General features: G+C 45.5%; 1 protein-coding gene across 1 annotated transcript; it reads right to left on the reverse strand.

Annotated features, from left to right (window-relative positions):
* Positions 1 to 12741: 12741 nt before the first annotated feature.
* LOC8043994 (endoplasmic reticulum metallopeptidase 1) lies at positions 12742 to 59958 on the reverse strand. The gene is made up of 14 exons (XM_040207729.3): positions 59336 to 59958; positions 52429 to 52556; positions 35538 to 35643; positions 34732 to 34878; positions 31076 to 31168; positions 30365 to 30595; positions 28435 to 28697; positions 27108 to 27321; positions 24715 to 24905; positions 21135 to 21287; positions 18978 to 19177; positions 15491 to 15606; positions 14234 to 14409; positions 12742 to 13659 (listed from the first exon to the last, which is right to left on the reverse strand). The coding sequence occupies exons 1-14, from the start codon at positions 59943 to 59945 to the stop codon at positions 13489 to 13491; spliced, it is 2799 nt and encodes a 932-aa protein (XP_040063663.2). The 5' UTR covers positions 59946 to 59958; the 3' UTR covers positions 12742 to 13488.
* Positions 59959 to 72089: the final 12131 nt, after the last annotated feature.

Genomic DNA, 72089 nt, shown 5'->3' on the forward strand with positions numbered 1-72089 from the left:
TTGGGGTGTGCAAGTGTTCCCCCAAAGGGTGTAGTATATGCGACAAGCACTTACACCCCCTGTGGGGTGTAAGTGCTTGACACCTTTTTTTTAGAGTGTAGTATCCCTTTAAGGAAATGGTACTTAAAGCTAGTACAATTTAAAGTAGGATTAGAAAACTTGTACTTTATTTGAAGTAGTACAGTGTGCTCAACTGTTAAATATAACGCGGGAGCGGTGGCCAAAACTAATATTAGAGCTGACATAGTTTTTGCGGACTCTAACCAAAGTTTTATTAAAAACACAAACCCGAAGTTTCGGGACCCGCTCCGTCCCTCGGTCACGGGTGACTGTAGGTAGGGGCGCGGTGGAGAAGGTTGCCCTTGCCCACCGCGCCCCTACCTACAGTAGGTAGGGGCGCGTACACCCGTTGGTGTGGTGCACATGTGCACATTTTTTTGTTGACCAGAAAACAAAAAGTACAAAAGCATGCGTGCCGTTAGTCCACTCCCGTGTTTCGTTTGCGGCGTATTTGCGTCGGCCCTGCGAGCGCTCTCCCAGCTCTCCTCGCAGCTCTGACCTTGGACTGCTACAGGCACACTCGTGGCACTAGAGTTCCTGCATAGGCTCCCTACGGGAGCCAGAGTTGCGCATTTGTTTTCCCCGCGCCGCCACGCCGCTATTCACCGAGATCCATCACGTGAGGAGCAAAGCATCCGTTGGCGTGCAAGAAAGCCACCTTTGCGGTCGCTCCGCCGACGTTTCTCGCGCCCCGGCGTATGTTTCCCTGCTTTCCGCCTCCTTTTCCTCCTCTCCTGTTTTCCATGCGCGGCGGCGCGCGCGGCGCCGCTATTTGCCAAATTTAGTCACGTGAGGAGCAAAGCATCCATCTCGTGCGGGAAAGCCGGCGCTACGGCCACGCGCCGAGGCTGAATGCGCAACTCTGCTACCGTAGGTAGCATATACAGGAACTCTACGTGGCACGGACACGCAGCGCCATGGGCGGCAGTCGTTGAAACTGACACGCGCAGCGGCCAATGGGAGCCTCGTCAACGCGCGCCATCCAATGGGATAGAAGGCAAAATCCATCAGTTTTACTCCGCTCCTTTGGTATCGGAGAAACTAGGTGCCTTTGTCTAGGCTTTTTGCGTGGTATCATAGCTGGGAGCTGGCTCCACTTGGAGAAAGGATTTAAGGTGCCTATTGGCGCGCTTCAAACTGATGATGTCGGCTCGCTCCATGAAACAGTTAACCCCCCCCCCCCCCCCATTTTTTTTTTCGTTCTAGGCGTTGAAATGGCACATAAGGACATTACAAAAACGCTTTTTTTTATATAAAAAAATAGATATACGAAGCCCAATTCAAAGTTCCCGCCAGTGCACTGTGACGTAACAGTGTACCGCAAGGTTTCGGGGCGGACAGAAGGGAGGCATCGACTACGTCACTAAATGTGGATTCGCCGTAAGTCACGTGAGTTTCACTGCTCGTGCTCTCCGCAACCGTGCCTAAGACTTTTTTTTTTCTTTTTTAATTTGCTTTTTGTACGAGCGATCGTAGAAAACGAAGTTTCAGTTCCACTAGCTCTTTATCGCTGCACCGTTGGTTAGTTTGCGTGCTGTAAAAGTTGAGGACGAAGAGTCAGTGGATCGACGTGATGGAGGTCAATGATGAAAGCGTTGCGAGTACAAGCCAGTGTACGAGTGCATGCCGTCAGTCCGATAATAAAGAGCTATACTGGGCACAAAACAAGCTATCAAGCTTTGAAAAAAAAAAAAAAATTAGAACGCTCGCAGAAATTAGGATTGCTAGCATACGACACACCCCATCGCATTGCCGAAGGTTCAGACACCGAGGTCGATGAATCCATAGGTTGAATCCATAGAGTTATTACAATAAACGCGTTGAATCATCGGATACTCTCCAGGCTGAAGATGCCTGCCGTCTAAAGAATACGAACTGGTGAGTGTACCAAGTACAAGTAAACGTCAAGCATAAAATACGTGTTTTGTCTAGAACATAAGTAGAACTTGTTTACTATGTGCACATGCAGCCGATGCATCGTGATGCCTGAATTCAAACCTCTCGAGTGTCGGTGCTGCAGAGGGATGGGCAGGAAACTTACAGACCTGCAGTTGAGGTCTCACATCGAGACCTGCGAGTTTTAGTAAACTTCGCCTAGGGTTGTAATCTTCATCACTAAAGTGCATCGAGCATATTCATCGCCTACCCACGGACTCTAATGGCTGTCCTGCGGGAACCACAGCCAGCCACCGGTCCATCTCTTGTACGTCTCTCGGAAAAGCATATGTGATATCACCGGGAAAGTCCCTCACACAGCACCTTCTAGGCATTGTAGTTGATCACGTCAATTTACTGACTCCTCTTCCTCTACCTATACAGCAACATTAAGCGACGAAAAGCAAATAAACGAAACCTTGTCTTTTTGGATCGCTCCGTGGAGGTGCGGAGAATAACAAAAATATTTTTAAAAAAATATTACACGCGCTCGCGGTAAGCACGAGGAGGGATACAACTCCTGTGACTTCCGGCGATGCCTCCCTTCTGACCGCCTTGACATCTTGCGGTACACTGTTACGTCACAGTGCACTGACGGGAACTGTGAATTGGGCCTCGTATTTCTATTTTTTAAGAACAAACAAACAACACAATTCTATAGTAAAACAATTTTTTTTTTTTTGTAATGTATGCCATTTCAACGCCTAGCACGAAAAAAAAAATTGTTTTGGCGTGTCAGACGCCCTTTAATGTAAGAAAATGGGGCAGTGTGAATGAGCCTTTAATTCTGTCATATAAAAAACAATAGACTACTTCCATAAAGCCCTGCATGCAACACGGCGCGCGTTGCACTCTGGGAACTAGTTGGCCAGGGAGGAGGGTGGCATGGTTTCGGTTTCGATCGACACGTCGACAAGAGCTTGTTTTCTGGTCCCGAGAGCGTCATTTGTGGTCTCTAAACTAACCTAAATGGTCATACCTCGAAGCTTTAGCACAATCCTGAGACGTATAGATTGTCTTAACACATGCTTGTTGTATTTTTGTACTTGAGCCTTCCTGTTAGCGTTCCAATCGAGGTACGTGGACGAGCCAGTGCTGGGAGTCTCGACGCCGCGAAGTTTGGGTGCTCGGGGATCTTGCTTGTGTACGAATCAACAAGCTGTAGCAAACAATAAGTATGCATACATCGAGCTCCCGCCTTTACATTGTTGTTGTTGATCAGGAAGTTTGTTTGCTTCGTGCATCCATAGACGAAATATTACTTTTTGCCCCCACCCGCTTGCATTCCACTAATAGTCAACATCGCGTATGCGCATAAAGTTATCCTGCAATCATATAGGCAAATTCGCGCATACAGACCGTTTTAAGAATGCAAAAGTCGAGCACTTGTGTGAAGAATGTCGCACCGTTCGCCGGAAGTGCGTTAGACAGGCATGAACCCCTATGCGCACCGCATTGGGGTTCATGCCCGTCCGGCGCACGGTGCGACATTCTTCACACAAGTGCTCGAACGAATTCAAAGCGCATTTGACGGTTGCTAATGGCCATAATATTTGTTATGTGTTTTCTTTCTTCCTGCCTGAGTATGCCGAGATAATTTCAGACACACCGTTCCCGGCATATACCGGGTGAAACAAGGAGACGGTAGGCTCTTTAAAGGGATACTGAAGCGAAACTTGAAATACACCTATTATGGTCAGAAATAGGTTCAATATGATCAATGATATTCATAAATCATAATCGCGCGTTTGTATTTTGAACGGATGGCTATATTTTTCACCCTGATGGGCCCGATTGGGCGCGCGCTCAAAAATCGGCCATCGGAGAGCGCGATGCGTCTTGGGATATTGGGCGCATTCGTGACGTCACTTGTGCCGGTCGGGAAAGGCTACGGCGTGAATGTTGTGGTTACGAGCGTTGCCACTTGGTGGCGCGTCGACGATTTACGACCTGTGACAACGTGGCCGTTTGAGATGTGCAAGGGCTGCACGCACGCTGCACGGTCTGCACGTCTGCACCACGGGACACGGGACCACGGCAAGTCGGCAACCACGGCAGCACTGACAAAACCAGCTCTGAGGCCGGATTCTCAAAGCGAATTCACGACGAAAAAAGTGCGTACGACAAATTTGAGAGAAAACCCGTGCTCTCGAAACGAAATTGTCGTAACCTTTGCGCAGGTTATGACAGAATCCTACGACAGCTCCGAAGCTGTCTTACGCACTTTTTACGATAAAATCAACAAGGCCGACAGCGTCGCTCAGTTACTTGGTATCGGCCACCAACGGACATTTATTTTTCTTCGTGCTCTTCTCGTGCGTCCCGACTTCAACCAGCAAGAAAAAAGGAAGGAGTACTTAAAACAGACCACGACGATCAAGAACGCAGGATCCACAAACACACGAGAAGAGCTACAACAGCCACGATTCTGCCGACCGAGCGAGCTCGGCAGAATATAGTAGGCCTAGCAGCAACATCGACTCGGCGCACCGTTGCTCCGGCGGTCCTAGGCCAAGACCGTCTGTCCATGACCGGCTGGCCTGCTGAATGGAATATGCCCGCGCGACCCTTGTGGACCCTTACCGGATGAGTAATTTGATCCCTGAACTAAATTTCAGAGGTCAATATTTTCCCCTTGTCATCTCGATCTCCTTGTTTTCCGAGACAGCGGTGACGAACGCTGTCGTCGAAAAGGGACTCATTGATTCTATCTCCTTGTTTTGTGTGATATAGAGCTCAAATAAACGCCATACGGATTACCTTGGCAACACGGTATGTACACTCTGTTATTAGTATGCCATTTTTATTCTGACACTACGCTACGTCACTGTCGAGCTATAGCAGTTCGTGGGAGCTACGCGATGTCGGTCTAACCTTTCTTTGCCGAGTGTCATGTCAGTATCGAGTTGCAATCGTAAAAGATCGGTCCAGAAGCGCTTACCGAAACGCGGTCTAACAGAGCGAATCCAGCACTTCGATAAAACGCGCGCGTCCGCTCCGAGTGTGAACAGGTATTTGGCATTTGCGTGGCTCTTGCTGACACCCTGGTAGTTCAAACATATCCTTTTTAACGTCGATTTGCAGCTCGCGACTCGCAGCAACTAATAGGGAGTTTTCACTGACGTAATTTCGCCCACCATTTTGTTGTTGTGAGCAATCTGGCGTGTGTCAAACTCGAGCATTCCAAGGATTTACATGACCCCTCAAATTCGTAGAGCACATAAGCTTATGTCTTACCACGCTGATATCATCTCAACCGGTTGCGATGTAATCCTTCAAAGTAGTAAATTTGTTTGAAAAAACAAACTAACAAAAAAATGGCGGATTGACGTCATGTGCAAACTACCTATACCGGCCGTGCCAGAAGCATGCTCGGGCCGTGTCGTGCAAAGAGCCGCAACGAGAACGAGCTCACTGTGGCCAACTACGCTTTGGCTTTCTCCGCCAAGGCTTTGCAACGCGTTCAGGCCTAGGCGAATTCTGCCGGCACGCCGTATTGCCGCAGAACGGCGCTGCTATTTTGGCACAAGTGATGTCACGAGAACTTACCCCCATCCACCAGATGAGAATTTGAAATCGTTTAATTATGTTTAAAATTAGTTCTCCTGTGTTTTACAGCGCAATATTTATATTTCTGAGGTGGTGCCTGTCCCTAGCCCATATTTATGCAACAAGATCGGCGCTAAAATTTCGTTTCACTACCCCTTTAAATCGACCGGAAAATTCGGTTTCTTAACCTATCGCGCTACGACTTTGTGCAGCGTTGCCCACAGATGGTGCATTTTTTTCGTAAAATTTGCAAAGAGCGAACTTACCTGAGGAAAAAGTAAAGAAAGAAAAAGGCTTAGCTCCTATGGAAACGCAGCGACGCCACCTGTCTGCAATCAACACGGCGCCGTTTCGCACGGTGGACAAGAGATGGCGCAAGCGGTCGCGACGCCAACTGCCGCCAACGAACGAGCAGACGACGCCGAGAACCGGCGTTTTTAGCAGACAAGGAACTGCAGTTGCTTGTTGTTACCGCGCCTGTTTTTGTGTCTGCAACTGTCGCCGTTTGCGGAACGCGCGCCGCTTTTGATTCGAAAAGATTGTCTGCTAAAAACGCTGGCTCTCGGCGCCGTACGCTCATTCGTTGGCGTAAGGTCCCTATATACTGCGTTCGTTGCGCCATCTCTTGTCTACCGTGCAAAACGGCGCCGTGTTGATTGCAGACCAGTGGCGTCGCTACGTTTCCATAGGAGCTAAGCCTTTTTTTTTCTTTACTTTTTCCTCAGGTAAGTTTGCTCTTTGCCAATTTTACAAAAAAAATGCACCATCTGTGGGCGACGCTGCACAAAGTCGTAGCGCGATAGGTTAAGAAACCGAATTTTACAGTCGATTTAAAGAGCCTACCGTCTCCTTGTTTCACCCGGTAGATCTCGGGCGTCAGTAAAAACTCGTCCAAAAAGGCTTAGCGATGAGTAGGGGACGCTTTTTAGGGCCTCCGTCGTAGCTAGCCGATCTCAGCGTTTGCGAAAAGTTAATCTTCTATCAGCATAAAATTTGAGTGGGAGATATATGATGACACGAGAAAGACATCATAGTAACTTTTGTGCAGTAGTGAGGTCGAATTTATTGCGTTTCCTTAAAAGTTCATGCGTAAATGCTGGCCTCAACTTTGATACCCTGTGAGGATGCGGCTTGCTTTTCGCCCAATGAAGTAACAAGGAGAGGACGTTTGGCAAACAAAATGCGTGTAAGGCTCCAGACGAACAAATTTCAGTTGTAGTTCACTGGTACTAGACGGGATTACTGACATTGAGCTCAAAGATACACTCGTGGGGTGAGGTGACTAAGCCACGACTAACTACGTTCGCATACGCACGCACAATATCCGGTGTTTCGGCAACCAAGGAAAGTGCCCCGGCCTTCGTTTTGTATCGCTCGAGAATGAGTGTATTGTACGTTCGTGAAAAGTCAGATAATCGAAAACGCAAGCAGCGTGTTCGGTCGCGGCGTGATAGCACGAGATGAAGCTGCTCAGTCGAAACCGAAACTGAGTGGCCAACTAGTTCCCAGAGTGCACTGCGTGGTATTTCGCCGCGGTGGGGCGCGTCGGTTTTGGAAGAAGTCCATTAACCACACAGGAGCAGAATCAGCTTATAAAGCATATATGTGAAAACACAAGCCGCTTTATATTTGGCTAGCAGAATTTTGCTAACGAATCTAAACATTTATGTACTTTCTTATTATAAAAATATAAAAGTAACTTCAAAAGTAATTTGTCACTTCGTTACAGTATTCGCGACTCCAGCGACCTATAGGGGGCGCCACCACCAAACAAACATGGCGGCTGGGTCCAGGTCGCGTCGGATCGGCCGGGCCGCCTGAATGGGTGGCGCATTCAATTTAACAGATTTTCTTTTGTTTAATGCCCAATTTTATGGGTATTTGAACTGAGACGGTTAAGTGTAGCCGGTAAGCATAAACTTGCCGAGCATAGTTTTGTTTTGCCGGTGTTTGTTGTTCTTTTCATATCAAACTTTCGTTTCGGAGACTTCGTTCAAAACCGAAACTATGGGCTCCGGAGAAACGGTAGTAGACTCTAATTAGTTTTGATCATCTAAGGAAAGTGGCGATGGCTACAAAATAGACCCTTTCCGAAATTCAGTGCCATCTGGTGGCTGAAATGGCGGTTTAACTTTTGCCATACGAATGGCGGCAGTGAACCCGTAGCCTGCAATTTTATCGGGCACCATCACTTTTGAGTGCCAACGGCAGACGAGAATAAACTCTTCGCTATACAGGTTTTTCTGGATGATCTCTTCCAGTGTCGATTCCCACAAAGATGCAACCAGTCAGAACGATGCGCCAGCCCAGACAGACGCCTTAATAAAGTTCTATAAGTCAAGGGGTTTCGAAGTCAACTTTGTGCCACTAACAGGTTCACAGGGCCCGAATTAGAGAAATGAACGCTTACGCAGCGCTTGCATTCAATTCCGGCTTTGCAACGTGCCTCGAATCCTCAGCTTAGGAGTATCTTCAACATGCTCCTTCATCAGTAAATAGAAAGCCGCCATTGGTATGGCACATATGCCATTTTTCGGATGATGATGATAGTGATCAAAGTGGCCAGACTGAATTTCGGAAAGGGTCTATTGTTCCACCCAGAGTAATTTTTAACTAACTCGCATGCCTCGACCATGCGACTTATCTGTCCGCGAAATTGAGCTTTTGTGCGTGTCCGCGTTTCAAGAAACAGCTCCAGTCGCGTTCTCGGTCAAGAACACAGGCTGCAGGAAAATTACGAAAATTAAGCAAGCGCTTCTTGAGCCAAGGAGCATGTTAACCCGCTGGCGCTTCACTAAGCAGCTGATAATCGTATTTAAATTCAGGTTTCAGTAGCAATCGAGAAGTCATTTTGACGAATAGGCGGATTATGTATTATATTACGTACAATGTCCCACTAAAGCGATATTAGTATATTCTTCGGGTTGAAATATGAACTTAGTTGACTAACTACTAGGTGAACTGCTGAATAAAAGTATATTTGACAGACAGAGAGATACTACTTAATTTTAGCCAAATGGTTCTAGCCGGTAGAACGGAGACGAATGCGGACAAACTGAGGAGAGTCTTCATCGGAGATTCACTCAGACCTCTCTGCAATGGACTTCGAATCCTGAAAGGATAAAATGAGTATTTTTTGTGGCCGGTCAACCTGAGCAATGCAGACGTATATTGCTGCTGGCTTCGACAGGGGTTATAATCCCCACCTTTTGAAAGCAGATAATTTCCCTTACTAATCTTATGCAGCGAGCAGGTTTGATGAATCAAGTAATTGCGAATCAGCCCAACTCCTTCAGGGTGGTCTTGTTCGGCGAAAAGCAGCCAAGATGAACAGTCAACGTACTGGCCGGCGTTAGTGGCTCAAACTTGAAGCTAATCGAGCACAACCAAACTCAAGAAAAACAGCTATCGAACATTCCCATTCACTTGACTGCAACATTGGTGTTCCCTCCAGTGAAACAGTCTGTCGACCTCAGTCCACTGTTCTAGATCCTTATAAAGAAACCACTTATCAGTTACCAAGTAGTCGTCACTTTGAATGTGATTAGAGACAGACAAGAAATCAAACGTTTTTCTGTGATTCCTCCCCATCCAAAAAATTAAAAGCGCTCGACCGTGTGCTGTGGAGTAAACGGGCTTTCAAACACGTGATGGAAAGAAACAATCTACTAAGGCTTCACCACACTAATGAACACTCAGGCAAACTTAAGAAATTTTCGGACCTTCGTCAAATTACATTGCTCGCACCCGCGCCGACAGCACGTGTCCGCGAAAGCCACCAGAGACGCGGCGGGGCGCGGAGCGATCTAGACCGACTGGTTCCCGGTTTTCCCGCTTGGCGGCGTCCGTTTTGCTGGAGTCGCGAATAGTTAGTAATTTACTCAAATTACTTTCCATTTGAGTAACTTCTACTCTATTCAACTTACTTCTGAGGCATATACTCAGTAACTTCATTACTTTCTTTGAGTAATTTGTACATGTCTGACGTGACCTACACAAAAATGTAGTTTACCCGCTACCCACCATTAGGGGTGTCGCGAACCGGCTGAGGTTCAAGTTCGACCTGGTTCGACTTTTTCGAACTTTTCGTGGAAATTTCGACGAACCTTGTATTGAGGTTCGACTCGTGTGCGCATGCGCGAATGGCTGGCCAGTTGGCTTCGGATTGGATGGTAATGGCTAATGGATGAATTAAGGGCACCGCTAATTGGTTATTTCAGTTAATACAGTACAAAAAAAATTAAGTTATTAACGTCTTTAGTGATTATAGAAGTGGTTTCTTTTAATTCCAACTGTTCATAAAATAAAATAACCGTTTGCATAAAAATAAATTCTCCAAACCTAGACATGCGTCTATCAAGGTCTGGCCACACTGTCCGCAAAGTCGAACCGGTCGAATCTGGTGAAAAGTTTCGAAGGTTCGTCGAACCGGTTTGACCCAGTCGAACCCCGAAAGTTCGACCTAAAAATCCGGTTCGACAAAAGTTCGCGACACCCCTACCCACCATTCCTCATGCTCTGCGGACAGGGGCCAACCCGACAGAGAAAGTCAAAGGATCAATGAAGTCAGGAGGAGTGGGTGGAGTCGATGGAGTGGAACAGAGCCTTTATACCGAGAGAATTTGGTCAATGGGCGGAGCCTATTGCCCGCTAGAACCTATGGATTTCGTGATAACACAAAATGACATTACTTCTTTGCCTTGTTTATTCCTGAAATCACAGAGTTCGTATAAGTCAGAACCACAAAATGGCGGACGGAAGTAGTCATCCCCCGGTTGTCAGACTATGCTGCTGTGGTTGCCAGACAGTCAAAATCTCTTCTTAGGAGGTCAAACTCTCTCAGTATAAACGGTTCTGGGGGAGAGACCTAGAGGCACTGCTCGGGAAGAAATGCCTGGGGGTTACTAGCGCTAAGCCAAGAATGTTTCACGTAGCAACACAGTTGCAGGACAATTTGTGATACATTTTTGTCAATCACCAGTCACAAACTTCACGTGCAAAAACAACCACACCTCAGCTGATTTGTCCATCAATCCTTAGCATCTTGATAATTGGCACTGGCCCACTCTCACAACCTGTTCCCAGTCATCACCAAAACATCATTTATGCATTCAGTTTTATTATCTAAATGCCTGTGCTTACAAAAAAAAACACAAGGGTGACTGGTCCTACATTTAGGTACCATGGCAAACACAACTTGATCATAAACAACTAGCAAAGTACACATTAACAACCTCTACTTCTATTTGGTCCCATGTCTTGAACTGCTAAGAGGCGAGCTGCGCCACCATTTGGGAAGCGCGGTCCCCAGGAATGACGAAACAAATGCTCTGTACGCTCCGTAAACTCGTCAACGGCGTCGCTACGAGAGAGGCAAAGGCACGGCGTTACGCAGACAACAACGAAGCAACTCCGAAAAGGCATTACTGTATACTAGTTTGATCTTCAAAATTGCATATTGGTTATGCACACGACAGCGACCAACGATAGAATGAACAAGGCTCGCAAATCTCTTTTTTTGTGTGTTTTCGAAATCACAGACATTTCTGAGACAACCAAGTAGTATTTGTGCTTTCTCGTGATCCGTCACACTTGCACCATTCTCCAACTGGACTCGCCATGCTAGCACCATGCTTGGCGGAAACGTGCCGACGCTTTGCCGACATTCATCCGCTTTCCACTGGTCTCAGTCCGGCCATTGAAGGAATGCATTTGCTCAGTTTTGAATTCACATTGGGATGGCAATGGCATTGCAAAAACGGCATATAGCACTTTTATAAATAGTAAACGGTAAATAAGCAATCCTTCGTCACAAACACACATCGTCACCACATTCAATGCCTTTCCGCCGACTTCATTTCTGTGTAAATGACGTAGTATATATATATATATATATATCTAAGACAGCATGACGCTATACAGGGAAGGGTCTGGTGGCAATGGACATGACTAGGTGAGCGCGTAAACATATTACAGCAAGCGTTACATGAGCACTGATATGTTGCATAGATCTTCAAATGAGAGAACGAAAAACAGTGCTTCGCCGTGACATCGACTAGAAACACACAACCAAGAATGCGCAAAAATGCCGCCCAAATTACAAGGCACGCACAAGCTTAAGAGAACTAGGTGCACTTGTGTACTTTGAGATGTGTGCGCGTTAACGGGACGGTCGAAGTGTCGTTCCGAAAAAAAATCTACACATCTTAACTCGTTTATACAAATCTTAATCTCTTCTTCTCCAATGCTCCTATAAAGACCCTGCTAGCAACTATAGTATTTGTACCTACCCTGCACCACCTACCCTCTCACAATTAACAGCTATCCAATTCTGTTACGACAATAGACTAGAAAAGTGGCAACAAACGACACTATTTCTTTCTTGTTTCGTCCGCTCTAGTGGTTAAAGGAGCTGTGCAACGATTTTAACGTTGAAAGAATAGGCATTTTCTGCTTTTGATATTGTTCACTGTGTCACAAATGGCAGAAAACACACCTCTTTTCATCGAAATGTTGCGATTCCGCCGCGTAATAGCCAGGCAAAACTTGGAATATTTCCCGACCTGCAGCCACGAGCGGCGGCCATGAGAAACAAGCGGCGTGACGTCTCTTGGGTAGTTGTAAAAAAGATAGCAAGTTTTGCAAATACCTGCTCGATAAAAGGTAACTTTTCTATAAATCTTGTCGTTCCAACATATATATAAATGCGTGAAAACCCTGGTACCATCGACAAAACTTTGTAATAAGGGGTTTTAGTGGCGCCATCTACCTTAGGTCGACAAAACCGCGAATAGCCGCCAGAGGCCGGAGGGGGAGGGGGACAGCGCCGGACGGGCAAGGACGGGTATGGCCGGACCCGTATGAGACTTTCCTCCTTTCACCGTATATTTCGCGGGCGCCCGCCAGCACGTGGTCACGCGGTCGCGAGCGGATGAGTTCTCGCTGCTCGCTGATGGTTCTAAAGAGAGAACGTTTCCGGAACCCCGCGCCTGCTCAAGTGACGTCACTGCGCACGTGACCCGGAAGACGATGTACGAGTTGAGCGGTGGCAAAAACCTGGATCTTTTCATTTTTTTAAATAAAAACTATGGTATCCAGGCAAAATCTGTTTTCTGTATTTCACTCCAAAAGTGTCAGGCATCAACTTCCACTATTATTTAATCAAAGCCCTGAAATTGTTGCACAGCTCCTTTAAGGAACGCAAGCCGCCCCATACGAGCTCTGAACGGCGGTCGACCCATCCTAGCCTCAAATACATTTAGAAAGAAAAGCTCTCATCCAAGCGGCTTGCGAGACTGAGAAAAGCAGCTGCATTAGCGTAAGCCGTACAAATGATATGAATTGCGTCGCTTGATTATGTTGTTCATTCAAAGGGCGTTTGCAAGGGCAGACGCACGTCACTCGGTCATTCACATACATAAGTGAGCAAGCCACTGATGCACTGTCTCGGCACTACGGTCGCGCACAATGTAAATGCTGTTGCCATGCACATGACAACATGCCGTCGGCACTGGGCGAACCTGGTTATGCAGGTACTTAAAACTTTAGCATTATGCTTGTCAAAATCCAAATGAAAGTTACTAGAAACCTGCACACACGCACGTACACTCATTTATAAAAACAAAACGATAAACCCCGCAACACAACGAAAAAGAGGAAACGAGCTAACAAAACCCCCCATTTTGAAAATTCCTGAAAATGAGAGAAACATCAAAGGAATGTCGGTTCGAGGAAGCAGGAAATAATGGTTGAAACAGAAAGCAACAGCTAGTCTAGAGCAATTTTCCGGACAAGACTGTTTCCAGCGGCAGAACTGCTACCGTGGCCGAGTCTGGCTCAACACCGGCTCTACCGAAAATACAAAAATCGAGCAACAATGGCAGGAACGTCTGCGTGTGTCGCCATCTGCGAGCAATCTGCCGCCTCTTTTGCGTTAACAGGCACTCAGAATACGAACAGGTCCACGCTTGAAGACCAGGCAGTGCCGTGGATCCAGTCTGGAAGTTCGTCAAGAAAACGAAGGAACTCTGGCTGGCGATGCTCGGACTGTTGCATCAGGTGTGTGTGGAAGGCTATGTCCAAAACTGGCTCTGAGGTCGGGTGGTTTGGGGGAAGCTGGAAGAGTTGAAAATACCAAGTCACACTCCTTGTGTGTGGTTAAACAGAAGTTTTGAGAAGAGTGTTGATATCGATCGCTCCTGCAGCTAAGTATTGAGGCATTCCTTCCTTCCCCTGAGTTGCAAAATAAAATCCTTCCCAAGCATGAATATGTTATGCTAGGTTACAGGGTTAGGTTAATTTATAGGTTAGTTCAAGGTTAGGTTAGGCTAGTTTACTTCAGTTTAAGTTAGACTAGTTTAAGTTCAGTCAGTGCCTATGCTAGATTAGGTTAGGCTAGTATTTAGTTTAGGTTAGGTTAGCTAGTTTACGGTAGGTTAGTTTAGGTGTCAAACCCTAACCTGAACTAACCTTAAACTAAACCAGTGTAACTAAAGTGCTAGTCTGGTTTATGCTAGGCTTTTTTTAAATTAGGTTAGGTGAGGCTAGTTTAGTTCAAATTATGGTATGTGAAGTTGGTTTAGTTTAGTTTATGTTATGCTAGTTTAGGCTATTAAGTTAGGTTAGTTTAATGTTAGGCTAGGTTTTGACCCACAGCGTATGAACAAGGGTTGCTTCCACATCCGCTTACCGATAGCTCAAGCCAAAAGTCCCAGGGTCCTTCGTCCTTTCCCTGGGAAAAATAGACGAAGTATGTCGGTCTTCCTTGCCAGGAGACACCCTTCGTGGCGACGCCCGCTGTGAAGGACCACCCACGCAACTCCACCCCGTCCCGGGGCGACATCACCAGTGCCATGTGGCTGGGGCCTGCCAAAAGCATAAACAAGCCCATGGCAAGAAAACAAATTCAACATTCAAATTCACTTTATATCATCTATACATACACAAATGCAATGGGGACATTAGCAAAGAGTCAACACATGTTGACTTGACTAGGTCCACACCCATTTTCCTGGCAGGGGCAGGCACACGGTCGTAAGAAACAAAAAAAGAAAAGAATGCATACATGCAACGAAAGAAGAGACCACACAAACGCTCACAAATGTGGGATAAAAATGTATGTTTGCATTATCATTCAGAATCAGTCAGAATTAATAAGTTTATATAAACATGTAGTTTTTACGCTTAAGTTGTTGTCTATTAATTTACTTAGTAATGATGGGAGGTCTTAAAGGGGTACTCCACCGATTATTTGAGCTACCTCAACTAACTATATTTTCTGACTCCCCGGCCTTTAGCCTTTCCGGTATGCTATTTAGAATCGCGAAATTCATAATAGGTATTGTGAAATCGGCAAATGAAAATGGTGCCAAAACCAATATTCAAATATTCGTGCACTTTTCAGTGCTGTGATGTCAGTGGCAGGCAGGCTTGCCAGTCGAGCAAGTAGTCTAAAAATAGAATATTCCAATCATTTGTTCCGTGCTGGAGCGCGGATACAGGAGCGAGCTTCCAAAGCACCCATTTGACACCAAGAAACTGCTTCAAATATTGTTAGGAACAACTTCTGCAGTCCAAAAAGTTAACCCCTGCCTTCCACTGACGTCGCTTTGTTGTTGTTGCCAGTAGAGACTTTCAGTTTGAAAAACATGATGAAGACCAAAACTGTAAATTCAATAACTTTGCGAAAAATCAATATTTTGGCCTAATATTTGGGATACTATTTTAGCAATGTTTGTTGGTCAGTTTAGCAAAATTTTAAGCAAATCGGAGACAATGAAGAAACCGGTGGAGTACCCCTTTAAATGTGATAGTTTCTTAAGAATGACAAGAAATTTTGCATTTCCCGTTAAATGAACTGACCACAGAGCAAATAGCACGAAACCCTCAATTTTCGGTTATTTTTGCTCATGCTAACAAAACTGGTACTTCTGTTGGCAAAGCTTACCTGAAAGCCTAAGGTTGAGCCTCCGCACGTTGGGCAGAACCATTTTCTGAGAGATGAGCTCGAATTTCCTTTTGGCGTGAAAGATGGGACCGGCGGCTTCAATGTAGTAGCTCTCCCTAAAGACAGAAAATTTAAATACTATAGTAACACAAATAACAAAACAATGTACAAGATCAACAGGGAGAGAGCTAAAGTATTCCTTGTGACATAAAAACGGGATTCCATGTTTTCTTAGGGTTCGTTTTTGCTATTTTTTCTGAATTTGGAGGTACATGATTTTTTTTTAAACTTTAGTGTTTTTCATGGATTCGGTGCTTTGGGGGGACCATTTCTGGTGTCGGCAGGAAATCAGCATTTGCCAAAGATTATGCTGAAAAAAGCAGAACATATATAGCGGTGGGATTCCACAAGCTCCAAGAAACACACATGTGACCTGAATGCTTGGGAAATGTCCCCATCCTACTAAGAAAAAAGAAACAAGAGAAAGGGTGCAGCTTTCAAGGGAACAACAGCCTCGTGGACGGTTCGGCGCAGGCTATGTTCCAGGTCAAGAAAAACCAAGACACAAATAAAGATTTCTTTCATGAGGCATGGATAGCTTCTTTCATGATGCATGGTATTAGTCAAAATGAACTCTTAATCCGGATTTTTTTTCCCCCCCGATTAAGGAAGACTTATATAGCTTGGGATCTACTTTCAGGGGTTTATCAGTAAAAAAAAAAAAACTATAAACAGAAAACGTTATTCGATGTGTTCTGGAATGCATTCAACTGCCTTAAGTTAGATCTCTTGAAATCTCCTTGAAGTTGTACTTTCACAAACCTGCAATGCCTGGTTGGTTTCCAATGTCTGCCCTTTCGTCGTCATTCCTAATGCTTTGTTGGCAAATTCCTATGTGTCTCTGTGGGCCTTTTCTTTAGTTTACTTCACATAAGAAATGTAATATGAACTGTGCTGGAATGTTGGTGCAGCTATTTTCATTGAACTCAAATCAATAGTTTGAACGAAACAAAAAAACGATCAAACTATGCATCAACAAACAAGAAAATGTTTCACCTTTGCAAGAGCCTAGCAGTACAAGGAAACCATGTGATGATACAAATGCAAGAAGAACATAGCAAGTTCCAGTTTGCTGTGCTCATGGCAACTCTTGGCCACACATCACATATTGGGGATCCTACTGCTTACAGGACAAACATTACCAGTTTGCAGAATGAGGGTAAACCTTTTCATGCCATGAAGCCAGCATTTCTACCTTTCTACACGGCACCTAAAAGTTAAAACCAATCACTGCCGTGCGTGGAAGAAGTGAACTTATGACGGAGCACACAACGTCTGAACCCAAAAAAGTAGGCTGCACTAGGATAGTGTGACATTCACATAGTGCAGCTCACATTTTCGAGCCCATCTTCAAGTGCTTTGTAAAAAATGAGTCATACATGCTCTGTTAAAAAAAGGGTCACCCTATAATACAGCCAAATACGGTAATTATAAAATTGAGACACTTGAAATTCAATCTTTTCTTTTTCGAGCTGTTTCAATTCGATGGTCCCTTAGGGATTATGAAACAGAAACTGGAAGTGGAAAACCAAATAAGGCCCTCTCTGCGCCGCAAGATTTCGTCATCATGATGTTCTGGTGATGTATACAAAGTGGTTAACTGCTTCAGCCAAATCGAGAAAAAAGTATTGATTCGTATGGGCATGTTTTGAATATATATGTTTTGTGTAGATATGTTTTGTGTGCACATGTTTTGTATGCATATGTTTAACATGCACATGTTTCATATTCATATTTGTATGCCTGTTTCGTGTGCATGTGTTTCATATATACATAAGTAATCCTTAGTTACAATGAAATCGCTTTATTAGAATTATCACTTTTATCGAAGTTCAACGTGGTCCCGACCGAAGTGCATGGATTTTTAACCGGATTATTTAAGTGTATCAGCGGCCGACCGCGCTTATAATGAAGGCTGAGGTGCCGAAAGCACGCAAGTCTACACGGAGGTGCACGGAGATCTTTGCGTTTCCTCCCACTTCTTCACCGAGGTAAGCAGCAAACTGGGAAAACAGAAAACAAGTAAACGAAACAAACGGGTGACGGAGGGCAGAGCGCCGCTTCCGATGCCGATGCGCCAATGCGGGGGGTAGCAGCAGGAGCACTGTCCCAATCCGACACTACTCACGGCGCCCGCAGCCGACGCTGCCCGATTCCTGTCGGAATTGGGTCAAGGGAATGGTAGAGCCCGCGGGAGATCATCCCTCACATGGGCACCTGCACGGGTGCGCTTGTGGCGTACCACACGCTACACGCACACATGGGTCGTATAGGAGTGGGAGTGTTTATTGAAAGTCGCTTAGATCTGCAAGATTGAGGAAAGTGGCCGGCCCAAATCTGACTGCAAGGTTGAGAAAAGTGGCCGGCCCAAATCTGAAATCGCCAAATAATTCGACATTTTGCCGTCGGCACTTCCACACTGTCCGCCATTTTACGCAACAACCAAGGCATACTGGGCAGGTTTGAGAAGTTTCTCATGCAAGAAAAAGCACGCCTGCGGTCCGAAGATGGGAGATCGTCAACTGCTTTGCGCACGTCGGATTTTTTTCGATCTCTACAGGAGTGTGTGAAAACATGTTGGCAAAGCCACCAAGGATAACTCGTTCCTTTGCTCATGTCAATGCGGACGTTCCCATTGTTGCTCTTACCACGGATGCTGCGATCGTAAACCGTGCATGCGGTCAGGGTGAACACGAAACGACGTCGGAAAGGCGCTTTGGGAAACGCCGACGACTGCGGAGACACGAAACATCCTACGGCTGCTTCGAAACAAAGTGAGTGCAGCGGTGGTGAGAGTGTTGTTGCAATGCCTAGAGCAGTTCGAGGAGAACTGATGCCCAGATGAGATTATCGGCCCCAACTCCACTTACCGTAAAATACCGGGCAAGCGCCCACTCATACTTTGGAGATAATCGCAAAAAAATGGGGGATCGGCGCTTGTCCGGTCATCAATTTTACATATAAATGTACTGTGCATATTTTCTCAGATCTAACAATTAAATTTGGTAACGGGCGCCTAATGTGGAATGGGCGAATGCGCGGTATTCTACGGTAATTATTTTTTTTATTCGGTGATGCTGCCGCTTGTTTTTCATAACCAAGGATTGTTTGATTAAATGTACGGTCAGGGTGTTTCTCAGTGTTCCCGTCCACCTGGAAGGCAGCTAGTGCTGCCTTTTTTGGCTCTATCGCTTTTACCAAATTACTGCTTACATTGAATTCTTTCGCCACCCCGTTGACTTCGTTATAACGCAGGATTACTGTATGTTTTGTATGAATGCCTTGGGGGCTAGTGCCCACCAACAAATAAATACATAAATATGCATACGTTTCGTATGCGTACATTTCGTGTGCACATGTTTCGTATAGATATGCTTTGAATGAATCTATTTTGTATGCATACGTTTTTTATGTATACAGGTCCTACCTGAGTTTGGAGATGACGGGGAAGTAGTAAGGCATGCCGCAGTAGACGTGCTGACTGCAGTCTACATGATGCACCTTACGTCCCTTGGACATGTGAGCCCGCACGCTCCGTGGTCCGTTGAAGTCCAGCGGAACCACCCAAATACCCGTGTCGCTGTGGGTTTGCTTCATCTGCTGGTTGTGAAATGTACGCTCCACATTCTGTTATGGAAGGAAAAAAAAAAGGGAAGAAAACTCGATAAGAGACCCCGTGCATGACAGGGTTCAAAGGGCATCAACCACAACGGTGTTTTTGAACAGAGGTGTAAAAATTACTTATGGTTACTCAAGCCTAAATGTTACCAAGTTATAAGTACTTACATTAACACAAACATATCTGGTGGTTACAGTCAGAGTTATGGTCCTCACGAAAAGTAGCTGAGCAGTTGTGTTTCCGTTGAAATATTACACGACGTCAAAATGTGTTACCAATTGTTAATACTTGAAGGAATAACAACCTGGGGACAGTCATGAACAACCACAATCTTTCATGCATGGTGTTGCTAATTTTAAGTATTCATGATGACAACACGCCCGCTTTAACCATAATTGTTGATCAGCGGTTCATTCTTGCAAAGCTCTAAAGATGTCGGTGCAGTTCTCTTCTGATTCAGCATTCTGCTCACTGAAGACTTTGGGCCCAAGCACTAACAACTGTAATGACATACTGCGCATCCTTTGTGAAACCATCCGCCACACTACCATCTTGCATGCAAATGGAAAATCAGTCCAAGTTACTTTTCAAAAGTAATTAGTTACAGTTACAGACAGTTTGTCAAAAATGTATTTAAGTTACAGTTATAGTTACTTAAAAATAAAACTAATGCATTACAGTTACTGTTACTTCCTCAAAGTAACTTAACTACTTTCAAGATACTTTAATTTCTTTTTTTTAATTTAGCTATGAAGACATTGATGACAACACACAATGACCACGATTTGATTGTATTACATTCCTCCAACTCTTAAGAGCTCTCTTATTTTTCTTTCTCAGCTGATTGGAAAGGGAGATATCGATGAACAGAAAGGTCATTTACAATAATAGGGAGGGGAGCGGAAAGATAAACAATTTGGAAGTGAATAAAGTGGAAGATACAATTAGTATCGAACAAGGTAAAGAAGGGGTGAACGAAAACAACACAAAGTCGTTTCGAAAAGCAATGTGAAAGAAAAGATTCGACCGTGGGTCACAGGCTCACCGACCCCTGAAAAAGGGCAAAGGGCAAGATCGAAACGGGAAGGGGTGGGGATTGAGCTCAAGATTCTCAATTCTGCAGCGCGAGCTTTCGCTCTACATGCTCCGAGCTAGTGTGCGCTAGTCCACTCAGCCACCGATTCCCCCTCCCCCTCCCCATTTTCGCAAAGAAAGCTATCCCCGCTACTGCTGCTGTGCCGACGACAGAGGCTGGCGTACGACGTTACTAACTGTCAAGGCCCATTCGCATGGTTGCGTTTGACTGTTATTGACTTCATTAAGACAGCTTGTGTCAAGCTGTTGCTATGGCGACCCTTATGACGAGCCAATAGGAAGGTGTTATCCCCTACGACGCAACACAGCGCAACACGGTCGACGCAAATTTGTGAACCAGACTTAAGGAGTCTACGCGTCGCATATTTCCAGGAGGTGCCTCTGTTGCTTGACTGAAGAATCGCGAGTGTTCGATGAGGCCGGAAAGGATGAAGACGGGGCGAGACAGCCACGCACAAAATGGTTGAAATGAAGCAAATGCCAAATGCACTTTCTTTGCGCAATCAAAAAGGAAAAACAAGAGTAGAAAAACGTCTGCCCTCTGCGCTGGCACTTTGCTCCGATAAAAAAAGTTTTGAGTTCTTGTTTTATTTTGTCGCGTCTAATGTGAAGCCCAACCTCTGCACGTGGCCGAACTCGCAGTAGTGTTCACAAAGTAGGGTATTTTTTTCCGCGAAAAGTATCTGTATGTATGTAAATACTTTTTAGTTACTTTTTCAAAAAAAGTATCTAAGTTATTGGTGCAGTTGAAAAAAATGTATAGAGTTACAGCTAAGAGTTACCAAAAAAAGTAAAGAGTTACACTATAGCGATACAAGTATCGCAATACTACCCAGGACTTGAAAAGTTCGACGAATGAGAGGCACTGACAAAAATGAGCATCCTCTGTGGGCAGGCAGATCCAGGCGCTGCAGAGAAAGGGAATCCCAGGGGGCTGACGGCAAACAGGATTGAGAGGGCAGAGAGGGCAGCCAGGAAAATCACGGGCAGCCGACCGTTTCGCGACACTTGAATCAGGGGTGCCTGCAGAGACAGTCAAAAAGACGTACGTAATTAAGAGGAAACAGCTAAAAACAACACCCTCTTTTCGTGAGAAACTTGGACCATAGCAGGCCTAGTCCCCAATTGTCACAAACGAGTAATATATAGGGTGTCTGAAATACCCGGGCTCGATCTAGAAAGGGCCGTAAAATTTGGCGCCTGCACACAGCAATCTAAAATTTTCGTCGAAGGTGTATTTCACAAATCGGTTTTATCTTTTAAAACTATACAAAGCCCAGCTCCCTTTCTGTAAGAAATAGGGCCAAAAAGCTTACCAGGGTCAGTGGCGGCGGCAATGCAGACAACCAAATCGAGTGGAGCGGCGCGTTTGGCGCACATATTGATAGATGGCATTGGGAGCAGAGTGGGAACGTGTAGCCGACCAGCGAAAGAAGGCAGACAACATGCAGACGATATTCGTCAACAGCAAGAAAGCCGTCGTTTTGCAATCGCATTCTTTTAATTTCTTTTTTTACTTTAAGTTTTGCTCTCGGTGTCCACATTTATTTTTGAACCAAAGGTACATTACAAAAACATTGTCGATTTGAATAGACCACAGTCGTAGCGAGCAGTCTCGAGGTAGAGCCACCTATCAATACGTGCGCCAAACGCTCCCCCCGCCACTCAATTCAGTCTTTTGCTTAGCCGTCCGTTGTTGACCCTGGAAACTTGTTTGGCCCCATATTTTACAGACAGGGAGCTACACTTTGTGAGTTTTTAAGATAAAACCAACCTGTAAAATAAACCTTTGAGGAAAATTTTAGATTGCTACATGGAGGGACCAATTTTTACGGCCCATTTTAGATTGGGTCTGGTTATTTCAGACACCCTATAGACTCTCTGCTTAGTCCTCCCGAGTCTTGAACAATGCTTCTGCGTCCTTATGTTGCCCCCCAGGCGAAAATTTATAACTGGGACCAGTTGGCGCCTCAACTGGTTTCAACTGGGACTAACTGGTACCAACTGGGAATCAACTGGGACCAATAGGAGTCCAACTGGGACCAGCCGAAGGGTCAACTGGTTTGAACTATTCCCAGTTGGGAGTCAACTGGTTTGACTCCCAGTTGGGAATGGAGTGAACTGGAACCAGTTAGGTTCCCAGTCGGACTTCACATGCCTTTCCCGTTCCCAGTTCACACGGGGCAACAATTTTGACAAGTTGGGGTTGCATTGACCTTTGCTAATGAAGAAAACTAAAAACACCTACATTTTTAGATTTATAAATAGGGAAATTTTGAATTACTGGGTACATTTATATATTTATAAAAATAATATAAAACTTCTAATTAACAAAATAATTTTTTAGTTGGAAAATATAATTAGTGACAAAATGTGTTTGTTCACCTAAATGAACATTTAGTGCATCATTAAAATATATTAAAACATTTATTTAAACACCTACAGTATTTTGTTTCTTTTAATAAATAAATTTATGTTTTGGCCAATTAGAGCTAGCCGGCCTCCGTGGCACGCGGGTGCGGATTAGTGGTACGCGCTGTCGACAGATGGCGCTGCCTATGCTGACGCCGGAGTCGGACGGACGCAGTTGAGAAGGGTCGCCATTGCCCAAGTTGGCGTCGTTATGAAAATGTCAAAACTACAGCTGCGCTTCTTTGGACCTAACTGTACGCACACCATGGTGGCGGCGGTGAACTTCAAGGATGGAAAGATGCAGTTCAGCAATCGGAGAGCACCCAGGAAAGACCGGACGCACATAGGCCGGACGGAAGAAAACGTTGCGGAGTGCACAATGGCGAAAACGGCGGGAGGTCTACCTCGAAAATGTTCGACTGTTGTGACAGAGATTGCAAGGTGGGAGCGCTACCGCATCCTATCAGGACTTCACCTGCACAACGCAGGATCACGGGTGAGCACCTTTCTTCACGCGGTGGGGAGAGAAGCTGAGAACGTATTCACTAACAGACGCCAGCGGCCGATCTTCCTTCATCTCACGAATACTACCTCTGAAAAAGCGATTCAACCGTCCCAAGCAAGTGGCTAAACCCGCAGCGTATACGTCACCGAACCTATTATTTAGTTTCATTCTTCAAGTTTTTGACAATAAAGTCTTCTCAGCCTTCCATTTTGTGCCGTGTTTCACTGTTGTTGGAGTTGGTACCAGCGGTAACTGGGACCAACTCAAACTGGGACCAGTTGTAACTGGGACCAATTCCAGCTGGGACCAACTCCACTGGAACCAGTTGGACAACTCCAACTGGGACCAGTTGCAACTGGGACTAATTGGTCCCAGTTGAAAATTTTCGCCTGGGCTCCAGGTAACACATTTGGTCCAATGGCTGCACAAGGACATATGACGTTTTAGGGACATTCAGCTAAGGGATCATGTGCGCTGTTAGGGTCAGTCTATTCTATACACGAGGCTTCTTTCCCCTCCCGCTGATGAGCAGAAATAGAGGGAAAAAAAGGCTTTCATTGATGCCAGAGAGGGACAACCTTCTCATACAAGAGCTACCAAAGACCACCCATAACAAAGAAGTGAGAGTTCGTGTACTGAGGAGGTTGTAGTCTGTCTTTATTAGGGTGCCCATGCTTCATGAATATTGGTAGCAGGGTGGAGAATAAAAATTAAGATGATTTAAAGCATGCCAGATTTAAAAGATAATTTAAATCCCACAAAAAATGATTTCCAAATTGTGTTTATATTTACCGTTTCTGCATATGATGATGATTTCTATGTGCATTTATTGTTATTTAAATAAAAAAAATCATCAAGCAAGGAAGAGTTATATCAAGCTTAAAGGGGCACTAAAGTGCTTTATGAGATAGTCATTTTATAGTCATAGATCAATCTAAAAGCTCTAAGCATCCTAAAAAACCCAAAAGTACATTCATCAAGGCCAATTTGCGTATTAAAAAAAGTGATAAAAGATCCCGACACAGTGTTGGCACAGAATGACAGATGGCGGTGCCGGACCTTGCTGAACATGGTCAAACGACGGACAGCGCTCGTCCGCCACTCGCAAACGATGGGTTCCCGCATGGACGAGCGGGACTGGCCAGCCGCTCGCCCATGGGAATGAACGAGCGGCTGACCAGTCCCGCTCGTCCACACAGGAATCCGTCGTTTTCGCGTGGCCGCCTGCTCGATATTTTATGGCAATTTTAACCACAGATGCCCACGTTCCACTACAACAATTGTTTTAATTCTATTTTTTTTATTAATCTGAGAAAAATCCAAGTACCACTCATCACGCACTTAGATTATGTCTCCTGCACACTATATGTTAGGATGGCTTGTCGGCTCACATGACATCGTTCATCGTCTCACGAACAAGGGTGACTGGCAAACAACTCAAATTATATATGTGACAAAATGGGAGCAAACACACCGATTTTGATTTTGGGCTAGCCCTTATATATTGAGGGATTTCGGTGAGCTCGATCTCACCATGAAGGAGGTGATGGCAATGGCCAGGAAACCGGAAATGACAGCCACCGACACCTCGGGGTTGTCGAGCGTGCCCACACGGCCCATGATGGGCATGATGGCCATGTGCAGGTTGATGCAGAAGTAGACGGCCATGAGTAGGGGCAGGACGTGGGAGCCAAGCACCACTGCCAGCAGTCTGCCATGTTGTCCTGTGTAAGCAAATAAACTGGTTTACTTTACAGTAAACTGTAAACCAAAAGATGGGCAGACACTTTGTATACACCTTTTCCACCACCATTTCGCAGCTTCCAAATCGTTGAGCAAGCAGTTTACAGCTCACGCACACAGCAAGGAGAACCCCAATTTTTTTCGGCGGCAGCTATCAAATGCGTGAGCATTTATTGCCCTGCTGCATGAACCTATCTTCTGTTTGGACGGTCGTGGTTTGGACTGGACCAGACTAATTTTGCTAGGCCGTGGCACAGTTCCTGCTGCGCTCTTTCGCTCGTTACGTCCACTTTCTTTCTTACAAGAGGGAAAAAGTCTCCTGGCATGCTTCCAACGGCATGCCGCGGAAGCGGGAGAGGGGGGATCGAGCGGCCGTCGCGACACGCACGGTACGCGACAATCTAAAACCAAGGCACTTCGACGACGCGGTTTCTGCAGAATCGCCGACATCCGTGAGGAAAGAGACTAGCTGGCTCCTTGAAGGCAACAGCATGCGGGGATCGTAGGCGGCGATCGAGGGAGGCTGTGGTGGCTGCATCTGAAACCGCCAACGCCCAGGAGAACAGACTGGCCCTTCAAACGCAACAGTATGCAGATCATAGCAAGGTTGTAACTCTCATCCTCCACTGAGTCGGAACCCCTGCGCTACATGCTAACGCATTTTGTCGAGAATCTGCGTAGTGACAGCAGAGATTTCGGCACCATTTTTATAGTTAATCCTCCTCAATCTGTAGAGGCATCAAACAAGGCACCCGATCTTGCGGCAGACTGGGCTCACGCCATACGATAGAGCCACTAAATAACGGCTATGCTTAGGGTATCGCCATTTCCCGATTGTCTTGTGGGTGGTGCCATTTTTGCACTCATTTCACATGCTCTGTACCGGCCTTCGGGATAACAATAAAAATAAATAAAAAAGAATAAAAATATGTGAGGAGTGTGCGGGCACAGGTTTGATGAGCGCTCAAGATGTGCAAGTGCACATGCACCCTTTTTACCCTTCAGACTTAGAACCTGGCCCTCCATTGACACACATGTAGCACAAGTATGACAGGTTAGATCATTCTGACAGGGCTTACCCTTCATTCGGAATTCTGAGGAGCTCCAAGAGGGGTGTATTACACAAATTATTTCTGGCTACTAGTAATTTTACAGCAAAGCTGTTTAGGGCTAAGGTTCCGTGGATTTTTCGTGTGCGTGACCAAAAACTCTACGCTCGCATCGCATCCACACGCCATACCGCACCCATGCGCAGCACGTGTCGGCGTCTGCAACAGTAACTGTTAAAAAGCAAAAGCCTAAAACAAATGGCATCTTGCAGGTGCGTTCGTCAACGCTTTATTTTGATTATTTACATCACATCTTTTATATGAGGAAGGCGTGTGCATTTGGCACAGAACGCCATTCCCTGCATTCTTTCAAGCTTGGGTAATTTAGCAATTTTCGCGTGCGTGACCAATAACTCTACGCTCATACCGCCCTCAATTAGCCGTAGTTCCAGATGCTTGCAAGCCTAGTTTCCTTTCCTTGCACTCTCTGGGGGTGCCGGTCTCGTCGCGCGTGTCTACTTTCCGCCGAGTGGCGATCCCGTCGCACGTGTCTAGTTTCCCCCGGCTTCTCGGGGTGGCGGTAGTCGTCCACGCGAATGTATATAAAAAAACCAGAAAGACAAGTTGCTGTTCTCCATTTTCAATTTTACTTCTCTTCTCTCGTAATGGGGAGGCCGTGCATAGTCCGGACTCCCAAAGAGGAACGCGCCTACGAAGAGCAACGGTGGGAAAGCAATGAGAATGTCAGCGGCGGCGGTGGGCGGCACGTGTGTGCGTACCTTTCGCCACAATGACCACCGATCAAGACGATAAATATGTTCGTACCTTTGTTCAAAATTCTGTGTCACGTCTGTGTCGTGTGCTAAACAGCTTCACTGGTCATCCACCTTCAAAGTAAAATGGCTCCCATTTCTTTTTTTTCGTCTTTTGCTTTTAGTATGTGCATTCCTCCTGAGGCCTGCCTGCTGTTCGGGGAGCACAGTAAACACGAATCGATCGATTATATTGCTGCGGCTGCATAATGCAGATACTTGTCCGTAAGTATATAATACTTCTTGCCATCTAATATATTTTTTTTATTCATGCAGTGCCGGACGTGCAGAGGGCCGAGCACAGGCGCAGTGGCAGACCCACCTCTCCTGCCGAAGTTGAGGACCCAGCGCGAGAGCACGGACATGGCGACGCCCGTGATGGCCAGCCAGGAGATGTTGAGGTAGCAGCTCTGGACACCCGTCGACATGAGCCAGCACGAGACGACCATCCAGAGGAGCTGAGTGGCGTCCAGGTAGCGTTCCAGAACCGACCAGTCGTCCTCGTGCTCAGTCGGGTCCCCTATGATCTTCGCTCCCTGCACGAAACGGCGGAAAGCTTCTCGTACTCGCATCCCAGAGAGGACGGCAGGTGCCATTCGGCACATGTATCTGCAAGGCGATTCAATGTTTGGTTTCAGTTTTTCTCCATTTTTTCTGCTCTGTGCCATGAAAACTATAAATTTTTCAAGTAATAGATGCACAATTCATTATCAGTACAGTACTTGCATGTCCACTTTACACGCAGAGCATGCAGACTGTCAATCGCCGCGATCGACAGAAAAAGCACTTTTTCTTGTGGGACAAATATGACGTGCTCATGCTAGAGTGGTACTGGATTGTATTTGTCCGGAAAATTAATTTCTTGACCTTGTCACTCGATCACTACATCTTTTTAAGTGGAAGGCGATGATTGGCTGTAGTATGTGTGTTCTGTAGGGAAGTTAAAGTGCAGACCTTGATCACAGGCGTACGCAGCTGGCAGGCTCTGTTCATTAACATGGCAGGATGCGAGTTACCGAAACTATAAGAAGGCATCTCTTGCATATTGTTCGGCTGGATCAAACAAGAGTCCAACTTGCCATTTGTGCCTTTTCTGTTTTTTTGCTCTTTAGCCAAACAAGTGCCCATTCCCATTTTTTAGGGGCGAAGCTCCTTAGAAGCTAGCCATGTCCATATGTCCGTCCGATGTCCGGCATCAGGTGCTCGTACTCACGAGCATGTGAGCACGTGCTCCCGTGCTTGTGTAGGGAAAAAAAAAAAAAAAACCGCATCTCCACGTGGTGAATGATGTTGATTGGGCGAAGCTCTGGTGGTGCTTGTCTGCGTAGACGGTGAGCCGCAGCATGCCAAGTTTTCCGTTCGTTTTCATCCATGTCAGAAAGAGAATGTGTGGTATGGAACGTGGTTATATACGCATTTAAGCATTTGACCGCAGCGTGACATGGATGAAAACAAGCGAAAGGCTCGGCATGCTGCGGCTCAGCGCCTACGCAGACAAGCACCACCAGATCTTCGCCCCAATCAACATCATTCACCACGTGGAGATGCGGTTGTTTTTTTATTTTTTTTTACCAATTTACCTTAGTTTCTTGGATGTGCTCCTGCTCGGTACTTTACGAGAGTTCGACCACAGATCGTTCCCCACTCACCATTCCCGCCTTACTCCTGCGTCGCAGCGTCGCAATGCCCCAGTGTACGCTGATCAACGTGGCCACGGTGGTAGAGTAGTAGAGCCCCACCACCAGGTAGGGCGTGGCATACCAGGCCATGGTACTGCCCAGCAGGGTGAGCAGGTGAGCCACCAGCGCAGAGGCCAGCATGCCCAGCCCCCAGCTGGACAGGATCACCACCAGCGCCAGCACCCGGCCCCACACCTGGAGCGCCAGCTCACGGTGATAGAGATGACGTCCCGCTGGCAAGGGGGGAAATGGTACGGAAAGGCACGATGAACTAGTCGAAAGGAGCCGTAGAGTTGTGACAACACACATTCGCTAGGTGGAAAGTAAGGCTAATTGGTAATCATTGAACATGATGAAAAAGTGCTTAAAAAGACAGTTAAGAAGGAAGGAACAAAGGACAAACACATGCTGACTCCCAAATGGGATACATTAAAGAAAGAGAAAGAAGAGGAACCAGGCAGTGAGACAAAGGAATACAAACATAGAAGGCACCGTGCAGAAAGAAATATAGAAAGAAAAAGAAAGCAAAAAGACCCTAAGTCAGCATGTGTTTGTCCTCCTTCCGTTTGTCCTGTCGCTTTGAGTGCTGCTTTTTCATCCTGTTCAGCATGCACATTCGCTCTCCTATGACCAAGGGATCACTAGCCAAGTGTGTTGACATACTGCAGCTGAGAGTATGTGGAGTGAAAGCTCGCACTGCAGAACCCAGGGATATCCCAGGTTCAGTCCCCACTTCTGCCCGTTTCGACCTGGATAAACGTTGTACCGGCCTACGGTCGTGTATCACTCCTGCGTGACGCACATTAAAGACCCGAGGCTACTAGCGGTGCTACTGCACTGACTAAATTTTTCATCTGCAGTGGAGACAGCAGACGCCCACTGGGTTTTACAAACTTCCAACTGTCTAAATATACATACAAGACAATTGCAATTCTCCTATGACCTGCAGCCCCTTCCACATCAATTAACATTCCAACCAGGTTCGACAGAAAATGGGTGTTGTACCAACGTGTATTTTATGAAATATCCATGCTAGTGCGCACGTCAGAAACGCCAATTCAGACAGGACAGTAACACTATGCTGGCTGAATTGCTCTCCAAAGTGGTAACACATTAAAAGCCAGATTAACTTCCCACCAAATCCATACAATAAATTTTATTTTGTACCTTTGTCTCCGCAAAGACTGACTGTTTGGACCATCTGCTCAGCTTGTGTATAATGAAAGGGAAACAAAAGTGTCCGTCTCTATGGCATTTCTCAAAAGCGTTCTTACTAAATGCACTACACCGAGAACGCCTTTTCTCATGTCCGCCTGAAAGCACAATCTGTAGCGCGCATCCCACACCAGAATGGACGGATTGTTCGTTAACTGGCACTTAAACTGCCATTTGGTCACTGTGCAATGGCCATTGGCATCCTGTCGCGGCTGGGCCCGGCAACCTTGCTTTGCAGCCACCATCCCTTGCTCGTTCCTCTTTACCTTAAGGTAAAATCTCTGTGCTAAATATAGCAAGAACATTTCCACGGCTACGACACTGCCCAAATCACACCTGGGGGTCCACTGCAAAACCCCACTAATACATCACATCACACAATATGCGATGCACTGACATCACATCGCATATTTTTGACCACCATGTAAGAGGAGGAGAGGGAAGCTGCTTTTGAAGAATTTTGAGTGACGGGATAATCTTCTAAAATCTTCTGGGAGGAGAATAGCAACGTCTGTGTAAATCCGGGAGGCACAAAAGAGGATCCTGATAAGAGGGAAGCTCCCTCTTCCCTTCTTCTCTGGTGGTCATCAGAGCGCTTTTTGAATGACGTCACGTGCAAGCCATTTATAATGGCTATCGCCGTAAAAAGGGGACGACCGATTCGAGTTAGCTCGGGCACACTTACCGGAGGAGGACTTTATGCGCCACGCCATAGAGACCAGAGAGACCAGGACCACCAGCTTGACCAGCAAGTTGCCCACCGAGTAGGTGTAGGTGACCATGAAGAAGCCCAGGAAGTCAAAGTAGACCATTCCGTCTCTGCTGTCCTGGTGCGTCCCGTCCATGGACTGCACCCCGCCGAGCTCCAGCTCAGGAGCTTCCAGGATCTTGAGCAGGAGCCCCAGGATATTGTCTCCTGATTTGTCAAAAAAAAACAATTTCACTTGGTAGTTACAAATCTCTCATGTACACTGATGATAAATCTCGCTGAAGATTGTTGATAATCATAACAAGAAATAACGGGGCAATATTTAGTTCTGCTCAAACTGCCAACAGCTTTCTTTATAGAATTATTTCAACACATTTGACAAATAGAGTATTTCATTTGGAGGGTTTTGATTCCAGAAGTGTTTGCTTGTAAAATCTGAACAGAATCTATGCAACATTTTAAACCACTGTAATTTCTGTTACTCATCCTTGTTTCGCCTCTTACATGTTTACATATTTTTTTACTCATTCCAGGTTGTAAGGTCTTGCTTGTTTTCTGTCTCTCATTTGGATATGTGAACTATGTGGCTGGCGATGATGGTAAATGAAAGAGGTTGTTAACACTAGCATATAGCTGAGGGATCAGAATAGCCTATGCTACTTTCTGTGCAAACAACACGGTGCTCACCAGCATGCTGAATGGATCCACCAGGCACATAATCAAGGTTGTCGTACTTCGTGTGATAGACATGGCCGTTCTTGGCAAATGCGAAGTCAAGACCTGGTGGTAAACCAAGAGAGAGAAACACCACCAGATGAGACACACCAAAAAGGCAACACTCTCAAGCTGTAACCATAAAAGGTTGTGCCTTTCAGATGCCATTGGTGTTGGTCAAACTAAAGAATAACAGTATTGCGTTAAATTTGGTAGAGCATTGCGAATATTCAATATTTCAAATAGTAGTTTAGAATAATACACTATTCGATATTCGCTTTGAGATATTCGGCGATAGTCGTATTCTTTTAAGTGTGGATTGCAGCGGGTTAGACCCGTTGAGTGGGCTTCCCAGGCGAAAATTTTCAACTGGGACCAATTGGTCCCAGTTGCAACTGGTTTATGGAACAATTCCCAGTTGCAACTGGTCCCAGTTGGAGTTGGTCCCAGTTACCGCTGGTACCAACTTCAGCAACAATGAAACACGGCACAAAATGGAAGGTTGATAAGACTTTATTGTCAAAAACTTGAAGAATGAAACTAAATAATAGATTCGGTGATGTACACGCTCCGAGTTTAGCCACTTGTTTGCCACGGTTGAATCGCTTTTTCAGGAGTACGTAGTATTCGTGAGATGAAGGAAGATCAGCCGCTGGCGTCTGTTAGTGAAGACGTCCTCAGCTTCTCTCCCCATCGCAAAAAGAAAGGTGCTCACCCGTGATCCCGCGTTGCGCAGGTGAAGTCCTGATAGGATGCGGTAGCGCTCCCACCTTGCAATCTCTGTCACAACAGTCGAACATTTTCGAGGTAGACCTCCCGCCATTTTTGCCATTGTGCTCTCCGCGGCGTTTTCTTCCGTTCGGTCTTTCCTGGGTGCCCTCCGATCGCTGAAGTGCATCTTTCCATCCCTGAAGTTCACCGCCGCCACCATGGTGTGTGTGCAGTTAGGTCCAAAGAAGCGCAGCTGTAGTTTTGACATTTTCATAACGACGCCAACTTCGACGATGGCGACCCTTCTCTACCGCCTACCGCGTCCATCCGACTCCGGCGTCATGCGGCGTCAGCATAGGCAGCGCTATCTGTCGACAGCGCGTACCACTAATCCGGACCCGCGAGCCACGGCGGCTGACTAGCTCTGATTGGCCAAAAGATAAATTTATTTATTAAAAGAAAAAAAATACTGTAGGTGTTTAAATAAATGTTTTAATATATTTTAATGATGCACTAAATGTTCATTTAGGTGAACACATTTTGTCTCTAATTATATTTTCCAATTAAAAAAAATATTCTGTTAATTAAAACTTTTATATTATTTTTATAAATATATAAATGTACCCAGTAATTAAACATTTTCCTATTTGTAAAAATCTAAAAATGTAAGTGTTTTTAGTTTTCTTAATTAGCAAAGGCCAATGCAACCCCAACTTGTCAAAATTGTTGCCCCATCTGAACTGGGAACGGGAAAGGCATTTGAAGTCCGACTGGGAATCGCTCCAACCAGTTACGTTCCTAACTGGTCCCAGTTCACTCCATTCCCAACTGGAAGTCAAACCAGTTGACTCCCAACTGGGAATGGTTCAAACCAGTTGACCCCTCAGCTGGTCCCAGTTGGACTCCTATTGGTCCCAGTTGGTACCAGTTAGTCCCAGACTCCCAGTTGAAACCAGTTGAGGTGCCAACTGGTCCCAGTTACAAATTTTTGCCTGGGTTACTACTAAGCGTGGTTGCACTGCGTGGAAGCAACACCCGCAGAAGCAAACTATGCAGATGTTGCTTCTCCACAGTGCGCCGGTGTTCAGTACAAAGCGCACTCAACAAGGTAACTCGCCGTGATCAATATTTGGAAAAGTTTAAATATCGCAATGGCGTACTTGGGAGAAAAGCACACTTTCAAAGCGGGATGGTGCGAGCGCGCACTCGGTGTATTTAAATATAAACTGAAACTATGGGAATGTTCATCTGTACATTGCAGAAATATTTTTCAATATTAAACTGAGGCTAAAATGCAAGATGCCCTGGCAACCTGAGTTCATATTTGTGATTCTTTTTCTTTTTTTCAAATTCGAGATTGAAGAAATAATGTTTGCATATAGCAGGACTTGTAAATCCACAGAATTAGATATATAGCTAAGCATTTTTCAGGTTTAATTTTATGTCAAATCTGCCATTTACTTGCCATTCCAAGGTGTCGGAACTTTCTGAAGTCACAGTCCATAAATATAGTTAGATAAAAATTAGCTTACAAATGGACAAGTGGAAGCTCCAGACCAAACTTCACGAGTTTAACTGAATCTTCGTTTAAGCATGGTGCAGCAGTAGTGAAAGGCTTGGAGAAACTATTCGATATTCAATTACCGTATTTTCTGGACTATAGTCCGCACCCGGTGTATAGTCTGCAGGGGAAAATTTGGGGTAAAAAATCAAAGATTTTGCTTAGATAGCCCGCACCCGGCGCATAGCCCGCACCTGGTGCTTAGTCGACACGAAAATCTTCTCATAGACGGCACACGTTTACAAATGTCTGCTTTTTAGCTCACAATAAAGCCTATAATGTGCATAAATCATCATTAACATACATTTTCGTGCACAAAATTCGTCACGTCTCGTCATAATAAACAATCTTGAAAAACATAATTCCTGTATAGTCTGCACGCGTAGATAGTCCGCACAGCCAGAAATTTAAACTTTTAAACAGGTATAGTCCGCGGACTATAGCCCGGAAAATACGGTAAAAAATATTCCGCCAAAACCACACTTTGCTCCGAAAACCCAAGATGCACTATTTGCACATGACTACAATTTCGAGAACAAACGACACTAAATCAGCATATAAAGTAACATACAAGCATCCTGTGTAATTGCTTCATCAAGATTTTAAAACTATAATTATAACATCATCCTTTTTTTTTTACCACAAGTTCTAACAGTCTTCCAATTCTTACACAATCTTGGATAGCAGTGAGAGGTTCCATATCAAAATAAAACAGAGTCGTAATGGACATGACAATGTCTCTTGAACACCATCGGCAAGCCATTTGCACTTTAGAAAAGCACCCCTAGCTTCAAAATGAGTCCCAGTGACTGCCCCGGCAATCTTAACTTTGTCTAGAAGGAGTGCAGAGACTCGTTATTTGTTTGGTTTACGACCAATACCTCGGTAAGAAATCTCATTACAATTTTAACTGTCCATTATGTAAATTGCAAATGACTGCACTTGCAGTGAAGAGAGATTATAGGAATTTGTCATTTTTTTGCACAAACTATTGGATGGCGGAGTAGCTTGCCCAGGGTTGCTAACAGATATGAGCATTTGTGTACCATCTTGCTTCTTGAGATATAAACTTCTTTTTATCTTCCTAGACATTTGAACCTCTCACTCTCACAAGAATGGTGGACTTGTACGTCAGCTGCAAAAGGTGTCTTTATGAGTTTCAGCAACTTTAAAAATGGGGTAGTAGCAGAAATGTCATAGAACATCTGCATTTCAATGATGTCTTTGTACTTTCTTTATTGCAGTGTTCGCATTGCTTGTTTCATTTTCAATGCATTATGGTGTACCACCGGTAAGGCATTTAGCTGTTGGTAAACATCTTAAACTCAAGGATCAATAAATAAATAAATTAACTGACCTGGCAAACCCCCGAAATCCCGGAATATCCGGAAGTCCGTGTCTGATGGAATCAGCCCACTCTGAAATACCTCCTCCGCGATGATGGAAGCGAATGGCCGCACCGCCCCCTCCACATATGATCGCACCAGCCATGGGTGACTATTGCCTGCAAAACATCACCACTGTCAATACTCAAGCTCGATGCGGCATCACCGACTCCCGACTTTGGCCTCATCAAATGAAGGCATGAAAGCTTAAGGTACCGGAGTCAATCTCTCCAAGACCAACATTTATTTTCTCTCTCTCTCTTTAGGTATCAGTTTGTCTTCATACATGCTAGTTATGAAGAGAAAATATTTATATTCAGCAGGCAAACAAAAATATTTATGTTCGTTGAGCAGGAAGACGAAAAACTCTCCGTTTGACGGGTAGATGGTAAATTTTCCGTTTTTCAACAAGCAGACAAGAAACTTTTCGTTTTTCAGCATTTAGCTGGGCATCCTTCTGTGCTTTAGCAGGCAGGTGGGAAATTTTTCGTTTTCCAGCGAGTAGACAGGAAACTTTGTTTTTAGTTTTCAGTTCTTCTTTTTTTTTTTCAGCAGGTAGACAATTGAAACTTTGTTTTTCAGAAATTAGATAGAAAAGATTCCACTCTTTAACAACAAACGAAACAGGTTCCTTCGTAATCCCTCTTCTCCCCCCCCCCCCCCCCCCCCCCCAGTGGTATTAGGTACGCCGAAGTAGAGGACGAAGTCTTCTCATTGTTGCTACAATTGACCCTAAAGGGACACTGGGGACAAAGGACGAACAATCTGGGTCCCTCACTGGCTTGAAAGAGCAGTTCCTTTCCACCAGCCCCACACGCTTCCAAGTTGACGAAGGCAGCCACTTCCTTGGCCCAGGGATGTTGAGTGATGAAGCCATGAGCTCCCTACAAGTTCCCAAAAGGAAAATATATAAAAAAAGATGTTACATCGCAATAATCGTAACATCAAAGCCCCCACCTGTAAAGCAGCACCATTTTACGACAGATCTGGACTCTCCGCAAGTTGTTCTAGCCTTTCCCTAAAAACACTAAATGGCTTCAAAACAAAAAACAAAAAAATATTGTAGATGCAAAATACCATTGGCCCAGTGTGCACCTTCCAACAAGCAGCTAATTGCTAGGCTCCTATAGATTTCAATGACTGGATCTGTGAATTCTCTACGGAGAAGTAAATTCAGAGGGTTTCATCAAAAGTGGGTCAACCTGTTTTTGTCATTTATTGGGCAGACAACCATGGTTTTGAACAGTGGCATAGCCATGGGCGAGGCTTTCAAGCTCCAGAACCCCCCCCCCCCGGAATCCAGCCAACCCTATAATATATACACATGTGTTTTCACACCCCCCCCCCCCCAGCCCCCCTCTGCCCCCAAGTCCTAGATAACCCAACCACCTCAAAGGCCCCCCCCCCCTCCTTCCCTCGAAAAACATTCCTGGCTATATCACTGGTTTTGAGTCAAATTCTTATTTTCTCGCCCATATGGGATTCTAAATCTATGAAAAACAATCACCGTTATAATCAATGTGGCACATTAAAATCCAATCACGGACTCTAGCTTACTGTTTAAATATTGTCATCGCAAGGTCTGATGCAACAAAATCTGAATGTCTGCTTGTACCAGAGCACTTGTACCATAGCACACTCATCCTACAATCAACCTTGCCATTTTTTATTTTTGTGATGTCCTATACCAGTTTTCCTTTCAAGAGTAGATTACACAACGTGTAGCAGAGTGGTCCCATTCAACACTGACCAACCTTTAAATCAAAACTGATTATGCCTTGCTTTACAAGCCATTTATAACTCATAAGTAGAGATGTGCCAATATTCAAAACTTGGAATAATTCGCATATAGTGTTTGCTATTCGATACGATTCGTAGCACACTTTTCCTGTCCAAAGTATTAAAGGTTTTCAATATTTAAAAATTATGAATAATGCCTTCAGCAATGCTCCAGCTTCTCGGATCAAGCTTCACTGCTCTGCACCATTGCTCTGGCGTAAAGCATTACCAATCCGAACCAATGCGTCCGCTTCACTGCCACCTGCCAACGCGCTACGAGGAATATCTGATGGGTCAGAGGTTCTCGGTCAATGCGCGCATGACGTGCATGCTCACCTGTGGTTGTCTGCAGATGCTTTATCGTTTTTTGTTTTACAGCGCAGCTGTATATGACTCGTTGGTCAGGTTTTTTTGTGTCCGTCAACAGAACAGCAGTGAACAGAATAGTCGGCGGAAAACCATTGCGCGTGCCTTATCATCTATCCTGTAGTTTTGACACTTGTTTCGATAAGAAAACTGCAAAAAATAAGTGTCAAAACCGCGTGATAGATAAGGCGTGCACGAACGATGATAAGCTTGTAGCGCTTCCCACATGCGTTTCTCGGTAAAAACTATGGTTCCATAAGCTGCCGCGGCAAAGGCAGACTACAAAGTGGGGAGTGAGGTCACTACCCCCGCTAACAATGCTAAAAAAGTAGCATTTCTCAGTAAAGATTGCAGTTGCATAAGCTGCTGCAGCAATGGAAGCGTATGAAGTCTTTCATATATAATAAAGTTTTGGTACAGTGCATTTAGCTTTCTTCTGTTAATCATTTGGTATGGAGCCTTTTGCTGTTTACAAACATCAACTGCCACTTGCGTCCCAAGCAACTTCCGATCGCACCGCCTTTGCGAGCCTGTTGAGCTTGCTTACGTCACGACGCTGGAAAGCATAAATGCTACACAGACAACAAAGTTGGAGATCTAATGAGGGCCTTCGGCTGTACAATATTACATCTTGGAGGAGGCAAGTTGGTTTACAAGAATACTCGAAACATTTTAATAGATTTGCACTCCTTAGTTTTTCCGGCATTCACCTGGAGAATCGGTGGTTAATCATTTTACCTAAATTTCAAGCAGCGGTGTTAAGGCTTTGTTCATTCCTTTTCTAAACCGGAAGTTCTCTGGAACGTGAAAGGCTGAAGCACCACCTGGTGGCATTTGCCATAAAAAGGGCCTATAATGCAGTGGGCAATCATTGCAGGTGATACCAGGCACGTAGCTAGGATTTTGTTTGGAAGGGGGGGGGGGGGGGAAGGGGGGGCCACCCATGACAAAGTGCTGTATGAGGGGAAGGGGAGAGAGCAGGCCCCAGCAAAATGGAACATTTTGGGGGGGGGGGTGGGCCCAGGCCCCATAACCCCACCCCGCCCCGCCCCGCCTTGCCTGCCCTGCCCCCCCCACCCCCGGACTACATGCCTGGGTGGTACCACAGCTTCGCTGGCCAACCACCTTCACAGCGTGGATTGGAGCTCCAACTTTTTTGTTGTTGTTATTTTTTGCCACTGAATTTTCAGCACAAATTACATTTTTTTGTTGTTTCTGCTAGTAGTTGCATGCTGTATGAGATAAATTCCTAAAAAAAACCTGGAAGCCTAAAAATCATGAAAGTTCGGCAGCAAAGCAAGTTAACACAAAGGAGCTCGAGAGCGCGAGGAGCTTAAACTAAACACCGATACACATCCCTGTCGATGTCTACATGAACAGCAAGCAGCTGTACCGGCATACATTCCTATAACAGATACCTGCACCGCAATTTATGATGCACGTCAAAGACCACGGGTCCGCAGTCGTGTTAAGGCACGTACCCCGAGCTTCCATTGAACACGATGACTGGGTCAACGTTCGGTGTAAACTCGGCTCGGTTCATGTAAAAATCAAAAGCTCCGTCAACGTTCAGCGAGGACCCTGACCCAATCACATGTTCTGTGCCCATGGAATGGCGACTGTCAATGTTGCTCGATGGCTTTTGAAAATTGCCCCTCTATAATGGAGACAACAGAGACCACTTGTAAGCCAGACTAACTTTCCACTTACCTAATCACTGATGTAATAAAATCAACTTTTTTTTTTTGGTAATCAAACTAATTTTTGTTACACTTTACCTTCTGTAAAGTCATTCGGGCATTTTTTAGAGTGCAGCTCTAATGGTACATTTACACCTGAGAAGAAATCCACTGCTGCGGTAGCGGATTCGCTCCCTGCGGCGGCGGCGGCGGCGACGAGCGGGTTGGGTTTACGTCTACTTCCTTCGAGCGGCGGCGGCGGCGGCGGCGCCAGCTGCGAGCAGCTCGGCGCGAGTCACGTGGTACTCAGGGTTCCAGGAGGCGGTCCGCTAGTGGTGCAAAACTATCGATAGTACTATCGATAGTATCGATAGTTGCCAGAAATCTGACTATCGATAGTGAAAAAAACTGTCGATAGTACTATCGATAGTCGACTATCGAAAAACTATCGATAGTACTATCGATAGTCGACTATCGAAAAACTATCGATAGTCGACTATCGAAAACTATCGAAAAACTATCGATAGTCGACTATCGAAAAACTATCGATAGTACTATCGATAGTCAACTATCGAAAAACTATCGATAGTACTATCGATAGTCGACTATTGATAGTACTATCGATAGTCGACTATCGGAAAAATATCGTTAATCGACTATCGGAAAACTATTGATAGTCGACAATCGTAAACCTATCGATAGTACTGTCGACAGTTTACTATCGGTAGTTTTCCGACACTAGCAGTTTGCGTCGCTTCCTTTTTTTCTTTTTCTTGCTTTTTTTTTTCAAATCGGACACCAACTAGCCCAAGAGCTTACCATCCCAACTTTGGTTCAGCTTTCAGTGATGACAAAGACGGGAGTTTGGGTGAAAAGAGGAAGAAGGTCAGGCGAGTGGCGGTGTGGCAACTGTGTTCGCTCTAGTAGTGGTGCAAAACTATCAATAGTACTATCGATAGTCTCCATAGCCGCAAAACATTTGACTATCGGTAGTAAAAAAAAATATTGATAGTCGACTATCTAAAAACTATCGATAGTACTATCGATAGCCTACTATCGGAAACCTATCGATAGTACTATCGATAGTCAACTATCGAAAAACTATCGATAGTACTATCGATAGTCGACTATCGAAAAGCTATCGGTCGACTATCGATAGTCGACTATCGAAAAACTATCGATAGTACTATCGATAGTCGACTATCGATAGTTCTGGGGCACTATCGATAGTTTTTCCAAAACTATCGATAGTATCGATAGTCGATTTATCGATAGTTTTGCATCACTACGGCCCGCCCTATGGGAGAATACATGGAGATCGACTCAACACGGCTGATTAAAAAATAAAAGCAACGTTCTCACTTTTCGAAATTAGTCTGTCGTGAAGTTGGTAAAGCAATAAACACTTTATCAAAGTTTTAATAATATTGGATGCGTTTGAAAATTTTGCGAAGGCAATTTTCAAAGCAATGGCGTTTGAAGCAGACGATTGTTTTGCGCAGCGGAGATGGGCTTTTTGGGGGTTGGCCGGAGCGGGTCACGCGAACGGTGTGACGTCGCCACATCGTCTGCTGCATGATGCTGCTCAGGCAATTTTTTTAAAAAAAGTAAGTTATTTCATGGTGCACAACCTAGCGCAAATTATTGTAAACTATTCCCTTATTATGTCAAAAACTATTGTCGTTCCATAGATCCCCAAAATAATCAGGAAGCAGCGATTTTCTCCCGTTCCCCATGCATTTCTGGCCGGAGTTAGAACCCCCGGGCGTTCGCCGCTAGTCGCTGAGAGACGGCGTTCTAGATTGCGGTACTCTGCTTTGAAAAAGCTATATAGTGCTCCAGGCTGTCTCTCCTAGAGCACTATATGGCTCCTTCGGAGCAGAGTACCGCAATCTAGAATGCCATCTCTCGGCGACTAGCGGCGAACAGCCGGGGGTTCCAACTCCAGTCACAAATGCATGGGGAACGTGAGAAAATCGCTGTTTCTTGATTATTTTGGGGATGTACAGAATGACAATAGTTTTTGACATACCAAAGGAACAGTTTACACTAATTTGCGCTAAGTTTTGTGCCATGTAATAACTTAATTCTTTTTTCAAAAATTGCCTGAGCGGCATCATGCAGCAGACGACGCGGGCAACGTCACACTGTTCACGTGACGCGCTCCAGCCAATCCATAAAGTCCATCTCCGCTGCGTACAACAATCGTCTGCTTCAAATGCCATCGCCTTTGGAAATTGCCTTCTCAAACTTTTCACACGCATCCAATATTATTAGAACTTTGATAAAGTGTTTAGTGCTTTACTAACTTCACGACAGACTAGTCTTGAAAAGTGTCAACTCGGCGTTTATTTTATAATCAGCCGTGTTGAGTCGATCTCCATGTATTCTCCCATAGGGCGGGCCGCCTCCTGGAACCCTGAGTACCACGTGACTCGCGCCGAGCTGCTCTGTCGGCCATGTTGTCGGCGAAACACGCGGATCAAAGGATTGCGCTACTCTGCTCCGTAGGAGCTATATAGTGCTCTAGTCTCTCCCAACGAGCGTTGCTGCACCCGGAAGAACGCGTACTCGTGACGTAGGCATCGTCGCGCTGCGCAAGAATGTCACTTTCGGTCAGCGAAACGCCTCGTTTGGCGGCAGAGATAGGTCCTGGACCAATACTGCTCGCCGCTGCGTTTTCCTCCCAGCGTTTCGCCCCAGCGGCAAAAGCTAGGTGGATTCACTAGTGGATCCGCGAGTGTAAACGTACCAGGCGCCTGTTTCCAGGTTGAGCGGCGTCGCTGTTGGCGTAACCGCGCGTTTGTTGCATTATGGGACGTTTCCCCATAAACTTACCGGGGAAATTTTCCCGATAAATTAAGCGGGGAAAAGTTTTTCACTAAATATAGCGGGGACATTTTTCCACTAAATTTAGCGGGGAAATGTTTCAGCTAAATTTAGCGGGAGATTTTTTCCCTAAACTTAGCGGAAAAAGTTTCCACCTCAATTTAACAGAAAAATTTTCCTGTTAACTTTAACGGGTTATGTTTCCCCGCTAAATTTAGCGAGGAAACGACGTCACGTCACCTCAACACCAATTCAGTTTTCCCGCTAAATTTAGCGTGAGAAATGACGTTACGACTTCGTGTCACGTCACCCTTAAACAAATTAAGCGGCAGGAGGAAAGGAAAAGGAGGAGGAGGGGCATACCCTCCCCTCCGTAGCCTCCCCACCTCCTCCTCAAGAGCTGCGCCCTAGTTTCGCATTACGGAGATTTGTAAACATCTTTCTTTATTATTTGTTTTAACCTAATTCTTTTTGTGGTTCGTGCTTTTTTTCCCCCTTTGTGAACTACAGTTAACTTCAAAGCCATATATATATATCCTGCAGTACAAAGGGGTTTTTGGATAGCTCAGAGCCTAGCAGCAATTTTTCACTGTAATATATCAAGTCGACCTATTGCATACGCTAGGATTAAATAAACCCAACATCCTGCTTCTGAAATAAAAATATGAGAAAAAGAATGCGTGCACCAAAGCTTACCACCTGCCCTGACACGTGAATAAAAATAAGGAAAATTTAAAAGCAAAAACCTGTTATACAGATACAGTGTATTCGACGCATTTGCCATCACATTCACCTACAGTCGGTGGTAAGATATGAACAGCAACATATCTAGAAATGTGCGAATGTTGTATATGAATATTATAGCGATAGTGGAGGAGTAGAAACTTGCTTTTGAAGAGTGGGGGTAAACTAGACCCCGCCTCCCCCCCCCCCCCCCCCCCCCCGAGGCCGGGGGGGGGGGGGGGGGGGGGGGGGGAGGGATGACTTTAGTATCTTGTGGGCGCCGTCGGCCAGTGTTTGCCCTGCCCAGTGACGGCTGTTTAAGGGGGGGGGGGGGGGGGGGGAAACATATGCTTTGCCGTCCCCCCCCCCACTCTGAGAACTGGGGGTGAAGGAAGGCAAGCGCTCCCCTTGCCCCCCCCCCCGGTTCGTTCACCCATGCATAGCGGATATCGTCCCATACAGATTTTTTATGTTTAATGTGAGCTGAGCATGGGCAATAAAATAGTGCCAGCTTAAATTCTTTTTCAGCAAACATACCTTCAAAGGTAACCCCTTTAAACGCATAAAAAATCACTTATCAAATATGTGTTAAATAAAAACTGTGGCGACATCCGAGGTGTTTCATACTCTGCTGCACAAAAACTACACAACCACGTGACGTCTCCCGACATCAGACGAAATGTGCGCTAAATTTAATGAAGACATTTCCCCGCTATTCGCGACTCCAGCGACGTATAGAGGGCGCCACCACCAAACAAACATGGCGGCTGGGAACAGGTCGCTTCGGCCGCCTGAACGGGCGGCGCATTCAATTTACCAGATTTTCTTTTGTTTAATGCCCTATTTTATAGGTATTTCAACTGCGACGGTTAAGTGTAGCCAGTGCACGTAAACTTGCAGAGCACAGTTTTGTTTTCCCGTTGCTTTTTGTTATTTCCATATCAAACTTTTGTTTCGGAGATTTCGTTCAAAACCGAAACTATGAAAGTCAAATTTGGGGGTTTTACGTGCCAAACCAACGACAGTTATCTGGCACGCCCCAGCGGAGGACTGAGGATTAATTTCGACCACCTGGGGATCTTTTGACGTGCAACCGAAAGCTCGGTTACACGGCGCCTTCTCCACAATAAGCCTCCGTCAGATTCAGAAACTATGAACTCCGGGCAGACGGTAATAGTCTCTAATCAGTTTTGATCAGCTAAGGAAAGCGGCGATGACTACAGAATTGTTCCACTGAGAGTAATTTTCAGCTAACTCGCATGCCTCGACCGTGCGACTTATCTGTCCGCGAAATCGAGCTTTTGTGCGTATCCGCGTTTAAGAAACAGCTCCAGTCGTCTGCTCGGTCAACAACACAGGCTGCAGGAAAATTACGAAAATTGAGCAAGCGCTTCTTGAGCCAAGGAGCATATTAACCCGCTGGCACCCTACTAAGCAGCTGATACTCGTATTTCAATTAAGGTTTTAGTAGCAATCGAGAAGTCATTTTGAGGATCTGCGGGTTATGTATTATATTATGTATACTATGTCCCATTAAAGCGATATTAGTATATTCTTAAGGTTTAAATGTGAGCTTAGTGTGAACTGCTGAACTGCTGAATATTATGTGAACTGCTGATTAAAGTATATTTGTCAGACAGAGAGATACTACTTAAACTCAGCAAAATGGTCCTAGCCGGCAGCACGGAGACGAATGCGGACAAACTGAAGAGTCTTCATCGGAGGTTTACCCAGAACCCCTCTGCATTGAACTTGACTTTGAATCCTGAACGGAGAAATTGAGTATCTTTTTGTAACCGGACAACCTTAGTGATGTAGATATACATTGCTGCTGGTTTCGACGGGTGTATAATATCAATATTGGAGGCGCTATAGATCATAATGTCGTGACAGCTTCTAACTTTGTGAGATGCGTCCCCCATTTTTTGAAAGCAAACAATTTCCCTCATTAATTGTATGCAGCGAGCAAGATTTCCGGAATCAAGTAATTATAAATCAGTCCAACTCCTTCGGTGTGGTCCAAAGGCTTTTTCGGCGAAAAACAGCCAAGATAAATAGCCAACGCAGTGACCGGCGTGGGTGGCTCAATCTTGAAGATAATCGAGCACAACCAAACTCAAGAAAAGCAGCTATCAAACCTTTCCATTTACTAGACTGCAACATTGGTGTTCCCTTCAGTAAAACACCTCGTTTGTCGTCCTCAGTCCACTGTTCTACACCCCTACAAGGAAACCACTTATCAGTAACCAAGTAGTCGTCACTTTGAATGTGATTCGAGACAGACAAGAAATCAGAACGTTTTTCCGTGATTCCTCCCCATCCAAGAAGTCGAAAGCACGCGACCGTGTGTTGTGGAGTAAACGGGCTTTCAAACACTTGATGGAAGGAAACAATCTACTGAGGCTTCACCACACTAATGAATGCTTAAACTAACTTATGAAATATTCGGACCATCGTCAAATTACATTGTTCGGCACCACGCGGACAACACGTGTCCGCGAAAGCCACCAGAGACGCGGAGAGGCGCAAAGCGACCTGTTCCGGCTGGTTCCCGGTTTTCCCATTTGGTGCCGTCCGTTTTGCTGGAGTCGAGAATATATATTTAGCGGAGAAACTCCTACACGACGTCACGCGACGCTGTGACGTACAGCACGCCAATTGCAGGAAACACTCCGAGATCCGTTGCAAAACCTCGCCAATAACGGGTAAAAGTCCCCGGTAACATGAGTCGGGTAAAACATAATAACATGGCAGAGAAAGCAACGACTACCTTATTGCTTCTAATACAAGTTGGCTTCCTTTTCCAGCGCTGTCCTTTAGAAGTCCAACGACAGTGAGCGAAATGTCCGAGCCCCTCGAACCAACGGAGTTGCTTCTCCGCGTCGCCCGTTTGCTTCTCCGATAGCGTTGGTGGAAATCGGTGAAGCTCGACGTAAAAAAAGCTTGACGACAGAACTTGGGGGCATTCTCGAGGCATATATTGTATGTGACTTTCGCATTTAAAAATAAAATAAAAAAAAGCTTAGGTTGCGAACACCACGCGTTTGAAGCGCGCCCAACTGTAGCGCGCTTGTCCTTGTCCACGCCCGCGTGTTCGTCTTGCGCAATTGCGCAACCAACTAGCCCAACAACAAGTCTCGCTAAACTATGCGCCGAGAAAGCGAGAAAGACGAAGAGAAGGGGGAACGATTAGCGGGAGCTAGCAGCTAGCCTTTGTCTCCACTGCACTCGCGCGGCGTTTGGTTTTCGGGTTCGAATGCGTTCGACGAGTGCTGCAGGTTGCGCGGGCAAGCTGAGCGCAGCGTTAGCCACACGAGCCTCTCTCAAGACGAAGCCCTTCGATACGAAAGAAGAAACGTTATTTCTCTCTCTCAGCGGAGACAGGTGGCAGCTACTTTGTATCCGCTGCGTACTCGTTAAACGCACTAAAACGCGGAACGCCTCGAGTGCGAGTTTTCTGTTTTTGGTAACACTTCATTGCGCGCGCCGCCAATGCCCTTCAGCACGCGCTAGGTAACAACGAGCTCCTGCTAAAGGCGGATCATCTACTGCTTCACTGGCGGCCATAGCTGTGGGCACGACTGCTGAGCGCGTGCTGACTCGACAAGCTTCCACAGTTCTTTTGCAACGTGCATTCCACACCATCAAGGTTGCCGGTGTGGGCTCGTTCTGAGCATGCGCTCTAAATAGCGTCCTCAAATATGGCGTCCAGTGAATACCCCCTATAGACCGATCTCACCAGTCAGTTTGACTATATACGCCACCGCTGCCACAATGCATCGAGGGAACTTTAGTCTTTCTGCACGTGCGACAACCTCGCTGGAGCTTTGCGCGTGTTGAGCACAACATGGCACTTGTTCTCTCGCGAACTGCCGTCTGTCTCCTGTGAACTAAAGTTATGGCGGCGTCACGCATGCACTGAACGCTTGGTGAGATACGTCTATTATATAGACCGTTCCAAAAAAAAAAAAAAAAAAAAAGAGCTCCTGGCCGGTTTTATTTTCGGTGTTCGTGTGTATAGACGTTTCCACTGTTTACAAAATCACAGTCCACATATGATAAATCACAGTTGAGCCAGCGCTCGTAGCCAGCCAGAAAAGTTCGCGTGCATAACACACAAACACAGCAACGAACGCGCCCTAAAACGCTTTTATGGAAAAGTGTCTAAAGCAAACCTTTCAACAACAATAAAAAAAAAGGGGGGGGGGGGGGGGCTTTTGGCCGGTTCTATTTTCAGTGCTCGTGCGTATGGCACGTGATTTCCTCGCTTTCGGAAGCGATCGACGAACATGGGCGTGCTGAGCTAAGGACTCGTAAATATTGGAATGGTTTAAAATGACAACACTGAAGCGGCTTGCTGATGGATCCTACCTGCCGATGAGTCTGGAAAAAAGGCTTTCGAGGGGGGAGGGGGCAGGGAAGAAAAGGGTTATATTGCACACTTTTTTTTTTTTTTTAGCTTTTATTTGAAGCGTTTAATTTGTAGCTCTGAACATTGTTTTTCTTAATTTATTTATTAGTTGCTTATTCATGTTTGCCACAGATGTGGACCACTCTGTTTTTCTCTCCACCCCGACATTAAATCTTTCCCGCTTGCTGATTATCCAACGTGAGTCGCAAATCAGTGTTTGATCGAAAAGTGTTGAATAAGGTACTTCATGAACGTCGCTAAAAAAAATTAATATATCTATATACTGTTTTCGGCATTATTTTTTAAAAGGTATAATTTAAATGAAGGTAGGTAAATCTATGTAATTTAAATCCCAACTTAAATCATCTAAATTTTTTTCTTCTTTCATTCCACCCTGACAAAGATCACCCTCTTCCCTTAAGAACCAACAACAAAGGAGTAGAAAAACATCGCCCCTATTTAAAAGTTACAAACACCGTTTTCCTCTAGGTCGATAACAAACACCTTTCTCGTAATAACGTCAAGAAATAATAATAATAGGAAAAAAGAAAGGTGGGTGGAGACAATTGAGGCATTTCGTCAGATATGAAACAAAACAAAAGACCGATAAGAATATCATTTTGGCTACGCTCCCAGTCCCTGTTCCACACAATGAAACGCCCGGATCGAATAGACAAAAGCTCAATTACCAACTCCATTAAAAAAGGGTACAAAGGAGATTCCCGCGTTCTCCACATGGACCAAACAGGCGCCAAGCACATGCGCAGTGCCCCCTCCTGGTGCAAATCCGAAAAAGAAAGAAAAAAAAAACTTTTTATTTTTTTATGTTATGAAAATATAGGTTTTAATGGAGGGGGAGTGCAGCTGAAGTTTCTATGCTTCCCAGCAACTAGTCCAGGACTTTAGTTATTTTCGAAATATCGACTGTTATTGAGACAAATACTTAGTGGCAATATTTGTTCCGGGACAGTTTGTATTACCGCTGGTAAGGGCGTCGATGCCAAATGCTGCAGCAGAAATATCATTCGATACCAGCGAGTTCTGCGAAAATTTAAATTACGTTCGCGTCCAAACATTATCTAGATTTCGTTCTTGAATTAAAAAGAAAAGGGTGTACAGTGAACTTTTAACTCTGAATTTGAGAAAATTTCGATTTTTTACGAAAATGAATTTTCATAAACCCCAAGTTCCCAGCAAAAAATAAACTCCGAAAACAAGATATCCTAGTTATACTACAAGTCCAGAACTTATGTTCGTTTTATATATATATATATATATATATATATATAAGGGACGTACGGTAAAAACACCTGAAGATTAAAAAAGAAAAACACACACGAACAAATCGCAGAAAACAACGATCAATAAAAATTTAAGAACTATTACAATTTTAATGTCATTTTTTTTTTTTTTTTTTTTCATGAACGCGGTGTGCTTTCAATAGACCTTCTGGAAAAACACAAGAAGGCCTTTAAAATAGCGCCGAAAGGGCGGCGCGGGCTCTTCCCATGACCATTCCGTGACGTCATTAACTTTTCGCGCAGAATTTCGAATAAACCTCTCGCCGTCAATATTGCTCTAAATTTTTTTTTTGCGTAAAATTTATTTCTTAGAACGGATGTCCCAATCAGACTGTTTCAAACAATTTTTTTTTCTTTTCTTTTTAGGGGCTTTTTAACAAATCTATCCAACTTTACACTTAATTTAAAAAAAAAAAAAAAATCTCTACGAAATTATTAGGTATACACCAGCGCAAGTGAAACTTTTGGGGGGTCCTGGGCAGGATGTTTAAAAGAGAGCTAGAGCTACGTTATTCGTGATTACTTTATTTCTATTCGATAATTGAGCTGCAAGCCCCAAACATTCAAAACCACTTCAATGCAAGCATATTAAAAAAATAAAAAATAACTGTCCTTTAAGAGGGGTTTTGACCCCTCTTGAAGGGCACACGCTGAATACGAACAGGTGGTCATCGTACTTTAACAGATGACTAGACAGGCAGCAGCCCGGAAGACGCCGTCAACGGCCCGCACCGCACGCTACATTAAACAGATGGTCAAACCAAAGCCAAAGCCAGGTGATCGTAGCAAATGGCGACGATTCAAAGGCGGTCAAAATGTAGCGTCAAAAAGGGGCGGTGAAACGATATTCGGTTTTCACTTTATATCACCAACTCGCCGTTTAGTAACAGTCCCGCGTTTGCCTACGCCAGAACCAAAAATGCGCGTCAGAGGAAGCTCCTGCGCAAGCGCAGGGCCGACAACAGCGCCACCGCTGTGGTGCGACGACGGGGAGTGGAGTTGATAGGGAGTTTTCGTAGATCGTTTTCTCCATCCCGCAAGGCCCTCCGCAATCCGCTACGATAGCGGAAACTCCACAGTCAAGGCTATCGGCGCGCAGGCGTAGTAGCGACTTCTTCGTTGCGGAACGCTTAGCGGAGGGGGGTAGCGCTGTCTACGAAAACTCCCTAGTGTGTAACATTACGGGCTACGCCACTGACCAACAAACTTTGTTGCAATTTAGTTTTAAGAATAAAAGAGAGCGTCATTTTATTTATTTATTTTTTCTTTTTATTTCCCTTTCGCGAAATGTAGCTCGAAAGGCCGCAGTGTCGGTATGGTCCCCCGACTGACGAGATTTGAATGAGGCGCCTCATCGATTAGGGCTCGTGATAATCAAAAGCTCGACGAGCATTCGGGTAGTGGCTCAATCCAATCGCTGCTGCTGCGATGAAAGACAACGGCCGAAACCTGACAATGTACGGAGCCAATAGCGTAGCCAAGATTTTTTTCTTTTTTGGGGGGGGAAAGGGGGAGGGGGGAGAGGGGGCTGAAGCACCATAAGTTCTTACCCTGTGTGAAACTCAACGCGTGACTATGATAAACTTTGGCGCCTTATGATATCGGCTCGAGGTCGCGTGGCACCTTGTTCTGACTGCTGCGAGTTGAGGGGGTGAACGCTGCTCGACTTTTGCTCTTTTTTTTTTTCTTTTTTTGTAATATATTTTTCTGCAACTACCATTCCGTAAGAAGAAAAAAAAAAATTAACGCGTGTTTCAGACGTTATAAACGCCTGGCATTCATTCTAAGTGGTAACTGCGCGAAAATATCGCTCCACAGCGGTTCATACATTTACGTCGGTTGCGCTCACGGCAACCAAAACTAAAATCCCAGGATCCTGGGAAACTAGCGCCAATTTGGTCCACGGAAGGAGTCGTTTCTCCTTTACATCTCTATTCATTATGTGAACCTATAAAAATTCGCAAAAAAAATGTTTTTGGTATACAGGGATTTTGTTTTTTACAAAACGGCGACACACGCTCATAATGTGGCGTCCGTGTTTGGCGGCATTCAAAAATAAATTTCACGTCTTAAAACACACAAGAAAAATAGTATCATTGTAAGACACCTGTGCAGATAAGAATATCGATAAGTTCATTGCCTACACAGTGCCAAAGACGCTTATACTGGCAATGAACGCTTTCACCACGATAACACTTCATAGCGATGTTGGCGAGGCTGGCTCAAAACTGGCTTTTCGAAGCTTCTGGGATGCTGCAAGGACCGAAATAGCGATTGCCACGGGAACAGAGCCAGCCAATCAGTCAATCGCCGTGCGAGGTTTGATCGTATGTATGTAAGAGTGTGTTTGTGTCCTGCTAGCAGGCAAGGATACTTTCCCAGGATTCAGGGACTTTGACCAAAAACGACAGCAAACGACCGGAACAATCATGACTCATCATTACTTCTCAAAGCTATTTCTTGCATTGCTTTTGCCACGTTGTGTACGGCGAATACCTGGTGACCTCGTCGTCGTTGTCGTTGGTTCGCTCGCTCCGCAACGCAGCTGGTTTGACCACGCAGGCATTATATGGCGAGTGGTCAAACAGAAGGGGCCCGTCATCGCTAAAGGGACGGTTGACGACTATCATTAGATAAATGACGACCTCGTTTTCCCCCCATGGAGCGGATGCAGGAAGGTCCTCCGACAGCTACTCCAACAAGTATCGACCCCATTGTTTGCGCTATACCGATGCACGCTCGATGGTGACAACGCACAGCTGCCCTTCGCTGATCCAGTCCGCTGCTCGCACGACGACGGCGACACACTTCTCGGCCGGGCGCATTGTTTACGCGGATGAGCAGCGATGGCTCGTCGTCCGCGACAAATGTCCGCCACTAAAGCACGCGTTCGAAACCTCGCGAGTTCAAAAGTTCGCAGATGTCGAACTTCTTCCTTACAGGTTCGAGGTCCGCAAGTACGAGTTTCGAGCTTCTCGGATGCCCCGTGGGTCGATACGAACGCTGCGAGCTTGCCGGAAGTACGAATCTTGCCTGCAGAAGTTCGGACGCGCATGTTTTAAAACGAATTAGGAAAGATTTGAAACGTAAAACACGATTAAACGTTAACTTTCTCAAGCACCGATTGCGAGAGCCTTGTCCTGAAGAATACCTCTCAAACCCTAACGCTTGCAGAATATGTATCGTCACTACTTTATTTTATTTTTTTTTACCGGAAGAATAAATTAAGGTAAACTACGTATCGCCGAAAGCTTCAGTCTCCGTCCACATGCAGTGCTGGCAGTTCGTACCGGACGCCGAAGTTACAGAACTTTCAATTATCTAAATCAAAAATAATAGCTTTTTTTTTTTTTTTTTTGTTGTTGTTGTAAAGTTTGTGGTTTGACGAAATACATGAAGAGATAAACGGCACCGGCTACCGGTAAAAGTCCTAATTTTTTTCATTGAAACTCTCAGAATATCGCTTACAACTAGGGTTCCGTGTTTCCGATAAATACCGATAAACCCCGAAAAAATTAATCCCCGAGCCGGTTTACACAAAATCGGGAAAACCAGAAAAAAAAAAAAAAAAAAAGGCGAATTAGAGCTGCCTTTAAATAAGAAAAAGGTAACGCTTCACGGGAAGGGAATCTTTGTGTACAGCTTTTTTTTCTGTCGAACCAGAAGTGGAACAGCCTCCAGTGAACTTGCTTCAGAACCACACAGCTTATACATTTGACTAAAAACCCCGAGGCTGGAACAAGAAGAGACGGACAAACCTAAGGTATCAAGCACAGCCGAAATTGATTCGACAACAATAAAAGGCCTTATATAGGCATCAAATCAATATATACAAAACACTCTCTCTCTCTTTCTCTCACCTCTAGTATTTTGTGTAGGATTTAATGCCTATATAAACCCCTTTCGTCGTCCAATAAATTTCAGCTGTGTTTGAGACCTTGTGTTTGTCTGTCCCTTCTCTTCGCAGTCTCGAAGTTTTTAGTCAAATGTAAAACCAGCTCGTTTGCGCCCTAAACTTTCGTTCTGACATCTTATCTCGTTTCATTTTCTTATCGATAGAGGGACATTTTCCCTGTACTCGGAAAACGTTTTCCATAGAATTTAGGGAATGTTATGCGAAATTTCATTTAGGGAATATCATGCTTCAATATGAGCCCCGATAAATCCCGATTTCTCGTACGGCACCAAAATTAAATACCGAAAAACACCGAATCTACGTAAACAAAAAGAACACTCGAAAAGCAACAACAACAAAAAAGCGGTTAGGTTCGAAACTTTGCCGTCTGGTCCGGACCATCATCGCTACATGCAAGTGGAAAACGTGTAAATCTTTTTTTCTTTAAAAAAAAATAATAGCGTTTTTTTTTTTTTTTTGGTTTTTTTTTTGGTTTTTGGGTATTTGGTAAGTTGCTTGCGGGTCTGGTTCGCAGTTTGTCGCATGAGTCGACTCAACAAGTTCGCGAGCATTACACGAATCTCGTCGAACCTTTCGCACTTTCCGGGTGAGGGAACAACAGTTCGCCGGGGGCGTGTTGTCCTTTCCCGGCCTCCCTTTCCCAGCTTCATTAAAGAAGAACCCACCTGGAGAATGTTTTCCTCCGCACCGTTGAACAGGAAAATGACGGGGTGCCGTAGGGCGTCCGGCCGCTGCGACAAAACTTGCAGGATTTCCAGCATGATGGCACAGTTGATCGCATCGTCGCTGGCCCCTGGGGATGAGCCAGCACGCTTCCGTTAATCCACAGTTCAGAAACAATAGAGGTGCTCCATGTATTATGGATTAGCGTGTGTGCGTGGAGGGGGGGGGGGGGGGACAAACAATGTAATTTATTTGGGCCTCTTGCAACCACTAACTGTAAGGACAGCACGCTTCCGTCAATCCACAGCGCAGAAACAATAGAGGTGCTCCACGCAATATGGATTAGTGTGTGTGCATGTGTGTGTGCGTGGGGGGGGGGGGGGGGGGGGGGGGGGCGACAAACAATGTCATTTACTTCGGCCTCTTGTAACCACTAACTGTAAGGACAAAGCCAGAAACTATGTATATATGAATATATTTCAGATTGTTTTTAGAAAAAAAAAAACAAAAAAACAACGTGAAACCTACACTAATCCGGTCTGTGCAGTTAAGGTTATAGGTTGCGCACAGGTATTGACTCAATTCTGCAAAGGTATCTGGTAACCAAATGCTCACGAATTTTGCGGCAACGACACTAATCAAAGCTCTTATGAAAAAACGAAGTTAGTAACCATTGGTAGCCACATTTGACCAACATATTTCATTTCCATGTGTCAATTCTTTCACGTTGTGTGCCAGCTCAGCTTTCCAGAGGGGCATAATATAGTGGACATACTTTACCCAATATGTAAAATAATGAACCGAAATAGGTTCATTATATAACTTTTTTTTTATTAATAAAAATTAACATATATGGTTTCGATACGAAACTCGCTTGGCGTCATCGAAGGCCCCCAAAATCAGTCGACTATAGAAAAGTGTGGAGCCCTCGGGGAGCGCGGTGCTGCACTAAAATCACCACTCGTGCAACAAACGCAAGGCTGTCGATGCAAAAACGGGGATGATCTGACGCACGAATGGTGACTTCAGCGCTTCCCATGCGCATCGAGTCTTTTCTACGATTCACTGATTTAGTGGCATTAGATCACGCCCAGCAAGTTTCTACTTGAAGCCACTAATTAAAAAAATTTGATTATCGAATTTTTTTTTTCGTTCTTAGACTTTTCGTAATCGTTAACCCCCTAAATATTGTATTTTCTTTTAAACAAATTTGTAACGATTTTGAAAGAATACCGCCTTCAATTTAACGGTAACGTGATTCATTGCTCAAAATGTTCCTCATCGCCTTCGCTCAAAAATGGCGTCGTACAGCCAAAGAGAGAGAGAGAGAGACGCTGGGAGAAGGAGAAGGAAGTGCGTCGGCTAATCACGGAGTCCCGCGGGCGCAAGCGCGGGCGCAAGCGCAAGCGCTGTGTGTGTGTGTGTGCGTGTGTGCGTGCGTGTGTGTGCGTCCGTGCGTGCGTGTGCGTGTGCGTGTAAGCAAAAGGGTGCGTCCTGAAGCCACAGAGAGAGTTTTCGTAGACCCAGTTTCCCCTTGCGCTAAGCCCTCCCGCAACGAAGAAGCCGCTGCTGGGCCAGCGCGCCGATGGCCTTGACTGCAGAGTTCCGGGTATTTTGTGGCGGGTTGCGGAGAGCCGTTGCGGGACGACGAAAACGATCTACGAAAACTCTCTAAAGAGAGACTGGGACCGGGGGAACGGCGTTACCTTTCCGTTTACAACGGGCTTTAGCGCAGAATACTCCTCATGTCAAGGAGAGTTGTCTGCTGGTCATTTTCTTTTTGTTTGAGCACCCGCGAAAAATCCGGCGTCGGCGGGACCAAAAAAAATTTTTTTCATAATGCAACACGCGTAACCACGTGTGTCACACGTCACTGCGCGCGTTGCATCATGGGATTTATCCGCTAAACTTGGTGGAAAAACTTTCCCGCCAAATTTAGCGGTACATTTTTTTTCAGCCAAATTTAGCGGAAACATTTCCCACCAAATTTCCCCGCCAAATCTAGCCGAACATTTTCCTACCAAATTTAGAGGGTCGATATGGTCATGACGTCAAGGCCACGTGTGACATCACGTGACGCTACCAACTACACCACGCACACATCCTGCCCGGCTTGGGAACGAGCGCGGGTCTATATGAGAAGGCATGGCGAACGGGACCCGATAACGCTATCGCGTTCCACTCTTTCGAAAGAAGCGTCCCTTAAGTTTTTTTTTTTTTTTTTTTTTTTTTTTTGTTATGCACACAACATTATCTGGCCTCGTGGCAATCAATTAAATCATTCACATCTATATTTACGTTTTTTTTGTTTTTTTTTTTATTTGTGAGTAAAGTGGTGGCAAAAAATGAAAGCTCTTGAGGAGGATGGAAGGGTACGGAGGGATAGGTGACTCCTTGAGGTCACGTGACGTCCGGAAGGGTCGTCTGACGTCAAGGGGGTCCGTCACCTGAGGGGTCACGTGACATGAGGTGGGGTCACGTGACTTGGAGGGTCCGTGACCTGGGGGGGGGGGGGCACGTGACCTCGCGGTTACGCCGACAGCGACGCCGCTCAAGCCGGAAACGGGCCCCCAAGAGCTGCGCTCTAAAACTTTACGGAAACAAAAGTCAAAGTAAATCATTCAGAGCACTGTAACCTCGCATTGCAATGCAGACGACGAAGTAATAACAAACTCTCTCTCACAATAAAAATAAAAATCTCAAATAAGCTGCTTTTTTTTTATAATTATAGATACAGAAATAGGTCGACCATTCACTTAATTCTGCAAAGACATCTGGTCACCAAATACAGACGAATTTCGCGGCGACGACACTAGTCAAAGCTCTTATATGAAAACGAAGTTAGTAATCAGAAATCGTATACCATTGGTAGCCACATTTTCTCTACACGTTTCATTCGCACGTGTCAATCCTCTCGTGTTGTCTGCCGGCTCAGCTCCAAGCCCCCGCCTCCCACACCACAGTCTGAAACATCTGTCACTCTATGTACGTTGTAAATTTATAAACGCTCGAGTAAGAATGCTAATGAATGGACAGTTCAGAATACGGCACAACTGCTCTACTCCGACTTCAGCGCAAAGGCAGCTAAGCTGCCTCTGCGTCGCACCCACTAATCTCTCCCATCAGAGCTCGTCGCACCGACGTCATTACAAGGCTCTCGTGTCCTCCTCTCCCTCAAATCATCTCCATATACCTAGACCACTTTCATGTCACGATTGCCACCTTGAAATATGACGTAGTAGGGCTGAGCGGCAAGAAAAATAGTATTTAGGCCTAACTACAACGTTAGGCCTAAGCGTCTTCCAACAAATGGATTTGCTTATTTTGGTCCAACTCGAGTCAAAATTCAACGTGGCGGCCACCACGCCAAATCTCCACATACCGACACATAACTGCGGTGCCGTCAAGCTAATCCGGGAACTTCGCGGAATCGAGAATAAATGAAGCGCGGCCCCGATCGTGGCCCATTCTCTCCGGCGGATCATGACACCGGCGGTGGCCCTCTCCGTCATCATTCCTCCCCGCACTGGCGGAGAGCTTCGGGCGTGTAATCCACGCGATGGTACGGGTAGTAGACGCCATGTCGCATGGATTATTCGCGCGCAGCTGGGCTCACCACCGCACGGCCCATCCGTCTTCATAGCACAATAGGAACGCCGCGACCCGTCGCCGCTGATCCAGAGACGGATTGAACGGCTTGTTCGGGACGGAACCGAAGGCGCGAGGCGCGACACTTTAGAACGGCCGAAATATAGGGCCATTCCCAACGCTCGCTTTCATCGTGTAAAAAAAACAACTCGTACTATACGTTTTTTTGTTTTGTTTTGTTTTTTTGTAGGCGTATTAACAATTAAATGGTGCAATCGAAGCCGTGCAGTCTTCCATCTTTCCCAGCGGCGAAATGGCCGCAAAGAGGACGAAATTCTCCCTGACGACGCAAGCCTTATACCAAGTGTTGTTGTTGTTGTTTTAGAAAAAAAAAAAAAAAATCGTGTTTTTCAGTTTGCAAAATTGTGTGGTCGCGTGCACGAAGCTGAAACTCCGTGAGAAGGTGACGCTAGCGGTTCGACGCTAGAACTGATGTTGTGCACGGATGTGGCATTCTTTCGCGCTAATAAGCACTTTTTTTTTTTGTTCAGAAATGAATTATAAAGGTGCCCGCAATGTCATTTCTTCTTAGACGATATTAGGCTTAGGTGGACGACGGCTCACAGAGACATTCCTTCTTCTTACTTTATCTTTTGATCTATAGGTGACGTCGTGCTCTTAAACCTTCGCGTTAAGTACTCACAAAGTACAAAACACGCAAAACAAATACTTCCTCCCCCCACCCCCCCCCCCCCCCCTTCAAAAAAAAAAAAAAAAGTTGCGTGCACGCGAAAAAATGGAGGCACGCCTGTTTATAACGACATACCTTCAAACGCTAGACGTTGAGAGCGATTAAATAAAGAAATGCGAGTTTTTTTTTATAACACGCTACAATGGGCCCGTAATGATCGCATGGAGCATCTGGCAAGTTTATTTCACTTCATCGTGAAAGGGACACGGACAAGATATTGCTCGCCGAGTTCCTTTACTGAAACAGGATCAATGAGGGCCTAAATATACATTTAAAAATATATATATATATATTTTCGGCTAAACTGTTTCTTGAGAATAGGGTTTTCGGAAACCACTTCTAGTTGTATAACAGAGCTGCTCTTCAATAAGTGACGTAGAAATATCGAACACTGTGGCTTTGTCATCTAGGAAGGGGTTGGGACTGCACTCGCTTTCGTTTAATTTGTCACGTGTGGTGGCATCACAGCTCTCGAAGTAATCCCGAAGTTCTGAGCCGTCTATAGACCTTTTCCACAAGGGCGCCGCCATCTTGAAATGACGTCACTTCCAGTATGGGCGAAAACGTAACTTTGCCGTTGCCACGCCAATAGAAGACATTTAGGATATAAGCCTGACCGTCACACATTCTCGTTTTGGCTCGCCTCTATTTTTTTACTAGTTACAGGTTGAAACGTTTTACTTTTTTTGCGTCGCCCATACTGGAAGTGACGACAATTCAAGATGGCGGCGCCCTTGTGGAAAAGGTCTATACATTCGTTACAAAAACAGCGAGAAAAAAAAAAAAAAAAAAAAAAAAACATAAGACGGATTTTTTATGTGGTAATACTTCTCCACACTGTCCTCTGATTTCGGGCTCACAGCGTTCGTCCTTCTGAGTAAATACGCTACTCAAAGCCGAAAAAAAGGTTAGAATACGTGGCGTTTGCGCACCATAATCTAGTGAGGGAGGGAGAGAAAAACAAACACACAAAGCGCGAGCGAGTTGGTGAACGTTCATCATGATAGACTAGGACGGTATCCAGTTTCTCGTTTCGTCCGCTTGTCCAGAGGCGCTGTTTCAATTTGAATACGAAACCAACTCGGCCCAGTTATCCACTGTGCGGTACAATAAACACAGAGCGAAAGAGAGAAAAAAGGAGACCTTATTTGTCTCCCGTGTTCTGTCTTTTCAAAAGTGTGATTTTCTCTTTGATAATAATGATTTAGTGCTACACTTGAGAAGAAATGAAGTATGCGTTCCTCTAATAGGCTATTATCAACTTGTAAAAGTTTTTCTTCCTGCTTTTAAACGCTGTTATTCCTGTGCGTTTTTTTTTTTTTTTTTTTCCATCTCTCGTTTACGTTTTCTACGGTAATAATTATATTGTGATAACGATTTCGGACACGTGCATCATATGATATGAAAAACAGATCGTTACAAACTTGAAAAAAAAAATCAATGATTGGACGACTTACCAAGTGATTACACTTCTCAGATACTGCAAGAATGAGCAACCAGTAAACGTAGCGCTCAAATGTACTATGATATAATAACATCTTTTATGACATAGCCTCCCACATATATGGTTATGAAGACTAATTTATAGGGTAGACTCTGCATACTCTCCCGTTTGTCACGTCATTAGTAACCAAAGCAGGGGAATGCAACTAGGCAGAACTGAAAATTGGGAAGATTAAAAAAGATGCTAAAAGAGTTCAACACAAAAACAAACTGCCGACGGCGTGTTGGTGGCTGCTAGTGACGAAAAAACGTTTGCGTTCCGTTTAATCCCGTGTGTGTGTGTTTTTTTCTTTGTAATTTTAAAATTGAACTACGGTCTTTGTGAAGAAATGGTCGCACCCATTTTCAACCGCACGGGCCATGCCAGCTGCTTTTCGAACGGAACGCCAGATCAAATTGCAGGTGCAACACAGCAACAAAAAGAAAGCAGAAACGCGTGCCCGCAGTTTTTATATAAAAATGTACAATAGGCTGCTGCAGTGATTAACAAAGGGACCGTATTATTAATGGCCTAACCGGGCCAGAGTTCAACGTCCCATTTAATACAACGAATTTCAGAATCGGAAAACGCGCGCGCGCTGGTAAAGTGAAGCGAGATGAGGAATGGTTCGCGTTCATCGTAGCAGACGACAAACGCAGAAACGAAGAGCAGACGACCGCGGAGGAAAAGAGAAAAGAGGAAAACAGCCGTCCAAAATCGCCCTTCAAATTCGCGTTTGTGGAGGCCCTCAAGGCAAACTTCTTTTGTGCCTTTCCCTTCTGCCCACGCTAGTGCCTCCGCGATGAGAGTAAAAGAAAATATAGAAAAACAAATAGAGAGCTCTTTGCAGCAAACGGCGGCAGTTTCGGTTTTCAATCGCGCTTCCTCCGCGCGCTGGAAACGAAGCGCCGCGCATCGAAAACACAACGCCGGACACCGCATACCGCGCAACAAAAGACCTAAGATTACGCACAAGAGGGCGACTCAAAGAAAACAAATCGATAATAAATAGACGAGAAAGAAAAGCTAGACGAGCGGGGCGGTAGTACGTACAAGATGACGGAAGGAGGGGTCCCGAAAAACTCACCCGGGCTTCCCGGTGCCGTGTCGAAATGACAGTTGACGAGCAAGGAATGCCTTTTATCGGCCGCCGGCTGCGATTCCCGCGGCGCGATGCGCGCAATCACGTTCTGAATGTTCCGGTACGTGGACGTGAACCCGTCGATGAACCCCAGGAAGAAGGAACCGTTGGGTCGCTGGACGGCGAGTTCGATGCGGTGCGCGGGACGCGCCCGATCCCTGATGTGTTCCAGCTGCTTGAGAAGGTAATCCACGGCGGCCACTTCGTTCTCGTAGCTTCCCACCGATCGCGGGCCTAGCGAGACGAGTTCGGCGAGTCGACTCCGAGCCCGGGATCCGACGAAAGTTCGCCCGTCGTTCAGGACGCCGGGCACGGACCCCACAACATCCGGGAGCGAGTTCTCGCAGCGGTCGACGACGATCGCTGCGGCGAGGTAGAGTGCGAGCGTGCACGCGTAGAAGGCGCCTCCTAGCCGGTTGGCTCGCATTCGGTTTTGTCGTTGATCGTTCTGTAAAGGGGTTCCGTCTTCGACGACGCCGTTCCACGCGGAGTTGTGCACGCCGTTGGTGCTCTTTTGGCGGAACCGTAACGAACCGTCTCGCGTGCCGCCCGCCATCTTCGACGGGCACGTGACTGGAAAATCGGAGTTCCTGCGTTCCTGCAGCAGAAGCGAGCGGAGCGCTTTCGTTGAAGGTGAGAGTATGGACAAGCCTTGATTGCGCCGCGTTTGCTCTCCTCCTTCCTCTCGCGACTTCGCGCGAGCCAATCGCGTCGCTGCGGTGGGTGCGCTTTGATTCGTCGTCTGCTGTGCCGGAATGCCAGATTCCGTCGCTCTAAAGGCATTGAAAAGTAGTTTCCGGTTTCGTAGCGAACAAATCGTACAAGTGCATCGTTATTGTTTGTCTTCGTTTGCATTCATGGCTTCAGCGTTCTCAACCTTTCTTTTTCAGGCTCTTGTGACGGGTACCGGATTGAAGTGCCAAAGAGAGCATGGACAACTTGCGAGCCGGGTTGACTGCGCGTGAATAGCGCGGTTGTTTACACTCTTCCGATCATAAAGCTGTCCGCTCTTTTTCCAAGCAGACGTCGATAAGAGCCTCACAGTTTCTAAAAAAGAAAAGAAGAAGAATGAAGTAGAAGGCTCCTTTATATCACTGCCTGAAGTTCTGCAACATTGATCTCCTTTTATTTGTCAGTAAAAATATCATAAATAATGATGTTTAGAAACCGTGAATGTAGTCTGCTCCAGTGGACGGCTGTACGCAAGGTGTTCTACCTCTTAAAATCAAAAGATTGTTTGTTCCGAGTCCGCTCAGTCTCCAAGCAAAAAGTCGAAGAAAATAAAATACTGTAGCTTTTTTACTAGTGCCTAAGGTTACGCAACTATCATTTTTCCACAGACTCTTTTTTTTTTTTCTATTAAAGGGGCCATAAATGTTTTTTCGGTTGGGATAAATAGGGATTTTACTAATCGTGTATAGTTTAGTACGCCAAAATAAAACTAGTACACGGGCGTAGAAAGCTAAAAGCGTGCGGTTCGATACGAAAATTTGCAAATATAGTGGACTATTTCGTACCTCATTTCCTCCGAAAGCTCTCCGCTTTTTCACTGTGATGCATCCGCAGTACGCAAGCACTCCAGCCGAACCCGGCTTACGCATTGAACACGAGCACTGCATAACTCGGGCGTACGCGCTCGTCAACGATCAATCCGTCGGCGAATAATTGAATTCGCGCTCGTGGCCAGTGAGTGCCCTGGCGGAACTTATCATCACTTGCAGATGACAAGTTCTGTGGTGTTCTTAGAAAGCACGCTGGAAGCTTGGAGTCATCACCTCCGGTGCCAAAGCACGTCATGACCATGTGATTTCTCATTTCGCTTTTGAGTCGAGGATTACAGCTAAGGAGAAAGAACTTGAAAACTCATTTCGTGGTCCCTTTGATAAATATTCGTAACTTCCTGCGATGGCGGTACCGCGACGTGAGTATGGCGCTCCCCTGGCTTCTGGATGATCGGCTTCCGAATGAAGGTACTTGCTACCCTTCCTGACGTAAAAGAATCACGAACGAACGCTTCTTATCTCGCTCGTGCTTTACAAAATTAGAATTGTTTACGCGACGGAGACTCAACCTCGACCTGTTGTTCTACGACGATCATCCAGATGGCAGCCATTATGATAGAAACTAGAGCGCCCCCTATACACAGCTTGCAAGTGTCGCCATTGCTGGGTACTGAGGGTTATTTCTACTTACCGGTTTCCTCCAACTACAACTTTGTTTCTGCGGTGTGAACCTAACACCGCGAACCGAACGCTCGCGGCGCCTCAAATATTGGCATGGCCACGAATGACGTCACATGCAAGCTATGTCTATAAGCCGTGACAGTTTCACATGTCATAACTAATAATGTTGCATGGTCCTGGAACGGAGCCATCAGACTCCGTATGTCCCCGCTGTAGACGCGAAATTTAGCCAGTGCAGTACGACCGCTAGACTGGGATCTTTGAAGCCACAATCAAAAGACACCCCTTGTATGATAGATTGGCTTTTATCCCTTCGTTTGTGTTCGTAAACGTTCTCAATTGCCATCATGGCGGAGGCACGCAGGAAAAGATGACCGCACTCGATGTTACGTACAAGACGATGATCGAAGACCTCACCGAGATAAATGAACGCTTCGTTCTTCCTCGGCGCTCCTTCCGTATCGACCCGCGCGTGTACGGTCATTTCATCCGTCGACCGCCCGACCGCTGATGGCCCTCATAAAGTAAACGCAGAACAAACAAACAAACACAGCGACCACCAGCACCATATGGAAACTACCAGTACACCTCGGCGGTCCGTGCCCACATATCTTGTGTGTGACATCGCTATAATCGTAAGAAATAATACAACAATGACGACCAGGAGAAGCAGCTGAAGGAGGCTTGTTGTGTATAGTTCCTGCTTCTGTCTACTTCGCCGAAAGCGCCGTCTGCACAATGGCGTGCTTTACTACGGTTCAGCTTTCGAGTCACGGCACTCTCTGCTACGCTATTAAACTCGGTTGGCATGGAGAATAAGATCAATTCGGGACGCTCGACGGTTTAATTTGACCCGCTACATAAAAAACTAAAAAAAGAAAAAAAAATGTAAGACGTGCGCTTTTTTGTTGTTAGCAGACGACAGGCGAAACATGGCGCTGGACCAGTTTAAAGTGGTTTTTAGTACCGCCATGGCGTGCATTAAAGAACGCTAAAAGCTACGCGATTATTAGCGTATCGGCACCCTTGTGAACCAATCTCGGTGCTAAGGGCAGACCGGACTTAATCGACCTTTTCCAAAAGTGCATCAAGCAACATTGTCGGTCGCCATTTTTTGGTTGCGAAGCGTGTGATTGGATCCGAGTTCTCGACGAACGCTGACGCAGCCCCCGTACCCACTCAGAGGCTCAGTACGCCCCAAACAATGGCGGACTCGGCTAATTGGAGCAGCAGCTACTTGATGACATGCGCTTTTGAAAAGGGACTTTTGGCGATCGTTACGACCTGAGCTTTATGCACGGTTTCGGGAAGCTCAGCCGATATCCGTTTGATCTGATCACGGACTGTTCTAACATTTCTGCGAGACGGAAAAACGTTTTCTGCGATTTGCGATAAGGCTACGGTTAGCTGGCAACCATGATTTTAAGCGGCAAGATGGCTGAAACGTCGTTACTCTGAAGCGGAGGCTGTTATAATGACTCTATAATTTACATCTGGACAGCAAGGTCGGCGAGTTAATATGTTTTGCTGGTGCCGTTGGTTGCGGAGCGTCGTTCTTTTCGTCGTTCTTTTTTTTTTACTCCTCTCTTTTTTTTTTTTTTTTTTTTTGCATTCGCACGTTTAACCTTGGCATGCATACGCCTCTGGTGAAGCCGAAAGGGAAGGTTGTCGTTGTCCTAGGCCCCGCGGTTGTGTCGCCTCGACAGTTACGCAACTTTCCGGTTTAAACAAAAAAAAACAAAAACAGGAAATAAATGCTCCCCGTGACCTGAAACGGTTTGGCGTTTTAGCGAACCTCAAAGTTTAAGAAAAACCAACAATGTGTGCTTTTCTTTTTTCTTTTTTCTTTCTTTCTTTTTTTTTTTAATGTTATTCTCGACGCACATTGTTTTCTGGGCACGTGCCGGAGTCGCTTTAGTGTCACGGGGCCTCCATATATCATGACACAGTGGTGGTAATTACGGCAATGTAACAAACCTTAGCCCACTATCTTTTTTTTTTTAAACTTCTTTGGGTGTTTTTTTTTTTTTTCAATTAGAGTTTTAGAATAGGGTGCCCCAAGGCTTTGGGTCCCCCGATAAAATTAGGGCGTCGCAATGTGTATGCGCAGAACTTTGCGCACGGGCATTGCAAAGCACCAAGCTCCAATTGAGAGATCCAAAGCATTGGGGTCCCCTACTCTAAAACTATAAAAAATAAAAATAACAAAAAAGCAGCAACATGACACTCGTTTAAAAGTTTGCGAATATTCTGGTACAACGTCGATGCACAATAGTGTGACAGTACAAGAGCGTGGCAGTGCCGTAGTGCGACAGTATACTAGAATGCAAGATGGCGCAGGTAGTTACGCAAAACGCGTGTCAGTGTTGAAACGGCGATGTTTCAATGTGTACGAGAGCGCGCGCATGCTCTCGCTTCAAGAGGCAGTTTACTGGAATGGTCAACAGTCGATGACATATACGATAGCGCAAGAATACAGGTTCCTTCCCAGCCAAGACCACCTATAAAAGACAAGGCCAGTACACTAGCTCCAGTTAAACCTCTACCGTACATTACAAACGAAAAAAAAAAATTACAGTTTGTTTTACGAAAACTCTGCCAGTCCTGTGGTGTACACCCGTGAGCGATATGAAGGTGAACAGCCCTCTTCTTGTTTTTGACGCTCCTGCAAGTTTTGGAACAAGCTCTGTTCCAGAAGAGGGCTAGAACGCAAAGTTTAGACCCCCAAGCCACGTACCATCTGAGATGCCGAGAGTTAATATAGCTTTAGGGAGCCGTAAAACAGGCAAGAAACCAGGTAAGGTGTTCACCTTTATATTGCCGGCGGGTGTATATATAGCTCAGTGGTAACGCGCCCGCTTTACACGCACTGGACCGAGGTTCGACTCTCGAGAACGACAGGCAGTCTTTTTTCAAGCAGTTGCCAATATCGCAACATAGGCATTACAACATCAACAACCACTACTACATAGGACGCCATTTTCAGTGGTCTGAAGAGCCTATCGCTGCAATAGAAAGAGATGAAGAGCGAACCGTTTTCGCATGAACATCACACAGGCGGCTGCAGTGACGAACAGTCCTTTCGCGAGCGAAGAACATCCCACAGGTGGCTGCACTAACGAACTGACGAATCAGAAAAGAGCGTGCTGCAAGTGTAGCTTCCCGTGCGCTGTACGCGTGCCGCCGTCCGCAGCCTGTAACTCGATTAATGTTAGTATCTAAAACAAATGGCACTTTGCACGCGCGTTTGTCAACGCCTTTTTTTTTTTTGGTTAGTTAAATTCGAATCTCTTATGCAGTTTGCACAGCGCGTGTACGTGTATGCTCCCCGCATTTTGCGCTAGTTTAGCAAGACTTGTTGTTAGGCTAACTGGTGCATGATGCTAACTAAACGTGTAAGCGCCAACAGAGGTGGACACGAGGGAGGGGACAACGACGAGCCCGTGTGCTCTTCTACGTGTCCGCCTCTGCTTGCACTTATTGAGGTTCCTGAGAACTCTCCTTTCTGTGTAATTAGTCGAAAGGCCAACAGGCACCAGTTGCTTAAATGCAAGAACGATATATAGACTATAGTGCATCGATTCCGGAACTCTGCTAACCTGCAACCTATAAAAAATACAAAATATGATGCCCCCCCCCCCCCCCCCCCCCCCCCTCAAAGGTTTTCGTGATACCCCATGGCTTTTTAAATTTCTGTGCGTAAACAGTAATACACAAGCATTGACGCTGAAATTTTATTGGCCAGAGTGAGACATCTAAACTAAAAAAAAAACATCGCAAAAAAAAAAAAAAAAAAAACGCATGCTACCATCAACGCCACAATTTTTTTTTTTTTTTTTGACAGTTTGTGACTCCACTTGGGGTCGCGACCTACAGTATGGGAAACACTGGTGTAGTGCATTCTGACTTGAAATATGTAACCAGAAATTCCTTATAAACTCTTTATCCACGTGCTCGCTTCCTTTCATGATGTCATTGGAAATGCACATTTCAATCTCATCCTAGGAGACCCATGGGCTCCGACGCAAAAATAAAACCTGCACGTGCGTTTCTAGGCCACGCCGGCCATGGCTTTCGAGATGCAGATTCGTCCGCGCATGCGCAGTACCCAGGGGACAGGAACTGATGCAAATATACGCGAAAAGCAAAGCGTCCCACCGGACCCACACTATCTCTGCTCGACATCGTGTCACGAGGTCAGGACGGCGCGCGGTGGCCACATTAGCATTTCTCGTTTCCGTAAAACGGGTACTGTACCACTTGCCGCACTTTCGCAAGCCTCCGCAATAAAAAGAAAAAGTGTGGTGCAAAGGACAGTAGGAACTTTTAGAAACCGTTACCGTGTGCCGCGTACCGCACTATCCGAGCGGAACACGATAACCGATTGCTAAAAGTCCCTGTTATAACTCGTCGTCGTCAACTGTTTCGTGCTACGTTGTCAACGCTAGCACTTCCGCGGTGCTCCAACTTCGTCAAAGATGCGAACGACATGCGGCTACGATGTCACACCGCGGTGGTGACACTGCTGCGGGCACGGGGCGTGCCGACAAACTTCACCTCGTGCGAATCTGGTTTCTGCGCATGCGCAGTGGTGCTAGCCACCGTAGTGGTGCCCACACTTGGGTGGATGGATAGATGGTTGCTAATGGGTGTACCCTTCATAACGGGCGTCAGCTTGCGCCACCTAGCCTAGAAATTAAAAAAAAAGGTATGATTCCTCTTTTTGCCCTTTGCTTCACCTCTGTAATTTGTTGTAACTTTCCTCTCCGTTCCAGCCCGCGGCTTCGACAGCACTGCGCGCAGCCAGTGAAATAGCGCTATGGTCACGCGTCTCCCTTTCCGACGCGCTGATCGGCTCACCGGAACCGTAGCCTCCGTCGTTTGCCAAGTTACGAGGATAGCGCATGCGAATATTTGAGATGCTAGACGAAGCCACGCGAGCCACGCGTGCTCTCGCTCCAGTGCGGGGCTGCACTAGCACCGTAGAAGCTACGTTAGAAACAATGTAGCAGAAAATAGTTGACGCCCAGTATATAGTTCCAGGACGGGGTTTACGAGAGAGCTCGAAAACTACGGCACCCGTCTTCAGACATTATCAGACTCATATTTTTTTGTTTTGTTTGTTAGGAAAGGTGCTTTCGAAGACGCAAAACAAGAAAGGACTGTTTGTACCTCGGTCCTTTTCGTCACGCGACCGATGATTCAACGACGATCACTCGAGGCTGTGACAACACACCCGAGCGATTGTAGGCACAGAGCGTTTCCTGGCAACCGAGACCCCCGAAGAAACGTATATTGCCTGCCACGAACAACTGCTCTGATGGTGTGCGAGGAACGATTGCGCGAGCTAAATAAGCTACGATTCAGATTGACGACATTTCCCCATCTCGGGGTCTTAAAACCATGGTTGCCGGTCATCCGAAGCTTTATCTGAAATTACAGGAAACGCTTTTCCGTCCTCCACAAATGTTTAAACAGTTCGCGACGGAGCAAAGCAATTGGTACATGAGCTTCTTAGCATCGAATCTAACGCTGAGGAAGTCGCACTTTTTGAATCATGCTGATCGGCAGTTGCGTCTGCTCTGCACAAGTACCAAGATGGCGGCGCCCAGGAAAATATCGGGGAGCAGGGTGCCGATACCCTAAGCGTAGCTCCTTTAGTGGTGCGAGCGACTCTCAGCACGCACAAAGCAGCAGCTGCGAAACTCGCATTTCTCTCTTTCTTTTCTTTTCGTCTTTACATTTTGATTAAAGGCCGGTTCATACTGTACTGTTCAAACCGACCCCGACGGGGATGAACGCTGGATCCACAGACATCCGCTACAAAAGCAACGATCCCACTCTGTAAAAAAAATTTTCGTAATATGACAGGACATAAGGAAACCGTTCTTTTCTATGAAACTACAGACGCGCTTATCGGTTAAAAAACACGAGTTCTGCTATTCGTCAAGAACACGAGTGTTTGGTAAATACAAGAGTCTAAAAATACTTGTGTTATCTGTAGAAACAACGAAATTTTATTACACTGAAAAAAAAACCTCCTTTTCTTTTTTTAATAAACATTTCACAAAACGTTCCTTATCTGCAAGAAAACAGAGCTTCTGTTATTCCCACATCCTAAACATTTGTCGTGAATAAACGGGATAAACAAAATCGAATTACTGTAAAAAAAAAACAAAAAAACAGGACATTTTTTATTTCTGCAATAGACGCTTTACAGCAGTTGTGCATGGGCGCCGCCATAACTCACCTTCAGTGTTTGTTTCCGCTTATTCCATTTTTATCACTTCGTCATTACGATAGCAGTCCAGGTTTTTGCCATCTTAGATTCCATTGTGTCCTTCTTCCCAGCAATGGCCTTTCTGGAGGCTTGTCAACACCCGTTCCAGTGCTCGGGATCTCCGTAAGACAAGAGAATTGGTCAGCAATGGCGGCTGTATTCTGCCGCGTGTGTAAAGCCTCTATACGGATGATCATTAAATGAGTGAACGATGCCATAGCTAAACTACCTTAGTTTACTAAGAAATGGTTTTTTTTTTTTGTTTTTTTTTTTTTGCAATACAAGAAGTAGTACATAAAAACTGAGCTGTCCTGCGTTAATCTACAATAGTCACAGCGATAGCTGCGATATGTCACGGCGAGGTCGATGGTCATCGACGTCGTGAACAAAAGCGTTGGGAACAAAATAGACATCTGAGCATTTTCTGCCCAACAAATTTGTTCCTTTCTTTTTTTCTTTTTTGTTCCGAGCGCGTGAACACGAGCTTCTGGCATTGACAGTGCTACGAGGGCATTTTGTTATCGACTATTTCTTTTCATTTTCCAGAGAGTGCGTGCAGTGGGAAGATTTTGATAAAAGGTGGAAACGCTGGTTACGTGGATGCTGTCTCTTTTTTTCTGTGTGTTTTTGGGCTCGGTGTACGTGAGATGGGAGGATACACGTCACAGTAATCAAATAATTAACTAAAATTTAATAATTCGTATAGCCACTAATAGGAATCAGTGTCAATACCGCATTTTTCACGCGAATCGTTAAATCAGCATTAAAAGGTAATTAATGGATGTTAGTTAATTAATCTGCTGTGGCTTTTCTGAATTCGCTGGTTTAAGAAATATATAATCTTTGGTCAGTTTCTATGTGTTTATGCGACAAACGTCGCAGCAAACGGCCAGGTCAAATTCAAAAATAAGACTGCGCAAGTTCGTCTGCTTCTTCGTTCTGACTGCGATGACGTCAGAACGATGCCGTGCTCTGATTGGCTGATGGAAAAAAAACATAGGGGGTAGACCTCGAGGCATGTAGCATTGAGTTCTATACCCACTATCCTTTCAATCAAAGCCAATCAGAGCTCGGCATCGTTCTGACGTCACCGCAACTCCTACGCAAGAAGCAGACGACTTGCTCCTCGCTATGACTGTTGTGTTGCTGTTATTTGTGTGTTGCTCTGCGTGATGCGTCAGTGCATTGTAGTGTAGTTAGAGCTTGATTGGTGAGCTAAACACCAGCTATGCTGTTCCTTAGCAGTTATCGCTATAAAACGTAGTCTGAAAAAAAAATGTTTTTTCTTCACAAACTTTGTAAACAAAAACCCGTTTTTTTTTGTTTTTTTTTTTTTTTTACAAAAAAAAAATTTGCTTTACGTATCTAAGAACAGAAACTGTTTTTCTACTATATAGTGGGCTAAGGCTGGTCAACAGAAAGTTAGTCATTTTACAAGAAGGAGAACAGAAAATATTATTCTTTAACAAACATTACGGAAACAGGAAAAAGACGAAAACAGATCATTTGCGGCAAGTGAGCTGCCAAGCTTTTTTTTTTTTCTATTTTTACACAGGTATTTCTTACCGTGCACCGACCAAGCGACCGCCAAAGGCTACTTCGGCAGAGTATATATAGACGTAGCGAGGCACTCCGACGTGCTCCGACGCGCTCCGACGCAGCGTCGCTCCGACGGTCCCTGGTCAAGACTGTCTGCCCACGACCTGCTGGCTTGCTGAATGGAATGTGCCCGCGCGATCTTGTCGACCCTTCCTGTATATGCATCGTAGTAAAATGGCCAAATGGGGTAGTTTGTAAATGTTTAACTGGAAAAGCGCCAACAAAATAACGCGGACTAAAGAAAAAAGGGACAGGACCAAGCGCTTTTTACAACTGAACGTTCATTAAAAACACACTCACTATTTCTACACGGAATCACGCTCCCTATACAAAAACGCAAACACCAGTTAAGTGCACCGTCGGTGCGCTTACTCAGCTATCCTTGCCCTTCACTCTTATGCAATAGGCCTCAGATAACTTGGTTTTAAGGGTGAAGCTCCTTGGGGGCTAGCCTTGTCCGTCCGTCCGTCCGGCCGGCCGGCCGGCGTCCGTGCTCACATAAAAAGAAAAAAAAAATGTTTGCGCAGTCGACAGGATTTGAACCTTTGCGGGAAGACCCCAATGAATTTCTAGTCCATTGCCTTAACTACTAGCCACGACTGAGACGAGTAGGGGGCTCTGAGATGTGGTATAGTCGGATGCAACCTCAGAATAATCTTTTAGCTCCACCCACAAGCGCATTGCGCCCATCTGAAGTGCCTCCGCCGTCGAGAAAGTAGTTCGCTAGCAACGTTGCTTTTTCTTCCTCCAGGAAACGTGTCTTAAACTACTACAATATTTATTTAATTCATTCAGGACATTTAAATAAGTTAAAATACGTTTTTATCAACGAAATAGCTGTTTAGTAAAGAAAGAAAGTCATGTCCAATGTACCGTCTTCCCAATTTATTTTCTGTACAAGATACTGTCTAATATATTGTCTAACATACCGTCTCACCTCTCAGCAGTGCTAAGCCACGCGCCCGCTTCGAAATTTTCGTTGGCGATAGCGTCGCTGGATTCTCACGTTGTCGCGCAAAAACTGCTGCAAACGCAAGCCGATACCATTAAGATTTCGTGGCGTAACCTCGGGCACGTAAAACACGGTGCAAAAAAGCAGAATAATTGTCACGAGAAGCTAGCGTCGCGTTGCTAAGGCCAGCAGCCATGTTGAGCTTTTTTTTTTTTTTTTTTTTTTTTTTCAAAAGGATCACGATTGGTCCACGGAATCGTGACGTCATGAAAACGATTGGCTGGCGTTTCTCGGCGTAGGATTACATTTTCCTCTGAGAGGCATTTCCGGTTTTTTCTTAGCTTGCAACCGACTATACACTCTAAGAAAAAGTGAGCACCCCCCCTTGTCATCGTGCGTTTTTACGGCTGTAACTACCCCACAGGCTTACCTAACTACCTACTGGGCTCGAGCCATTGAGAGTTATACTTTGTTTCACCTTATCTGCGAGCGAAGCCAAAGCTAACAGCGCGAGATCAGCGCTTTTTGCGTTTCTCCCCAGCTCGTGCGCTCGAGCAAAGCCTGAACGCACGGAGCTTTCGTGCTCGCGCTTCCAGCTTTGCCTTCGCTCGCACATAAGGTGAAACGAAGTATAGCACCCTGTTGGAAGGTGACAAGCATGGGGTAGTCACGTTTTATAAACTCTTGAATTGAACATTCAAGTGCATGCAGTCGTTTAATAGTAAAAGTCACTTCAAAAATCTCAAAAAGTACTTAAAACTTGTTTTCTTTGTGCGTTGGTTATTATTTATTCAAATTTAAACCGCTCGAAACAAGCGTGTGGCTTATTTCGCCTAAACTTGCAGAAAACAAACAAGTACAGGCAACATTGGTACGCACCTACTAAAACCCGAGGCAGATAAAAAGTATCGTGGTTGTCATTTTTGGTTCCGTCGCGGGTTTTACCATGTACAACAGTAAACAACAGCTGGCAGCTGGCGTCGTGCTCGAGGAATTTACCCAAATCTCTAGAAAAGCACAGAAAGCTACGCACAGGCGTGAGTTGACTTGAATGTTCGTCGGACGAGATACTCTTGTCGTCTTTTATTGTGCGGTTCAGTAAAGAGCGTGCTCTCAATAAAGGGGGAGGCACTCACTTGATCGAATGACGTTTTAGCGAACGCCCACGTTTCATCGAATGACACTTTAGCGAATAGTCGGACGCCGCGAAGCGGCGTTTTCGGGTGGGCCAAGCGAGTTCATATTTTTGTAATGAGTTGCCGCAGACTGTCGCCGCGAAGCGGCGTAAAGCGCAGCGCGACGGATGGGTTAACGCGCGCCCCCGTTATTCGCTAAAACGACCATTCGCTCAAATGTCGCCGTTCGCTAAAATGTCATTCGCTCTTGTGATATGGACCCCAATAAAGGTGTGATCGGTCAGTTCTGCGTGCAGTTCAGTTGCAAATGGCCTCCTCGGTTCCGCCCGTTCCGCCGAACTTGCGCTCCTGTCGTACCCAATTTTTTTGCTTGCAAGTGCAGTGAAGTATGAAGCATTGCACACCACGACTCAGGCCGGACAGCACGAACCTACACAGAAATCTGCGATCATGTTCGTGTGTTTCACTATTTCTCTGTCTCGGGATACACGATTCACCTTCACTGGCTCATTTGGCACATTTCATCGAGCATACTCGATATAAAAAAAAA

The sequence above is a fragment of the Ixodes scapularis genome, unplaced genomic scaffold (assembly GCF_016920785.2).
Source record: "Ixodes scapularis isolate PalLabHiFi unplaced genomic scaffold, ASM1692078v2 PGA_scaffold12__126_contigs__length_90152505, whole genome shotgun sequence".
Lineage (NCBI taxonomy): Eukaryota > Metazoa > Arthropoda > Arachnida > Ixodida > Ixodidae > Ixodes > Ixodes scapularis.

Excerpts from the sequence above, each read along its gene's own strand:
- LOC8043994 (XM_040207729.3), bottom strand. The coding sequence starts at position 59,945 with ATGGCGGGCGGCACGCGAGACGGTTCGTTACGGTTCCGCCAAAAGAGC. Across the intron at positions 24,906-27,107 it reads CCTCAACTTCGGCAGGAGAG|GACAACATGGCAGACTGCTG; the intron begins GTGGGTCTGCCA and ends TTGCTTACACAG. Across the intron at positions 21,288-24,714 it reads TTGCCATCACCTCCTTCATG|GCACCCCTGATTCAAGTGTC; the intron begins GTGAGATCGAGC and ends CTGTCTCTGCAG.